Genomic DNA, 64,914 nt, shown 5'->3' with positions numbered 1-64,914 from the left:
AGTCATTCCATAAACATGGCGACTAACATAAATATCACATTGATTTATAGATATATTCATAATTTTTGTATATTACCCCTCTATCCTGTACTAAATTAAAAAATGATCCAGTTTCCTGTTGTGTCCACACATACCGCACCACATTTCTTTTAAAACTCTTCTTCACTTGTTTTAATATCTGTCAACATCCTTTTTTTTTTGTTGTTCACGTGACTCTAGTTGCAGAAAAAGGTCTTTCCATTGCAGTTTTGCATGATATACCAATTTCTCTACATCTGAAAAACCACCTGTTACCAGCACAAAAACTTTTCATCAAAACCAAGAGTTTTGGCGAATTGTCATTTTTCCATTAGGTGAATTCATATGTGCCTCCCAATATGAGGGACAATGGAAAAGCGACTAATGTCTGTTTTAATATTTAAACCAAACCATGATCTTTTCCAAACGTGCTTTTATTCCCTAAACCTAAATATTTACAGATGTCAGGATGTAAAAATCAGTCTTTGGTGGAAAAGACTTTAATGTCATGCATTGTCCATCCTCTCAAACTGCCTCCTGCCCTTTGAGGATGAGCAAAAAAGCAGATCCTGCAATGACAAATTACATTGGCATTATACATATCTATAGTTTACGGATGCATACTTTTTTCTGGTGATCTAGTTGGGCCATTAAGGCCATTATCCATTTCCAGAGGTCTAGACCAAACTCAATTTACCAAGAAACATCGACAGAAACTGTATTTGTGTTCTATCCTGTCAATCTTCTTTTTTCCGACCAGAGTAGCAGAGCAGGATGCCGACTTATTGAACCAAATAAGATGCAGTTCTTCATAAAACCCTCTCGTATTCATAATGTCCTTTTCTAATATCCCAAAATCATAACCTCATCCTTATTTATAGTGACGCAGCTCCTGTGATAATGACAATCATCTCCTCACACTCAGTTCACAGTTCAGTTCTGCTTGATGCACTCCACTGATTACCTTAGAAGAAGTTGTTTCACCAAAAAAAAAAAAACAAGAAAAAAAAAAGAGGAAAAACATGTCCTGTATTCAATCATGTTCTGAATTTGTCCATGTGTCAGTTATTCTTTGTAAAATTCTTCAATTCACTATGTGGGAAATTACACGTTTGACTCTGAAGTTGCATAACAGTAGATTTTTTTTAACAAATTCACAAAATGGGAGTGAAAGATGAACCATTAGCGTAACAGAAACGACAGTCAAAGCTGAAATACATGCTAGTCCATATGCCTGCGTTGTGTTAAGTATATATGAGGAATTGTTTTTGACTATTTTAACTCTTGCTGCGACATCAGGATTCATATACCAACAGGGATACACATGTCTGCACACACAGCCACTGTAGATGCTTCCAGTTATTAGGATACAAAGTTTACATAATAATACCACCTGTATTCTGCTTGAAACCTGCTTAAATAAGTTTATGTCCTGCAAGTTTGTTGTTATTTTTATGAGTGAAGTGGTTTCAGAGGGACTGCTTTGTTTTGTTCTGCAGCTTATTGTTCTGTATGTAGAGGGACTGAAACACAGATGATTATTGTATTTAATTTTATTACAAATGTACTTTAACTGAGTGATGTTTGCTCTTTACTGCGCATTTAAGGGTTCTTTTTTTTTTTTTTTTTTTACATTATTTTATTACAGTTAGGTAACAGATAAATATTGTATGAATTGTAAACAAAAGTATGAAGTTAAGGTCTGTTTTTATTTAAGTAATCCAGCATTTTGAATGTTCTCTGTGTGCTGTTAGTCTTTCCAGCTGATTAATATTGGCTTAATACACTTCAGATGCTTTCATTCTGATTAAGTTTGTCTGCTGTCACACTTTTGGCTGTGCTACTGGAGGTCTTTTACTGTTTTTTCTCACCTTTTGACTCTGACATCCTAAAAAACTGACCAAATTTTTTTGTTTCTTCAGCAGTTTTCCCAAGAAATTTCGATTATTTGCTTTTAATATCTGTCTGATGTCACTGTACAAATTATTTATTTAGCTAATACCACTATATTATTTACTTTAACCAGATTCAAATTCAGATTTATGTTGTGTTATGTATGAAGAAACACAAAGCCAACAGACTGCAGACTTAAAATCACTCATAATAAAATAATCATAGCTTCAGTAGTTTGCAAAAACCTGTTTAGAGTTGTAATATCCAAAAAGGTCAGCACTTGGAGTTGAGATGTGGCCAAGTAATGCAATAAGTTGAGAAGAAAAGCCTTGTGCCTTCGTCAAATGTGTTTTCCTTTTAAAATAATTAGCATCAAGAAGACATATGTGGAGATAAACTGCCTTTTAGAGTGCAACTTTATGGAGAAAAAATACAGAGTTGTTGCTAAAGTGGAATGAACTGCAAACACAACTCAACAGAATGTACCAAAATGCACATACAAAAGAAGACGAAACATTGTTTAGCAAGTAAAAGAATCCCAACTCAAGCTCCACTTAGTTCAGGGGTGTCAAACTCATTTCTTCCAGGGGCCGCATTGAGCCAAATTGGATCTCAAGTGGGCTGGACTAGTAAAGTAATAGCATCATAACCTATGATTACGTTTTCTCTTTGTTTTAGTGTCATAAAAACATTAAATTGTGAAAATATTTACATTTAGAAACTATCCTATGTGAATAACCTGAAAAAACACTATTAACAATAATATGCCTCAACTTATCATTTGTACAAGTGCATTACGCACAATGTTACACAAACATGTGGTAACAGGTATAATATTGCGAAAAATTTGGAGTTTGGAATTAAAATAAGAACAATTCCTCATTCAGTTTCTCCTTTGCACAGGTCATTGTTCTTCTTAGTAGTTCTTCAAGGTTCAACTGGACTAGCTTTGGTTCAAAAGAGCAAAACTATACAGTTGAACCTAGAACCTAGAAAAATTTAAATTGAGTTGGGACTATTTATAGGTTATTATGTTATTATTTTACTTTCGATCATATTGATCTGAATGTGGAACCTGAACTAAAATGAGTTTGCCACCCTTGATTGTTAATATCTTCAGTGTAATTCATCCCATGGGCCAGACTGGACCTTTTGGCGAGCCGGTTTTGGTCCCCGGGCCACATGTCTGAGACCCCTGACGTAGTTGCTTACAAAAATATTAAGACTGTGTTCATTAACATGGACGAGAAACCACAAATTACAATGGATGAATTTATTAACACTGAACCTACCTGTGTGCACCAACTACCATCCGATGGGTTCGAAAGCAGAGGAAAAAAGCTGTTTGTGGGTCAGGAGTTGCGACTACTTCATGTTTATTCATTTTGTCTTGTTTTTTTCATGACGTACACTCTAAAGTATTAGCGCTGTCGTCATTTTAACGTGAAAAACAGCCTCTGCCTGGTGTTTATTTATAAGGAAGTAAAATATTCATCTTAAAATGTCTTTGTATTTCAGGTATGTGTTCAAGTCTGCACTTCTTTTTCAGTTGCACATTTAAGAAGGCGTCTGAAAAGCAAAACAGCAAATGTTCAGATGTTCTCCACATTTTAACTTCTATCTTGATAAATTTAGATGTAATCTTTGCAGAAATGATCCCCAGCAGACCTCCAGTACGTTGCCAAATGTGGTTGGCAGACATATCAAACTGAAAGGCTTCACAGTTGGGGCATTTTTCCAACTAAAGGACAGATTTTGTGGAATATTTTGTGCAAACTGAAAGCAGAAATTGTCATCATTTACAGAAAACAAGATGCACATGTTGTATGAATTCATCTGCTTCATATGTTTAACACTATAAGGTTATAAAAATCTCTGTTTCTGGTTTCAACGATGCAAACGTCTTTGGCTTTTCTGTTGTCCAGACGAGGCAGTGATGACACAAGATGCAGTTTAATTTACAGCTTAAGAGGAAGAAAGTATTCGTATCAAGAGCTTTGTTTCAAAATGACATGAAATAATCACAAACCTTTTTCTGACATGAAGAATCGAACCATAAATTATCTTTATCTGATTGGTTTTCCATAAAATGATGGATCTCCATTACACCTCTTCACAGTTTTGATTGATTTTTCTCCACCTTTGACTAATGATTGATTTATTGATTCTTCTCAGCCAAAGCCACCTATTCTGTTTTATATGTAATGTATTGTTTCTGATCAATAGGTATTTGTGCTCGGATCATTTGGACACTGAATGACATGTTTTGATGATTGATATTCTCTGAAAATGAATGCATTACTTTCCTTTCTGTTTCATATCGCTGTACTTTGATTGTATAGTTACTGTAGGAGCTGTAGGGAGACCCAACTCAAAACCGAACTGTGTTAAAGTTATTATGGAGAGCCAGTAAATTATAGGAGCAAAACAGTGCAGTTAGCAGGTGTTAAATGTATAAATGTCCTCAAAGGCAATTTGCTGAAATGCATTATGTAAAACAAGCAAAATAAATATGGACACACATACGTTTTCTCATTGTGTCTCTTGTTTTTGTGTCTCATCACTTCCATCGTTATTCAGATTATTTCGTATTTAAGAGGATTGAACTCTGCCTTTAATTATGTTTTCTTAAACTAAAGCAGGTGTTACAGACAAAAACAAGCCTCACTGAGACAAAAACAGACTTTTCCTTCCAATCACAACTATTTTCCAACATGTCGCTTCCAATTTCTCTCCGATTTTATCTTCACCAGAAGGAAGGAATGATAACACATTTTAGAGAGATGAAATGTCTTCCAAGTTGACATCCTAGCCTCCATTAGTTTAGGTTTAGGTGAAGTAGTGAGTCACTCTATTAACCTCCCATGGTGAAACTCACACCACAGGGACTTTGACCAAAACGTCAGAAAGTGAAGAGATTGGAGAAGAAAAACAACTTACAGAGTCAAAGAAAATGAAAAAGTGATAAAAACTTGAAGCACTGCAGTTGTTTTCACCACTGGACACAGCTCTAAATGAAAAGAATGGAGTTTGATGCTCAAATGTTAGCGTTTCTTCCACATGGGTGAGTTTGATTATGTGTCTTATGGAGGTATTAAATTATTAACCCATAAACACCCAGCACCAATTTTGGAGTTAGTTCCAAATGACTTTTCTTCTATTTTTAACCTTTATCAGTATTTACTGTAAGATTATTCTCTGTATTTTGCATTTTTAAGGGAAAGTCATATATTTTCCTATATTTAATTCACTGATCATGTAGTCAGGGGTGTCCAAACCTGGTCCTCGAGGGCCGGTATCCTGCATGTCTTATGCTGCGTTTCCATTACATGGAACCAGCTCGACCCAGCTCGGCTCGATTCGGTATTCCTGGAGACCGTTTCCATTACAAGATACTACCGACTTTACAGTACCTGGTCGTCATAGCGATGCGGCGCGTTACTTCCGTGTCGTCTGTTCAGAGAGTTACTGATAAACTCGCTCGTTGCATGCTGTCTCGTCTGAATTTTTACGTCGGCCACCAAAGACTGAATCTCCTGGACAGACCATGGTGTAGTTTTGGGCTGTTATCATGTGGGTTAATGTACCGCTATATTTACTGTCCACTTACGCATGTTTTTTGTAAAACGGTGGGTCACAGAGAAAACTCTCTGACCAATCAGTGGTCTGCAGTGTTTACACGTCACATTTTAGTATCTGGTCCTCAGTCCTGGAACCTCGGCGGTGGTGATACCAAAAAAATAGTCCCGGGTACCAGATTCCAGGTCCTTTTTCGTAATGGAAACGCAAAAAGGCGAGTCGAGCCGATACCACGCAGTGGAAACAGGGCATTAGATATTTCCCTCTTCCAGCACACCTGTCAATTAAAGATCAACTCATCCTCATGCTCTGCAGAAGCCTGATAATGTAATGGCTTCCAGGTGTGCAAGAAGAGGGACACTTCTAAAACATGCAGGATACTGGTCCTTGAGGACTGGATTTGGACACCCCTAATGTAGATGTTCATCAAAGATCAGATTAAAGTTGGGGGTTATTATATCAAAAACAGAGAAAACTGAAGAAAAAGTGATTTTTTTTTGTGCAAAACATATCATTAACTGAACATAAATCAAGTGTCTCCATCCACTGTCATTGATCCAACTCCATGGTGAATCAATGTTGTAGAAGATGACGGTGTTTCCACATTCACTACGGATCCTCTGAACGTCCAAATGGGTCATATCTGATGACCATGAAAAAATGACAAACTACATTTTACACCAATTATTTACATGTATTTGTAGGATTAGTGGATCAACAGGTATTTAACATTTTATATCAGTAAATGATTCTGGTCATGAGTGGATGTTTGGGTCTTTATGGGTTAAGTGATGTTATTATCTTTGTTAAGTTCACCTTTGTTGAGCAACAGTTCAGGCTCTGACCTTGTTTGGACAATTCTAAACAGATGTTTTGTGCAGCTACTGACAACACAAACTGGACAGAAAACAGAGACGTGATTTGTGGTTTTACTGTCTGTTTTCTGTCTAAAAACTGAGCTAAGCTAACAGAGCTATAACGTGAACTATTAGCTAACCCAGCATGTAAACATTATTTTGATTTACTGTCAAAATAACCAGCTTTGCGTTTTAGTTTGAAGAAGAAAACTTGATGATATCATATACAGATGTGTGTAAACTGAGTTTTATGCTTAATTCAATGAGTGATACAGTGTGTAGATAACAAAACAAATCAATGTTATGTATACATAACATTGATTTGTTTTGTGGGTTTGTAGTCCTAAGTGTGTTCTAATTTGTAATTTCACCTTCCGTTTAGAATTCAGAATATCAATACTACATAGAAACCTTTAATATAGAAAAAGTAGCAGAATGCTCAGTTTTTGCCTTAACTAATGCACTTGATTTCCTGCATACTGTGCTGTCATGGAAGAATCAAACAGGGATAAACAAAAAAATCACAAAACCAACAAACCATGGAGACTTTACAATGTGTCCAAAGTAATTAATCCTCAAAATATAACACAAACACTCACAAAAATATATGCTTGTAGCTCAATATGGTTGCACTATTGCTGTCATGGTTTATGTTTTGTGTCCGTTTTTATTTTGTAAGTCGCCTCCTTGTGGGTCTTTGTCAGGTTCTTTGCATTCATTAGTTTCACCTGTGTGTTGTGTGTCCATCAGTCCTGTTGTGTGTCACCTGTGTCCACTCTGCAGTTTCCCTCCTCTGGTCCTGTCTCCACCCATACTCACCTGTTCTGCATTCAGTCATCACACAGTCTATATATAACACACACCTTCAGTTTGGTTCTTGTCAGTTAATGTCTCACTGGCCAGCCTTATTTCTTGTCCATGTCTACTGTGGTTTCAGAACTCCTCATGTCCCCTTTGTGTTCTTTCTGATGGACTAGCTGGATATCCCTTTAGGTGTAGTTTTGTCTAATAAATTCCTCTGTTGATTCAAAGTGTGCATCTACCTGCACCATAACCACGACTGTTACAACTTCATGCACGTTTCTTTGATAGTTTTTCCTGCAAAGTCACTCTTTCTGTTTTTGATTAAGGGAAAAACAATAGCTGCAAGGCAGACATGTACAGTGGTGGGGAAAAAAAGTTTTGGACATTGCATTCATTTGTGATAGATTGCATTAAGAATCACTCTGTTACTGAACTCTGCCCAGTATTGTTCCATTCTCCAAAACAGCATGCTCCCTTCTGCACATGCTCTGTTTCATCTAGGACAAAACTGGATGTTTCAGCAAAATAATGAAACACATCCAGGACATGGCATGTTAAAACTGAAGAATTATTGTTTTGTTGTTTTTTTGTTGATAAATTTAAAAAAAAAAATGGGAATGGCTATTGCCACAGTACTGTGGCATGAAATACTGGTTTGTCTATTGCCACAGAGCCAATCAAATGTTAGCATTTGTATTAGAGCCAATCAGTGATACTGTTACATGATCTCACTAGCGTCTTGTTACCACAGCACTGTGGTGATATATGGCATCTACTTCAGTCCATTCTTCTGTGCATTTTGCTACCACAGTACTGCGGCAATTGATGGAATGACAAATTAGTGATAGTATATAGTATAGAATAGGAATCATTGCTCTAAATACTCTATATGTTGTTTTATGGTGTTCTTTGTTCTGTGCAGTCAATGAGATTAAGGCTGGAGAAGGTGGGCGGAGCTACATGTCAGATGCAGCAGTGTGCTGTGTGGCTTCTCAGTTCAGTGTATTGAGTGCTGTGCTCCAAATTCTGCCCTCTGAACATTGTTCCAGTGGCAGATTTTATATCAGTGTCAGATTTACCTACCAGCACCCTTGGCACCGTGTATGCCCCACCTGTTTTAAAATCTTCAGAAAAAGAGAAAGCTACTTTTTACCAGGAATTGAACCTGAGTCTTCCATGTTGTAGTCATTGTTTATTTTATCGTCATAGTATTCATTACCAAGTGAGCTAAATCTCCACTGTCCCCAACACTAACCTATTTGCTATCTGATTGCCTTGGTACTTTTTTAGGACATAAGTTATCAGTCTAGACATGATATAACGATGGCACTGATTGGCTCTGTGGTAACAGACAAACCGATATTTCGTGCCACAGTACTGTGTCAATAGCCACTTCACAAAAGGATATGCATTTGTTTGTCTGTCTGATGCAGCCACATCTTTTTAAACACAAAAAAAATTTAGTTTTTTTTTTCCTTCAAATTGTGGGTATTCAACAACTCTTTTTCATGACTGTGGGCCTGACCTACTAAAGGTTTGCGTGTATTAAAACGTGTGCAAACTCATTGCACACGCAAAAAAAATGTACAAACTGATTTACTAATAGTGCGCACTAAGGGTTGTGTCTTTCAAAGGTGCAAAATAGCACGTCTGCATCCAGTTAGTACATTTGCCACAGTGAATTTGCAATATGGGGTGTTTACACACAGTTGTGCATGTAGTGGGAGGGGAAAATGTAAATATATTAATTTAGCACACGCAAAGTGATTTATCAAACCTGAAAGCAATTTTACTCATAGAAACTGCGTCTATATTTACCACGTCTCAAAAGCAGGTGCAAATGGTTTGGATGTGTAATTGCGCACACATGGAAGTGGTTAGACATCGAAATGATGAAACGAGATGCAGAGAACGCATTTTTCACCCTTGTGTGAACATTTTTAGATTGACAGAAGAAAAAACAATTGAGACGTATACGCAAAATTCTAGATTGCGCAAGCAAATGGGTACACACAGATTGGGATCTTAGTAGATCCAGCCCTGTATCTTCATCGCTTAAAGGGTTATACAAACAAAACACAATGATCATCTTGCATGTTTCTGCATAAATTTATTGAAATTATTACTCAAAAACTTCATTTTGGTGACTGTATTCTACATATTACACAGCAAATGTTGTCAGTAGTCATTCAAGTGTGTTTTAGTAGCTCCAAAAATGTTCAATACAATAACCAGGTCAGGCTGCCTTCGTCAAAATGTGATCACAGCCGCTCTATAATACATGCAAAAGGCAGGTAATATCAGCTTTTTGTAAAATATTGTTCAGATTATGGCTAAAGTTACAATGTGATGTTATCAAACTGCCAGAAAAATGTCTTATTATAGGTGATTTTTGTGTGACTCTGTCTTTCCTTTCCAGCATGTTACAGAAAATAATCCATCCTATAGTATCTAAAATCTTTGAACAGCATCTGATTGAGATGCTCAAAATGTGTTGCTGAACTGAACTCCGTCATCATGCAAAACATATAATAAACAACTGACAAAAGACTGATTCTCCTCAAAGAACCAAACAACCTCAAACCATATTTGTTCAGTGGATAATATTGCTTCAAAAACAACTTTAATACACCTCACACACATTTGGCAAATAATCCACTAATGGCTGCAATTACAACGCAATCATCACATTTCCCACTGGCTCTACTTCATAAAACATTCCCATACTTAAAGGATTTAATCATGAAAACAAGCTCAGGGTGACTGTGGCCCCCCCTGAGCAAAAATGAAGGTTGTTAAATGTCACAGTAAATATTTTAAACTGTTATTTTCACATCCTGTCGCCAGTATTAACATAAAATGCTGATGGTGATGATGTCAGAATTCATGCACTTTAACTGAAAAACTCAAGTATCATATCCATCTATTTATTACCCTAAAAGTGGCTAAAAAAAAGTCAGTCATTGCTGGTTTAAATCTGGATTTTTAAGTCCTACCAACACACACACACATGTACAATCATTTTTCCTTTTGTATGACGTAAATTCAGTAAAACCAAAAGTCTCAGAAATTCTGTTAATTTGATCACTTTATGACCACTAATCAGTCACATATCTCATTTTCATTACTTTCTTAACACAGTCAGTATTTGTGTTGTGTGATGTTGTCGTGGTGAACACAACCTCAAGTAAAATCCTCTTAATATGTAGACGTTTGAGGTATTTTTTACTGAATGCAGTAACTGTTTAGTGCAATGCAGAAGTTTAAGGATCTTTCCACATTTCCTTTCCATTTAAAAACCATTTGACAATGTACGCATGTTATTTAACACCAGTGTAGGTGTTATTAGTTACTATTAGTCTTTACTTCTGTCCTAGAAGTCTATTTTTTTTATTTTTTTATTTTTAAATTTAGTTTAGTCTTCTTTTCCTGCATGTTTTGTGTTTGTTGCATGTTTGAAACTTTACATATGCAGTACGCAATATAGCAGAGAGGAATTTTAATTTATCCATTCTTTCCTCCTTTAATTTCTTTCATTATTACGAATGCATGCTTATAAATGATCATACACTTTCATTTTTACAGGGACAGCAACTAAAAAACAGCCTTTTGGCCAATTCTGCCACATTCACAGCTAATGTTGACTAATGTTTGCTCTCCCTGTTACATAAACCAACAAATATATGGTTTATTATTTAATATAATAATCCTACTATAATGGACGTTCTGTGTCTGGCGTGTCGTTGTCCAACACATCTTTGTCCGACGCGCGTCCCGTTGTCTGATGCATGTCCCGATGTTGCAGCATGGGAGGGCATACAGATGCAATGCTGCTGTTGCACCATGGGAGGGCACTATCGTACAATGGCACCACGGGTAAAATGCCGCTAGTTAATATAATAATCAATTATCTCTGCAAAGTTGGTTTTAACACAGTGTAGATCGATTTGTAAGCAGTAACAAAATGTTATCTGTCTCAATAAATAAGTTACAGATGTTGCCTGTTTTGGTTATACAGCAGTGACATTTCTGGAGTTATTACTTTAATATATAAAGTCAGATTTTTTTTATTTCCTGATCTGTCTTGTAACAACACAAAAGATGTCTTCTCTCACCTCAGGAAGATATTGATATTTTGCTACAGTCAGTTAATTTTCTGACATCTTTTCATCTTCATTCTCAGCTTCATATTTGTCATTTGCAGGTTTAAGCTGATGCATTTGTACTGCTCCTTAACCTATAAAGACCCAGTGCTACTTTTGTGTCAATTCCCAAATGAATTTTTCTCTCTATTTAACCTTTTTAAGTGATTTGGCACCATTTATTGCAATATTATCATCTGTATTTTGCATTTTTCAGTGTAAATCATGCATTTTTCTATAGTTGATTCATTGATCATGTAGATATTCATTAAAGCTCAGAGTAAATTCAAAGGTTATTATAACAAAAACAGTAAACTGAAGAAAATGTGACTTTTTCAGCAAAATGTATCATTAACTGAGCATAAAAACAAATGTTTCCAACCACTGTCATTGATCCAACTCCATGGGTTTTACTGGTGAATCAATGTTGTAGAAGATGACGGTGTTTCTACGGTAACTATGGAGCCTCTGAATGTCCAAATGGGTCATATCTGATGACCATGAAACGACGACAAACTGCATTTTACATGAATTATTTACATGGATTTATCGGATAAGTAACAGGTATTAAACAGTTTAAATTAGTTGATGATTTGGTTGCCAATGGCTGTTTGGGTCTTTATGGGTTCAACTTATCGAGAATCACTTTGTTTGTTAACCTAAAATGAAAATTAATTTATGTTGATGATTTATGTTTTGAGTCTTTCTGCAAGCTTTAGGCTAACATGACCTCTGATGGCATCACCTTCAGATACATTTACTCTTCTTTAACTGATTTGTTATGTTTTATAGTGAGAATCATCAGTCCTGCAGCCTTAAGATGAACACACTATGACTTATAAAAGCTGTATAAACTCTGAAGGTGTTGTGTTAGATTCACCTTACTGCTGTATTGTAGTAAATACTCTTTTCCTATCAGCACCGTTTGTTCCTCAAACACTCACCTTCAACACACGTTAAACATTAACAGTTTCATTACTGTTATATTATTGCACAAGAAATAAAACCATACGCAACCATGGCAGCAAAGCAAATGACTTATGTGCCATGTTACCAGGTAACGTTAAATAAAAGGTGAAAAAAAAAAAAAACCTGTTAATGAAAGTAAAAGTGTTAAATATTAAGGATGAACTGAAATATCTTCTGATCTTAATGTTTCCTGCTTTAAGATCCCTTCTCATTTTATAAATTCTGGGGTAAACTGGTTCTTTAGGGGAGTTACTTTAGCACCAGCTTCTATATAAATGTGTCAGAACTTTAATATGGTTCTGAAGTAAGAAATGAAGTAAATACAGTCGCGGAAAAAATATTAGACCACCCTTGTTTTCTTCAAATTCTTGTTCATTTTAATGCCTGGTACAACTCCAGGTGCATTTGTTTGGACAAATATAATGATAACAAAAATAGCTCATAAGAGGTTAATTTCACAGCTGATATCTATTCATTTTCCATGGTTTTCTTGATAATAAACAAAATCACTTCAGTTCTTCCATCAATATCAATGGTATTGTACTGCCAAAAACAGTGCTTTTAGGCATTCCATGTTTTCTTTTCTATCTGTTTTAGTCACATGATACACACAGAAGTTAGTACTTGATTGTAGAACCATTGTTTCTGATGACTTTTGATGGTCTAATGATTTTTTCCGTGACTGTAAATGTCTTTATAAAGGGAAAGTAGATTGACTAAAAGGGTCTCGGTGGTTCAGCAGGAGATCAGAAGTGTCACACATCACTATTAAAAACATCGTAGTGTGTGTCTTTTCTGCTGTTCCATCCTTTTTACAGTATCTCTCTTAACAGCAGGTTTTCATTTGTAAGACAATAGCAAATTGCTGGTAATCATCAGCAACGGTTTTGTAACAACAACAAAACCATCCAATTCAGTCACAAGAATGAAAAGCTACCATTGTATGTCTCTGCAAACCACAGATATGTAAAATCTCAACATGTGTCAGGTTTTCTAAAGATGTTTATGTCAGCATTGTAGACTTGTAATTGCTCAAGGTTGTCAGCTCAGTCAAAAAAAAACCTTCATGCATCATTATTTAACACTGTATGTGTTTAGTTTAGGTAATGACACTTATAGACGCAATGTTTATGCACTATTGTTTGTTTCTCGTGTCTGGGTCTTTTAGTCTTTATGAATCTATTGTAAAATAAAAGATAAAGTAGAACAGACTGTTAATTATAATTATTAATGCTGTTATGCATTACATTAGTTGCATTTCTACATGTGTATATGTGTTATCAAATACATAAAAAATATATCATGTGGTATTGAAATTGGTAAGTATTGATTGAACTTCTTCTACTCCAGTAAACGTGACTCTGAAATATACTCAAAGTAGAAAAGTAGCCCTTTTTGACATTGCATTGCACTTATTTTTCCTTTTTTATTGTTCTGTCTGTTTTCAGTTTAAAATCCTTCACAGTGTTATTCCACGATACAAAAGAAAAATAACTGATAATTACTCTCAAATGCATTAAAACTAAAATAACGTGTTTGTTTTAAGACGTTTTTAAAGTAGGAAGTTCAGATATTATGGAAAATTACTCTTACTTAATCAAATGATAAATAATTTTGATATTATAGTGTGGTTTTTAGAAACATACAACAGCCACATTTTACTCTAATGACTGGGATGGACTGTGACTGTCATGAACAAAACCAGGGCTATGAACGAGTGAGGTAACTGAAAATATTTGGCTAAATAAATATGATCCACAGTTGGATAAAAATGACACAAATGACATTCACACACTGTAGCAGACATCACAGCGTCTCATTGGTCACATCAGAATCATCATGTGCAGACGCCCCGTCTCCAAACTTCGTCTGATCATAAACACGTCAGTCTTATAATAAATGATCTAAATATATTGATTGTCTTTTTAATCCATGTTCCTGGATTAAGTTACTGAGATTGCACTTTAGGTCACAAAAAGGTGGAAAACTGGACCAAATTTACACCTAATATTAAAATACAAATCTTTATCATGACACTATGTTTATGTTTTACAATATTTACTTCCAGCAAAATTGAAAACAAACACATTTCCTCTTTAAAGTGTTTGCTTCTTCACTGGATCCAGGTTTATTTTCATTTGCATATGTATTACACTTTTAATAGTCAGTATATGAGACTAGAGGGATCTTTTATCCTATGTGTCGTATAGTTTTTTTTGCCCAAAAAATTGTATTCATTTGTATCTCCAATTCTGCCTTATTTAGTAATAACGTGTCTTTATTTATATTTTAATTAGTTTTATTGTTTAACCAAATTGTATTATATTTTGTTATCCACATTAATTTGCCTTCATGACCTCTATTTACCCATATTCTGTGTGTAGTTCCTATTTAATTTTTCACTGTTAGGTTTTTACTGTTTTTATCAAGACTAATTCCTGTGTTTTTATTATTTTATTGCAAATGAAGCCTTAATGTGCCACATATGGTCGACTTGTCTTTTAACTAGAGGATAATGGTTCATATTGACTGTTAGTATTGAAGTTGGGGAACAAATCTGCTTCTACATAACCACAAACTAATGATAAAAGCAGCTTTTAATTATCAGGTTATCAGTATTTGGAGTGGTTCATAAACTGTAAACTTCATATTCACAAATGACCAACTTTAAAGAACAAAACTGTGGCTGAAACGAGGCACAGAAATCTATCTTTTACTGCGAATGACCCAAACAAAGACACTCCCTGATGTTCTTGCCACATGCAGCCATGAGCTCACCCTCCTTTTTCCTCCTCCCTGATGATAAAGCTGCGGTACCGCCACATGGTAATGAGCCTGTTGGATTAATGATCAGAGACAGGGCGTCTGCTGGGATCAGGTGTGGGAGCTCCTGGGATTTGACCTTCCAACATTTGCATGCTAAAATGTGACATCTAAGCAGCAAAAACACAAGCTGTTAGTGTTAAACCAGTAAAATGTACTGTACGAACAGTTTGTTTAAATGTCACATGAAATGGTGTTTTTATTAAAGCTGTGTGCAGATTAGAATATAAACCAAAGATAAGCAGATATTTGTCATTTTAGTGGTTTAAAGATTTGAAGGCTTGCCATTAACGAAAATAGATATAATAGAGATATATTAGTCCATATCAGTCTTCATTTCTAAATTAACAGTTTGCATTAAATATAAGAATGAAAACTGAGATTTTATTTTGATGACTTAAGAAATAACTTGAAGCTTAAAGATTGTTCCATTGTTTGTATTTATGACCAAACTGTGTGAAGTTCTGAGCATGATGTGCAGTTTTATCTATTAAAATACCTGTTTTTAAATTGTAAAAATATAATGTAATTGTTAAGTGTCTATTCTTTATGTAAATATAAAAGCTATCAGTTCTCTGAACCAGCAGTCTGCTGAATGTCTAATGCATAATGCAGCATTTCAGGGCAAGAATCATAAATAAGAACTGTATTTGAGAGAAGAAATGGTTATTATTAAAACATAACACTCAAAGTAGTCATCCATTTCCACTACATATTACAAATTCTGTTGATTTGTAAGCATGTGCTACAAACCTTAAAGCTCTTCTCAGTAAATTCGTAGCACTTCACACAGCTGCAGTTATTCTTTTACAAACAGTTTCTTCAAGCAGAACACTGGCCTTTTTTTGCAGACTGTCAGAAACTTTAAACTGGTGAGCATTGGGCCAGTCCAAGCACCGAGCTACACTGACAAAAATAATGTATCAAAGGTATTTGTGAGTGCAAAAGTGAAGAGGAAATCAATGTGCTAATGAATGTACTTATTGTTTTACCTTAAATAACAAATATATGCATTATGTACAGTACACAGAATATTCATAATGTGTTCTTTTTTGTATCTTCTGAAACCCCAGGAGCTCAACCACAGAGAAAATAAATACATAAATAAATTAAAGACAAAGTACTTCAGTCCTTTTGCTCTCGCTTTTATCTGACTGTCTGTGGTTTCCTCAGAGGTTAAGGGTAAAAACACTCCCCCTGCTGGCCCAGTGGTGCGGTGCAGCGCTGTCAGAAATGAGGTCAGAGGTCAGGTTGTCCTATTGGCCCGCCGCCCTGGCCGCTCTCTGCTGCTCCAGCATCGATCTGATCGCCGGGGACATCATGGCGGGGGACATCATGGCAGGAGACATGGCCGGGGTGAAAGGTCGTAAGGGGTACTGGGCGCCTTTGCCTGGGATGTAAACGCACTGGAAGTATCTCTGTCCTGTGAGGAGAGTGAGGGAGCCTGATGAGTTGGTGTTTTGAACATATTTACTGTCACCTGTTGGTTTCTGAACCATCATTCTGAAGCCAGGATGTAGTGATTTTGCCATGTTGGCTTTTTGGAGCCAGAAATGACCATATTTGGACAAAAGGGGCACTGCAATGGAAATCTGAGGGATCAGAGGTCAATTAATGCTACACATTAGCTCACTGTGTCCGTAAAACTTCATCAAGCACCACAACAAAGTAACTTTACAGTTTGGTTATTGGAAACAGCATCTAGTGTCCATGAGCTGTATTAGGACTATAAACCACATAATTTAAATTAATTTCATTATCTCAAGGGAAAAAATCTCAAACACTCATGATAACAAGTTCCGGGCTTTGCTGCAGAAAATCAACCTGTTATGGCAACAAAAACAGGTGCAAAAAAATGTTGTATGTCAGCATGCAGCGATAGCATCTTGACAAACAAAATAAGTTAAAAACATTATACGTCATAGGTGGAAATTACACACTCATTTTCAAATTTTCCATAATTATCTTGTGGCCACAGGAAAACACAAATCATTTCATTCTTTCAAATTATCATGTTATTGAGAATAATGTGTTTCATTGAGATCGAAGAATAAATTAAGCTTTTATCTATGACAAAAACAAGCTTGTTATCTTGAGATAATGAAATTAACATTAAAACATCATTCAAGCCCAGCTTTTTCATCATGTACTGATATTGTCAGTCACCACTTACAGATTAAAGATGAAAATGAGTTTATAAAAAGGACAAATAAAAAAAGCAGTACGTGCTAAATGTAACAGGATAATATGTATCTATGTGCTAATTTATTCAGAAAATAAACACATTTATATAAACATTAGGTACAAACTCAGTAACTCTTACCTGGTTTCTTCTTTTCTGCACTGTCAGGCTGGGGCTCTTCTGCACGAAATAAGAATAATAAACAAAAAAAACACTGAGAAACCTGCAGAACATCTGAGTGTACATGTCAAAGACAAATAAACAGTGTTCACATGCATTTGTGCTGCAGTGGGGAGGAAAAGGAAAAAACAGAAACTAACACTGAAATGGCAAACATTTTTAACAAACCAAATAACAAAAATACAGCGAGCCTTTAACAGCCTTATGTGTATGTGAACCCTGTGAAGAAGGAGGTAATGGGTCAGTGGGAGACAGGAGGGGAGTGTGGAGTCACTCAGCACTGGGGGAGTGTTGATCCTCCACTGGATGTCTCAGTAATGAACAGAACACTAATACCCCAGTTAAATGGGTTTCGGTTCATGGAATTAATCAATCCAGCAAAGTATGATTGTTGCTTTATTCGTCATAATCTCCTCTAATAACTGAAGGCGGCTCAAAAGGCCAATAATCTTGCCTCAATCAGCTCATCTCATTATAGCTTAATCACTTATTTTCAATGCCATTACAGTGAGTGTTCATACTGAGTGAACCAGTGAAAAGATGGGGGAGGAAATTCACTGAATACCTTTAAGCTTTATGGGAAACTCTCTTTCCATTCTCTATGAACAACAAGCATATGATGTAAAGCATTACTGTCAACAAAAAAAGACACCTGCATGTTTCATGTCTGAATTTGCAAAAATTAGCAGCACAGTCTGCGATGTCTTTGGTATTCACATCCATCCTGAGAGATCTGATCACACGCAAAGTTTGAGCAGATTCAGGAGGTCAGATTCAGACGTTGTCTGGGATGCATACGAATGTCCACATTATCTGTTTAATTTAACTCCACCTCATAACCATATAATTATAATTACATACAGAAATGTTTTGCACAATTATTGGATTTCTTTATTATATTGATAATATATTGTCCAATACATATTGTACAAATTGCTGTTCTAATTTTGTGTCTTAATAGAGGGTTTTAATATGTATATTTGGTGTGTGTGTGTGTGTGTATATATGTGTGTATATATATATATATATATATATATATATATATATATATATATATATATATATATATATATATATATATATATATATATATATATATATATTCAGTGCTATATATATGTTTGAATATTCAGAGCTTTACATATTTATTTATTTATTTGTATTGATAATTTCTTTCCTACTACTTTAATTATACTTGAATGGGGCAACTGTGACACTCAATAATTTCCCCCTGGGATTAATATAGTATTTTGATTCTGACACTTAACTGAAGTCATCTGTGCAAGTAAAACTCAACATGCAAATGGCAACATATTAAAGTATGTGAGATGTAAAGTAAGGTGTATACATTTTTTCAAGCTCTAATTCTAAATCTGAAATCCAATTTTCGCCAGCACATCAGGATTTGGAGATATTCGGGTAAATAACCAAATATGTCATATTTACTTCTAGATATGAACATGAATCCCAGTGAGGAATAAACTTCAGTAACATCAGTCAGTCAGCTCAGCACACAAATGTTCTAAAATGTGTCAGACGCTGTCTTTTGTTCTTGTGGGTTGTGACAGTTTCCCACTGTAGAACTAACAATAATTATAATTCTGTTTGGGTTGGAGCCCCTTGGACCTGGTTTCCATTTCAGAAATATCTGGATGAAATCATTCACCATGTGCATTTCTTACATCACGCAAACTGAGGAAAAAATAAAGATGTAAGTAGAGGAAGCTGAGGAGAAGTTGAGAAAAACTTGCACCACTTTCACCAATGAACACCAAGCTGTTAATTCTATAGAGCTGAACTTTGAAAAGAACACAGGACCACCAATGAGTCTCCAATCTGGATCTAAGAAATAAAAATGTGGTGCAGTACAAAATCAAGCAATCTAAATTTTGATTAGTCTGAGTTAAAACTCCAAATACATGCCTGGGAAATTCTGACTTCAGATGTGGAATCAGTATCAGGTATTTTTCTCTCAGTCACCAGTGCGATCTGAGATAATTCCTACACATGCCTTAAGTGTTCAAATATTCAGTCGCCTCAGTCATTAAAGCTAATAACATGCAAGAGAGCCAATAAAAACAAATGAAATGGTCAATATTGTCACATTAATATTAAAGGTGTTGTGATGCAGTGAGAGAACACAACAGACAATCACAGTGAATTAAATTAGCAAAGAAGCATTACAACACCAGCCTGGTCACTATGAAATGAAAGCTCCTGCTGTAGTTTAGGACACAGATGAGCTGGTTTATGTGCATATTTAGGTGAGAGGTCATAACTGAACACAAGCTTTAACCGTCAGGTGTGAACAGATGCACTTAGAACAGACCTCTTTACATCGAATATCTCAGGATGGATGTTCATACAAGGTCTAAACAGGGCTGTAAAAATTTTTTATACTTATGTCTTGGCTGATTGGGTTAGATATGGATGACAATAAAAACAAACGATAACTTAAATGTCTGCTGAGGTGGTCTAGGATACATTTAACCACATATCCATGGACTCTGTTGAGACTTTTAAAAAATATCTTAAGGCACTCTTGTTCAAGCAGGCGTTTTAATTCCAAACTGATTTAGGGTTGCTACAATCAAGGTTATTATCGTTAACGAAAACTAACGAAATGACGAAAACTAGAATTGTAAAAACATTTTCGTTAACTGAAATAAATAAAAACTTTAATTAAATAAAAAATGATAACTAACTGAAACTGTATTGTGTGCTTATAAAACTAACAAACATATAAAAATTATGGATAAAATTCCCTTCGTTTTTGTCTTTGTCAACGTCAGACTGATATGAGCTAGCGGCACCGTATGATATTTAATGGTCCGTCACTTGTGGTCACTTGTGGTTTCCAGTCATCTTCTGGTCCCCACTCTACCTGTAAACATGGAGACTGAAGTTGGGAGAAAGCAGCAGAGTCCTGTCTGGGATTTATTTGAATACGACAGAGAAGAAGATAAAAGATACGACAAAACTAAAACTAAGCATTTAGAAAATAATGAAAACTAACAAAAACTAGTAAACTTGCTCTAAAAACAAATTAAAACCAACTGAATTAGAGAAAAAAAAAAAAAGTCAAAACTAAATAAAACTAAACTATAATGAAAAATCCAAAACTATTATAACCTTGGCTACAACCGATTGCATTTTATGGATTTATCAAATTTCAATTGTATTTTAATTGTATTTTATTGTAATTTTTTTTTCCAACTTATTTTATTGAGTTTTTTCAGTCACGGGTTACATGTATACAACGCACCTTTGTATGTAAAAGGATATAAAGTCAATAACCTAAGTGACAGCAGTGTATGCAAACAAAATAAAACAACCACAACAAAGAACAAAACAGTCGACAAGCAAACAGTACCTCGACATTAAAGGATATAATTATACGATCCTATGTAAGTCAATCAGTGTAACCATGGTCCATCTCAGCGTTTAAGGTGCCTCATTGTGCACATAATTTCAGGCTCCTATATATTCAGGAGTAAATTAGGTTCAGTTCACTACAGTCCAGCAGGGGAACGGCCCCAAATGTGAAAACAAAAGACACAACTGATCAATCAGGAATGGCGGGGAAATTTAAATCTGTAGCATATGAAAGAAAAGGAGTCCACATTGTATAAAATTTGGTCTTGGAGCCCTGAAGTGTATATCGTATCTTCTCTAGATGTATGCAGTTCAAATGTATTTTACTGTGTTTTTAAATGTTATTTTTAATTGTATTTTAATTGTATTTTGCACTGTAAAGCACTTTGTGACTCTGTGTGTGAAGTGTTCCATAAATAAATTGGACTTACTTTACTTATATGTTCTGTTTTGTAGTTGAGTGAAATCAGTTCCAACCACAAACCGCTACAGACCAGGACTTTCCTTCCTCTGTATCTAATTCCTATTACTAAATTCAGGTGTACAGAGATGTCTGACTCACAGTGCCAAAAGTTAACAGTCAAGATGGCCGAGTGCAGGGTATTTGTCATCTTTTGGAAGTCAGCGTATGGAGAGCCTAATTGTGGATGCAATGTTGCTCATGTTTTTTGGCAAACAGTGAGCTGAGCGTGTCTGTATGTCACTAATGAACATATATCTGGGCTCATGGGAATGAAGTGTGTCGCCTGGAGAGAGGACAGAGCAGACAGCAGCAGCAGAAATAAGGAAGTTAAAAGTCAGCTCACGTTCAGACAAACTATGACTGGAGATAACATGCTTGTTATCTGTGACCAGAGAGCATTTATTAGCTACAGAGGGATTTTATTCTTAACGCTGAAGCTCCATGTTTATAAAGTGAATGTATGAAAACCCAGTGTCATTCTGAGGGAAATTAAAATCAATCCACAGTCGGATAGATCTTGAAAATTACAGTTCTGAATGAAGCAATTTCCATCACTCTTGTCAGACATGTTTCTTAAAAGAACCTATTCTAATAATTCTGAGAACTCTAAGCTGCTCTGTAACCTCTGTATAAACTCTCAGGATTTGCATTTTTCCTCCACATTTGCATGAGTTTTATTTGGAAATCTTTAAATACAGGAAAAAAGAAGAGAAAGGAAGGTGACTGGTTCATTTTAACATAGCACTGAACATTTTACAGAACCATACAAGTAATATGTTGTTTGTTTGTTTGTTTGTTTGTTTGTTTGTTTGTTTGTTACCTTCGCCATGGAGGTTATGTTTTTGCCGGCGTTGGTTTGTTTTTCTGTCTGTCCATGTGCAAGATAACTCAAAAAATTATGGACAGATTTGGATGAATATTTCGAGAAATGTTGATACTGGCACAAGGAACAAATGATAAAATTTTGGTGGTGATGGGGGGGTGGGGGGGCACTGATCTGTCTTGGTAGAGGTTTGCACTCTCCGAATTCTTTTCTAGTTTTCACTGTTCCTGACAAAATGCAGACCCTAGTTTGGAAACACAATCTTTTACTATGTCATGCACAAACAATGATAATTTGTTAACACAAGTTATGAATATAATCTTTTGGTATTTTAGTTCCTTGGTTGAAAGCATTAATAAAACCTGGAAGGATAGTGGGGAACCATCATGTTTGAAGCAGAAATGCAGTTGGAATGAAAAATCTCAAATTAAATCATAATGTTTTACACATGAGATGAACAGTTGTGTTTAATAGTGACAGGGAGAGTATTTCCACACTCAAAATGTGAAGAAACGAAGTTAAGGGAAAACTGAGTAGTCTTAAGAAAACCACTTGTCAAGTGTGGATAATGTGGAAAAACAAACATACAAAAAAGTTTTGATTTGCTAGACAGTATAAAGGCTCATGTCGTTGGATGAGTCCAGTTTGACCTCGTTCCAAAGTGATGAGTGCATCAGTGTGAGATGAGAGGCAGATGAGGTGATTACCCATCATGCCTTGTGCCTACAGTACAAGCCTGTGGGGGTGTTGTGCCAAAGTACATATCCCCACTGAGAATTGTTTCCCCTGGCCGCGGGAGCATAATTTTGACTTTTTATCTCATAATTATGACTTACCATGGGGATTTATTTTTTTAGTGAAAAAAAAACCCCATGGTAAATCATAATTATGAGATAAGAAGTCGAAATTATGCTAACAGAGTTCCTATGTATGGAAGCCTGTTTCTGCCACTGAAAAAAAAAACATCCATATGATAAGTCAAAATTATGAGATAAAAAAATCAAAATTATGGGATAAAAAGTCATAATTATCACATAAAAAGTCATAATTATGAGATAAAAAGTCAAAATTATCAGATAAAATGTCATAATTGTGTGATAAAAAGTCAAAATTATGCTCCCACAGACAGGGAAAACAGCTCTGAGCGAGGATACGTACCTTGACACAACAAGGGCAGTGTTATGACCTGGGGCTGGTTCCATTGTTCAGGTCTAGGCTCAGTTGTGTTATGTGCCCATAAAATAAGGTCAGCTGAACCTGAATATACTGAATAACCAGGTCTGAACATCTGTGGATGTTTTCTTTGCTGATGATACAGACATATTCAAAAATGAAAAAACAGGATTCCTCAGGCTCTTGCTGTGTAAGAGTGGTTCCATCTACTTTTTGGATGGGGCCATATTGAGTGATGCTCAGTGACATGAGGAGTGAATGATACAATTTAGTGCAGGTTTAGGCTCTATACTTTTGATGGTTTGTATACACTACAGGAGTCTGATTCACCTCAACTTGTACAAGAAAAGGGAGAAGCCAGATGGGAATAAACATACAGTAAACCTATAGCACAGAGACCTTCATGGTCCATTAATGACTTTCATACTCACTGGGTGGTGGTGTTTGTTTCTCTCCTTTATCTAGAACAGAGACAAAGAAATTGAAAGTCACATTAACCTAAAAGTATGAAACATATTGTAAACTCAGCTTTTACTGTTGAATTCATACCTTGAGCCTCCTTGACAGGTTTCTTTTCAGCTTTACCTGTGAGAAGATGGACAGCTCTATTACAACCTGTCTCATGAGTCTTCACAATTAGGTTGTACATTTAATACTCTCATTCTTGCATCAGTTTAATATATTTACCTAATTAGAACCTTGCATGGATAAAATGACTCATTTCATCTGATAATCTGAATATGTCCTAAACGACAATGAAGTCAAACCAGACTATGTGGAATCCAAACATTACCCATTAACATGCTGTAATCCAAAACACTGTGTGCATTTCAACATGAGTGATTTAAATCATACTTACTTTTCTTCTCCAACACAGTTTTTGGTCTTGTTTTGGCTGAAATTAAAAAGCCATAAAAGTGAGCAATTAGAGATTTAAATATAAAAACTCCTGATGGTGAGTATGAATTTTTTTTAAAAAAGCCAAAAATGAACCTGGTTCAGACGTTTCATTCGCCCTCTTAGCAGATTCAAATCTGGACCTGAATCTGATCGGCTGTGGATGAACTTCTAGTTCTGAAGAACATAAGAAAATGTGGTTTAGTTAGAGATAAAAATGAATGAAACCCACAGCAAATAATACGACTCCAATTCCTGAAAGCAAAATTCTAGTAGTTTCATAGTTCTTTGCAGACTGATGAACCCCTGCCCTGTTTACTGACAGTTAATTTTATAAACAGATATTGTCTTTCTTCCATTTCTTTAAAAAACTCCTCTGCGAACAACCTTTATTTCAAAATATATCTTTGTTGACATAGGAACGCAAAATGACCTTATACTGAAGGAGAGGCAAGGGGCATTGTTTTTGGTTCAGTTTGTTTGTTTCTTAACACTCTCGCAGCAAAACTATTAGTTGAATTCATACCATATTGGGTTTATAGATTGCCAGTGGCCCAGAATAGATGTGACTACATTTTGGGAAAAGTAGGTCAAAGTTCAAATTTTTTATGAATTTTTAAAATCTTTTTTCTTCTCCCATTTACTTATAATGGGCAAAATTTCACATGTCTATAAAAACATCAATTTTAATTCAATGTACTTCAAACTTGGCACATATATAGAGGCAATTGATATGCTGACATCAGCACACGCACAGACATGATGACATCAGCTGGACTGATGCCAAAATAAGCTACAATACACGTGAGGGGTGGGGTTTGTTGTGCCTGGCACCTCTTCTTTGATTTCACTTTTAAAGAATCATATATATTACTGCTTTTTATGCTTTTATATTACTTCTACTTACTTCTGGAATTTGTGCTACTTATTTCTGAAGGCTACATAATTTCTTCTGAAAGTAATATGTATCATGATCAGTTTAATGGTAAAAAAAATAAGCTAAATTATGAAATATGTTACCAAAAATCTTCAGTAAAAGCATATAAAGAGAGCATCAGAGTGACAGACATTGAGGGAATGAGTGAGAGTTTTGCCTGCCCATTATTACTGTAAAATTCCTTGTATTTTGCAACATTTTAAAAGACATGCCCTGGTGATACCTTTCTTGGCGGCAGATGTCTTGGCTTTGCTCTTGACAGAAGATGCTTTAAGAGGAGAACAATAATTATTTTCCAGTCATCCCTTGTGTCACTGATGTGGATTCTGATTCTCTTTGTGGAGTGTGTGGGTACCTGTCTTTTCAGACACTGACTTCCTTTTCTGTCGTGGAGCTGCAGGTTCTAACATAATGAACAAAGACTCCTGATTAGTCTTCTGAATAATTGGTTTCCTTTATAAAATATTATCTGTTCCCTCTTAGTGTCACTTCTGTAATTGTGCATTTTTATGGCGTCCTGTGACTTAATGATTCTTCACCTTTTTTAGCAGCCTTTCTCTCTTTCACAGCTGGTTCTGGAAAAACACATTCTGAATTAATGACATGAAACAAAGAAATATAATCCTACCCCGAGCTTCCTTTATAAAACTCATACTTCACCTTTCTTAACCACTGCAGGACTTTTCTTTTTCTCTTTAACTGCTGCTGCTGCTTCTGTAAAGCCAAAAATGTATAATTACTGAAAACTGAAATGTTTTGAAATAAGTAAATCTGTATTAGAATGTCTAATTGACCTTTCTTTGCAGGGCGTTCTTTGGCTTTCTCTTTTGAAACAGCAGCTTCTAAAAAAGGCAGATTCATTCCTTTACATGCATCTCATTTCACACTGAAGGATGTAAATGTCTCTATATTTTGTAACATGACATTACATTGCATTACATTAAGTATTGAGTCAACCACGTAGCTGTAAACATGAAGTACCTTTCTTTGTTTTCTCTTTGGCCACCTTTGGTGCCTCTGAAGGGGATAATTGCAGTGAAGTTAATTTTCAGTAATGAATGCTTTTCTGCGCTGCATTATGTCAGCGTGTATCACAGTGCTATAGCTGCATTTTTGTTACAGATGACATTCTGCTTAAAAGACAAATTATCCACTTATTGTCTCTGGAGAACAATACTACACCTTTGTCTGAATCAGCAGCCTTCGCTTTCTTCTTTGCAGCTATAACGAAAAACAGATTTGAAGTTAATGTCTTCTACTGCAATTAAGGATGAAATAATAATGCACTAATGTTAAATAATCGATGAGAGTTTACCTTTTTTGGTTGGTGCATCCTTTGTCTCTACCTTTACAGCCTCTGGTTCTGGAAAGAAAAAGAGTTTTAGGAGTTATGTCAAAAAAATAAAATACAGTGCATCAACATCACATTGTTTTCCATTGTAATTATCCTTTTATGTGTGTGGTGGTTTGTAAGAATATGAGTTAAAGTGTGAGTGAAATGATGAACTCTTGCAATAACAACACGTACAGTACAAGTACTGTATATGCTAATATGTGTTTACACTGCAGAGTATTTCCTGCAGGAATAAATGTGTTTATATCAGGTATCAGTAGCAGGATTATCATTGTCTGTCCTTCATCTATCTCTGCATGTTCTTTGGCAATGGAAGAGAAGAACTGTGCAAATATTTTTCAATTTAAGAGGTTATATAAGGAGAGAATAGAGAAGCTTTATAAAAGCATGTAATGAAATAATTTTAATGACAGATTTCGGATTTGTTTTATTTTCATCGTCTATCATGTAATTTCTTTACTGTAATAGCTGTAATGACAACTTATCTGATGTAAACAGATGTTTCAAGAAAGAGACAGGTATTATAAGTTTTCTTCATCCTGCTCCTTTCCGATCATTTAGATGAATGAATAAATAAATGTAATGAAATGAAATGTTACCTTTCACTTTATGAAAGAACAACAACTTCAGAGCTGCAACTAGACATTAAAAATGGCAAGTTTTGACAAAGACGTGACAAAGGATTTAGATATTTTAACGCATAAAGACAAAGTGCTACTTTTATGTCAGTTCCTAAATGAAATATTCTCTATATTTAACCTTTCTTAGGGGATTTATCACCATTTATTTATGAAATCATTCTCCTTATTTTGTGTTGTTTCAGTGTAAATCATGTATTTTCCTATATTTCATTCACTGATCATGTAGATTTTCATAAAAGATCAGATTAAAGTTGTGTTTTATTATGTCAGAAACCGAGAAAAATGAAGAAAACATGACTTTTTCAACAAAATATATCATTAACTGAGCGTAAATCAAGTGTGTCCATCCACTGTCATTGATCCAACTCCATGGGTTTTACTGGTGAATCAGTGTTCTAGAACATGATGGTGTTTCTACGTTCACTACGGAGCCTCTGAACGTCCAAATGGGTCATATCTAATGACCATGAAAAGATGACAAACTGTATTTTACACCAATTATTTACATGTATTGATAGGTAAAGTGGATCAACAGGGATTAAACGGTTTAGATCAGTAGATGGTTTTGGTCAGTGATGGTCATTAGGGGTTAATACCACAATGTACTTCCTCATATACACATTCTTTCCAGGCACTGTTTTGCAAATACACTATTGCTGCATCCTGCGTTCAGTGCCCCTCAAGATGAGTGTGATTCATTTGAAGAACTACTCAAACACCCCAGAGGGCTTTCATCCTTAATTCAGAAATGTAAGTGTTATCATGAAGAAGTCTGCATTTGTGAGACTAGCATCCATGTAAATTATTAAGTTGGAATCTATTATTAAAATGATGGTGACATGGATTTGGACATATGACATAAAGTCATCTACAGACTGACCTTGAGCTACAGCTGCAGTAGGCTGAGGTTCTGCAGCTGGAGTCGGAACCTCAGGCTGAACGGGAGCCTCTGGTTTTGGTTCAGCTGCTGTGACTGGTTCAGCTGGTTCAGTGGGCTGGACCGGTTCAGCTGGTTGGACCGGCTCTGGTGGAGGCTGCATCATTGGCTGTGGGTAGAAGAACTGTGGAAACAGCGACTGTAGCAGTGACTGTGGATACAGAGGTGGCATCGGTGCAGGACCGGGTTGGGGTGTTGGGTGCTGAGTCACAACAGGAGCAGAAGGAGCTGGACAATAGAAAAAAGAAGGGTTTTTATATGACAAGAAAATATATGAACACTGGTAAAATATGTGATCGTCTTAGTCCAAGGGTGTTTTAGTTCAAGGGCCACATACAGCCCAATATAATGTCAAAGGGGTTGGACCCGTAAAATAATAACAGTGAAAAAAGTTGAATTACATTTGCAAAAGTTTCCTTACAAAATAACATGAACAAAGTAAAATGTCTTCAGAAAAATAGGTGCAATTTGAACAATACTAGCGGCATTGTACCCGTGGTGCAACAGCAGCATTGCACCTGTACGCCCTCCTGTGCTGCAACATCGGGACATGCGTCGGACAAACGCACCAGACACAGAAACGTCCATTATAGTATGACTAGTGGCATTGTACCCGTGGTGCCATTGTCCAATAACGCCCTCCTGTGGTGCAACAGCCGCATTGCACCCGTACGCCCTCCCGTGTTGCAACATCAGGACAGGCGTCGGACACAGAACATCCATTATAGTAGGATTACGCCTCAACTTACAGATCTCAGGTGGATCTACAAATGCACAAAACATTCAGTAACAGGCAGAATATTGTTAAAATTGCACTTATTTCTCTTAAGACACTTTAGGTATTTCATATTTATTGAGGTTACTCACATTTTTTTGTGGGAAAAAATTTTGTAAATGTAAAGAATTTCATGTAATTAAAATTTTTTACACTAAAACAAAGAGAAAAATGCAGAGTTGCCCTTATTTATAGGTTATTATGATAGTATTTTACTGATCTGATCCACTTGAGATTGAATTGGCATGTTTGTGAAAACTGAACTAAACTCATTCTGACACCTTTAATTGTTCTTATGTTCAGTGTAAATTTTGCATTTCACAAATTCATCCCACAGGCTGGATTGGACCCTTTGGTGGGCCGGTTTTGGCCCACAGGCCGCATGTTTGACACCTGTGCTCTAGTCAGTGGTGGGAGATGTAATCAGATCATTTACTGATGAAGAAGTACCAATACAATATTTTACTAGTCTTTAACTTGGATTGAGGTGAAGACATGATATCTAATATCTGACATGGTGGCACAGTGGTTAGCGCTAACACCTCACAGCTGTGGATGTGAGTGAATAGTCATTTGTCTGTACATGGTGGTGGAGTTTTTGGGTAGCCCATTCATTTGTGTTATATTACATTAAAAATCCCTCTTAAGTCATTGAACACTGCCAAGTATTGTTCCATTCTCTAAACCCACATGTTCCTTCTGCACATGCTCTGTTTTATCAATGTCAAAACTGGATGTTTCAGCCAGATAATGAAACACCTCCAGGACATGACATGTTGAACTGTCAAGAATTTAGTTATGACAGTTTAATTTGCATTTGTTTGTCTGTCTGATGCAGCCATGTCTTTTGAAACACAAAAAAGATTTTTCCACAAATATTTCATGACAATATTTGACTAAGGATCTTTTTTCCACTACTGTATGTAAACCCTGCAATGAACTAGCTGCATACCTAGGGTAGATCCCACCTCACAAGGACTAAGCAGCTCAGAAAATGAATGGATGGTTACCTTTGCTTTACTTAAATCAAGTTTGAAGGGTACTGTAAGACTGGTATGGGCATTGCTAACTGAGCTTTAATGTGGACTCTCAGTTCCTTTTTTATTTCCAGGAGGTGTTATTCACAGGCTTAGACTGACCCACAGCCAGTCAGAGTAACAGTCACTGACATTACCATCTCTGGACCGGTCAGGATCACAGGTGGAAGCAGGTTATTGTATCAAATCACATCTGGTTGGGATTCACTGGACCCAGTCTGGGCTCAGGTGGAACTGGATCAGAGCCAGACTGATCTGATAGAGCATATGAACAGATGTGTCTGGTTCCCTGCCTAGTTTAGTATTAGTTTTATGAGTAGTAGTTGTAATTTTACTGATAATAAGGGGAAAACCTTGAATAATTAAATGTCAGTATGTCAGCCTGTGATTATAATTATGATTATGACATCCAGGAAAGGCCAATGTATGAGAAAATCATCCAAAGGTTTAAAGAATGATCCTCAGTGGAAGATAGGAAGGTATTTGGATACTTCATCCTCTATGGTACAGAATATTTAAGGAGTCTGGAGGAATATTTACAGAACAAGCTTAAAATCAGATACTGGAATCAAGAACCATCATTTATCCATACAACTACGTCCAGATTAAAGACAAAAGTGGTCTAAAGCGAACATTTTGGCTTAGATGTGACTCAGTTCTGTTTTCTGATTGAATCTTTATTATTTCATTGTGTTCAGAATGAAACCTCAAACTGAACTTTAAGAAGTTATTAATAACAGCTTGACATAGAAAATATTGTTTTGCTTTTGTGAATCCTTTCCCAAATGTAAATAAGTCATTTGTTTGTAGTTGGAGCGGAGCAGGTGTTGCTATGCATATGAAATGTTTTTACTCTCCACCACTGACCCAAACGTACATATTAATCAGATGATGATCACATAAATCATATATAAAGACTGTAAATACCTGACACAGTCGGTGGAGGGTAGGGATTGTCCGTGACTACGTGATGAACTGGAAAACAAATATTTACATTTGAGCAGGTTGAATTCATTGATCTGAAAGTATCTTTTATGGATTCTGAAACTTTTGCCACTTACCGTACCAGCCAGGTGGAGACGGACAGTAAACAGGTGCAGGTTTGCAAGGACCCACTGCAAAAGACGCAACACTTTACTGAGTGTTTGTGTCGTCTAAATGGGCTTAAATGTGGTAAAAATACTGTGTGTCCCAGTGGTTTAGTATTATTAATTGATTTTTCTCCATGAAAAGTCATAATTAATCAAATAAACTCATATGCCTGTACCTTCTTGTGTTGGTTCTGGCTCCTCTGTTGGTTTTTGTGCCTCTGGCTCTGTAAAAACAAACAAAAAACAAAAACAGTTTAATAAATCTTAAATGAAAATAAAAAGTCTTCACATTCTTTACTTTTACTGTTTTAACTTGAGTGGATGAATAGTCACATTACCTGCTTTAGAAGCCTTGTTCTTTGCCTGTTTCTTTCCTTTAAAATATGATTAAAAATTACTTTAAGTATAATAAAAAACAAAAAAAACAACTTTCTGTTTTGGGTCATTTGTTTATGTTTGACTTTTATGTCATTTGAATGACCTAATGAGAAAAATGTTCATGAAAAGCTGATAAAATCCTCATCTGAGTTGATAAAAGTCTGAGTACCTCTGAGGAATGCAGGGATTCTCCTGATCCGGACTCTATGGTCCATACTTGCGATCCTAGGAAGACCTGGAGGCAACGCAAACAAACAGCACAGCTTAATTTATCATTTATTAATGACATTTATGGTCAATAATCTCCTATTGTATTTTAACTAAACCATGCATTGAACATTACCTGCCCTTTTTGGCTTTTCATCTGACTTTGAGACGTCTCTGTCTTGAAATCAAATTAAAAAACACATTTATTTGACCATACATTAAATAACCACTTTTACATCAAGTCACACAAATAGAACCAACATATTTAAGTTGAAGTCAACATTCAGTCACATAGTTTGAGTTTAAGATGCAGGAAAGGAAGTAAACTTTATTTGTATTACACGCAATAAAAATGTAGATTATGTGTCAAATAGTTTAATTTTCTCAGTACCTTTCTTCCTTCTCACAGCGGAAACCCTTCTGGGACCCTCTGGAAACATGAATACAATTCACTTTAATAATAATATCTGTAAATGGAGGATACAACATTATGTAAATCATGAAGAGACAAACTGAAGTTACATAATCATTGTTGGTGTTTGGTTGGTTTGCATTTGATCTTATTCTAAACAAAATCTCATATCATTGATTAGAGATTTTTTACAGAAACAACATTGTTAAGGTGTTTAAACATAATGATAATAGCAATTTTACAATCATTTATTGAAAAACATAAGATGACAAAAGGAAATTAAATAGTGACAAAACAGAGTCTTTAACCCGTAAAGCCATGGAACTACTGTTTTTGGTGACTTCCAAAATTATTTTTCTGTACATTTAACCTCCTGTAAATGAATTATCACAATTTAAGATAATATTATCCTCTGTATTTTTGTATTTTTCAGTGAATATCTGGTATTTTCCTATATTTGATTTACTGATCATGTAGCTGTTCATAGAATCTCAGAGTAAACTCTAAATGTATTATATTAAAACAGTATATTTTGCTTTTTCTTCAGTTTTACCTATTACCTGAATATAAAAACATGTATCTACAATTATCATGTGTCCAACTACATGGGTTTTAGTAGTAAACTGATGTTGCAGATGTTCACTACGAAGCCTCTGAAATTCCAAACAAGAAACATCTGATGGTGCTGAAAAGCTGAGAAACTGTATTTTATCTGAATTATTTATTTATTTATTTATTTATTTATTTATTTATCTATTGTTTATTTATCAGGGACGATACATACAGCATTGCCACCAAAGGGAAAATGTGATGCATATAAGACGTGTAGCTTCAGCTAATTTGCAGTCTTTGTCCCTGGTCAGGCTTTTGAATACTTAAAAATAATATACTGAATACTATCAAATAATATACTGAACACCATAAAATAATATATTGAATACAATAAAATACAATAAAAATACAATGTATACAATGAATAAATGCCATAAATTAATAAATACAGTGACTCATATCAGGTAACTGAACACAATGTAAAGATTAAAACATTAATAAATTAGACTTTCACATGGTAAAAGGGTGTGTAATTTGTATTTTGATTTATATCTATATTAACTGGATTAGTGGTTCAAAGGTTCATAAACATTTGGATACTTTTGGTTGATGACATGTTTTTAAGAGCATAGAGAAATACCAGCAGCTTTGCATAAGATGAAATAAATAAGTAGAATAAAGTGGAAAATGGAATGATTACTGAGAAACACACTAACCTTTTTTGTCCACAGTCTTGGTCTCAGTCTCTTTGACAGTAGGAACAGGTTCCACACACGAACACACTGAAAAACAACACATCCAATTTACACCAAGTTTCACAGATGACAAACTCAAACAGACAGGATTGTCCTCCATCTCTGACCTGACGGCTCAGTCTCCGTTATTTCCTCTTCAGGCTCAGGCACAGGTTTGATGACATCCACCGTCGCCTTCTCCTCTTCATCATCATCTTCATCGTCTTCATCATCCTCTTTTTTATCTTCAGGTTCATCTACAGTTTTCTGAGTTTCACTCTCTGGCTCTTCGTCCTCCTCCTCGTCCTCCTCCTCGGGGGCAGCAGGTTCACTGCTCACTGATGGCAAAAGTAAAAAGGAGTATTGTTTTGGTTTGGTTTGTTTCTGTGTTTATTTCTGTGTTTGTTAACACTCTAGCAGCAAAACTATTGGTAGAATTCACACCAAATTTGGTTTATAGATTACCAGTGACCCAAAATAGATGTGGTTAGATTTTGGGAAAAGTAGCTCAAAGTTCAACATTTTTTATGAATTTTTTAAAATATTTTTTCTTCTCCCATTTACTTATAATGGGAGAAATTTCAAATGTCTATAAAACATCAATTTTGTTTTAATTTACTTCAAACTTGGCAAATATAGAGAGGCAGTTGATATACTGACATGAGCACACACATAGACATGATGACATCAGCTGGATCGATGCCAAAATAAGCAACAATACGTGTGAGGGGCGGGGTTTGTTGTGTTGAACATGTTATTTACTATTTTGCACAGAGGTGATGAAAGTACAATTCTGTGCATAACCTCCTTTAGCTTTGGTGGATTTGCAGGGTTGAAATGAGTTTTCCTTTAGATACATCAAGGAAACACAGGAAATGTGTGCACAACCTTAAAATACACACAAAAAACTGAACTAAATGGGTCAGTATTTAGTGTGACCACTGACCTCATGACAATGTGTTCAATGAAACCTGGTATAAAACATCAGAAAATTAATATAAATGTCATATTGTCTGAACAAAAGAAAGAAAGATCACACTAAATACTACCACTTCGGTTTATATTTATATTATTTTATAATTTGTTTTTTTTTGCTGTACATCCATCACATATATCCAGATTACCTTAATACAGTGACGTGTGGTCATTAGAACTTTACTAAACCAACAAACCTAATGTTGGACTGAGACTTTTATACAGGTCTGGATCCTCTAACACTCACCGGTTTTATCTGCTTCAGCCTCCTCAGTCGTGTCTTCATCTTCATCCTCACCCTCATCACTGTCTGCCTCAGTCTTTACTGCCTCCTCCTGGACACTGGTTGCTGCTGCAGCGAGGGCGGCTACAAACACCAGATCTTGTAAATAATGTGCTACAAAGACTAAAAAAATACTCAAAAGTGCAACAAATGTTTTTGTCCCCCCAAATAACACCACTTCGTCCAATAATACTAAACATATTCATCCCAGTACGTCACTATAACTGAAATAGACACAAGAAAGAACCGTCATTTACCCATAAGGCTGCATTCAGACAGCGAACATAAAGTTATTAAATCTAATATTCTCCTCATATGTGGCTCAAATCTGTTTTCTTTTACAAAACTTCACAAATCAAATGGTCTTTTCTATTTTGGAGTTTAGCGGCACCTTTTTAAATGATCAAAATCAAAACAGATGCATTGGTATTTGGCATGTTGTTAATTAGTTAAATGAACACTAATGATCACTATTACTATTTCTATTTTATGCACCTTTTGTATTTTAACCACCCCCCCCCACCCCCTTTTTTTCTCTAATAGTTTGTAATTTTGCACAACATCCAGCCTTAAAGTTTGACATCCACCAATAAAATGTTATTATACAGTCGCCCATAAAGTTAGAATCATTTTGTTTTCAGACATATTCCTCTTTTTATTCCTATTTCTACACAATAGTAATCACCTTTAACCCTGTAAAGCCTGAACCATTAAATCATTGACAGAAAATTCCAGTTCTTTGAAACTGGAGCCTTTACAGGTCCTTCAGAACAACCCCAATTTTTTTTTTTTTTTTCAAATATCAATTTCCATGTATGAGTTTCAATTTTGTCTCATATTTGATACATCAGGTCTCAATGCTCACATATTATAATTTTTGAACAAACAAAAACATAATTGGTAATTCATTTTCAAAACTGTCAAAGTTCTGCCTCCTTCCTTGCGAGGTTATTATCATTAACGAAAACTAACAAAATGCCGAAAACTAGAATTGTAAAAACATTTTCGTTAACTGAAATAAATAAAAACTATAATTAAAAGAAAAAAACGATAACGAACAAACTGTATAACTAGAATGGATAAAAATTATGGATAAAATTCCCTTCGTTTTCATCTTTGTCAATGTTGGATTGATATGAAATTGATTTATTTCCCTCAAGCAATTTTAGCTAGCGGCACCATATGATAAATAACGGTCCGTCACTTGTCACTTGTGGTTTAGAGTCGTCTTCTGGTGCCCACTCTACCTGGAAACATGGAGACTAAAGATGGGAGGAAGCAGCAGAGTCCTGTCTGGGATTTATTAATATATGACGGAGAAGAAGATAAAAGATATTAAAAAAAAAATAAAACTAAACTAAAACTAAGCATTTAGAAAATAACAAAAACTAATAAAAACTAGCAAACCTGCTCTAAAACTAATTAAAACTAACTGAATTAGAGAAAAAAAAGTCAAAACTAAATAAAACTAAACTACAATGAAAAATCCAAAACCATTATAACCTTGCTTCCTCAATGACAATCTTGTAGTGTCACTGGAAGGCCTCTGGAGAACGAATCCCTGCCCCCTGGTGGATTATCTGTGTATTGCATGTATCTAATTGTCATACTGATCACAAATATGATACATTTGCTGTTATAGGGTTAAATAGGTGCCATGATTATATACCTGTTACATTTATTATTATTGTATTATATTATTATTTTACCCATTAACACATATCACATATTTTACTCTAGCTTTATGAGCAACAGTGTACTGTGTTAAGATATGTGTAATATCAATATTTCTGGATATGTGTACATGAATGTTATAGTATTTTGTGACCTCTATGGTTGTTCTTAGCTCCAGTGACAGCTCTTAGTCATTACATTTAACGAAAGACTTGGTTTAAAACCGAAAATAAATGAATGTGAATAAAAACTAACTCACAATGTATTTGTTAATATTTTTTAACCCAAATTACACCATTGTTTTCACTGTTAGATGAAGGTGTTTGATACTGAAAGTGAAGGTGTTTGTGAATGTTTTTTCATTCTGTACCTGCCAGCAAGACGTCATCATCGTCTTCGTCTTCATCTTCATCATCATCGTCATCGTCATCTTCATCATCATCCTCATCATCAGGAGTAGCACTGACTACAGACTCAGATGTGATTTCATCCTCATCTTCATCAGTGTCAATTAATGCCTCCTCAGTCTCTTTTTCTTCGTCTTCATCCAAACTGATCTCAAATGAGCTGGTATCAATGTCTTCATCATCCTCATCATCATCCTCATCATCAAGATCATCTTCATCAGTTGAGACCTCAGTGCCTATGGCTTCCTCGCTGGCAGACTCTTCATCTGTTTTCAGAGCATCATCATCATCATCTTCGTCATCATCATCATCGTCGTCACCCAAGACTCCACTGTCAGTGCTTTCAAGGGGAGGGATCTCATCATCTTCCTCCTCTTCCTCCTCCTTTTCATCATCATCCTCTTTAACATCTTCATCCACGTGGATATCTTCTTCTGTGACTTCATCAAGTTTGTCGACCTCAGCGTCATCAATATCATCACTGTCAAGGTCATCCTCATCATCTTCATCATCTGCAAAGTGCTCAGAGGAGGCGATGGAGATGTCTTCGTCTGATTGGTCCAGATCATCGTCATCATCCTCTTCCTCAGTGTCCTCAGTAGCTTTGACCTCTTCAGCAATGTCTTCATCATCATCATCAGCTTTGACCTCTTCATCCAGGTCTTCATCATCAGCTTTGACTTCTTCAGCAATGTCTTCATCATCATCATCTTCATCAGCTTTGACCTCTTCAGCAGTATCTTCATCATCATCATCATCATCATCATCATCATCATCATCATCATCATCATCATCAGCTTTGACCTCTTCAGCCAGGATTTCATCATCATCGTCATCAGCTGGCAAAGGAGGAAGATCGTCCTCCTCAGTGACTTTGAGATCTTCATCCTCCTCTTCATCACTGTCAGCAGGCAGAGGGGAAAGTTCATCTTCTTCAGAAAGTTTAAGATCATCATAATCATCATCATCCTCCTCTTCATCACTGACAGCAGGCAGAGGAGGAAGGTCCAGCTCCAGATCTTCAATGGTCTCGGCAATATCATCGCTATCTAATGCCTCATCTTCATCCTCTTCACCCTCCTCCTCCTCACTGGACAGAAGTGCAGATTCACTGATGTCTGAGGAGTCAGTCAAGGCAGCAGCATCACTATCCTCCTCATCCTCCTCTTCATCTTTCTCCTCATCTTCATCAAGTAGGTCTTCGTCGCTGTCTTTGGTGTCAATAGGTGCGTCTGACTCAGAGTCTGACTCTTCGTCCTCAGAGGTGGAGATGGGTTCAGGAGAGACGTCATCATCTTCATCAGCTGCTGCAGGCACCTCTTCCTCCTCTTCCTCCTCTTCCTCCTCTTCCTTCTTTTCTTCCTTCTCTTCTTCTGCTTCCTCTTTCACTTCATCTTCATCATCATCTTCATCAACCTCAGGTGCAGCTGCTTCAGGTTCTTTCTCATCTTCCTCCTCATCATCCTTCACCTCTGCAGCGACCTCCTCCTCCTTCTCCTCATCCTCCTCCTTCTCCTCCTCTTCCTCATCAGCAGCTGTTTCAGCTCCCTCTTCTTCCTCCTCTGCCTCATCTTTAACTCCCTCTGCATCTTCTTCCTTTTCCTCCTCCTCTTCCTTTGGCTCCTCTTCAACAGCTTCTGCCTCCTCTTCTTCTCCTGTTTCCTCCTCTTCTTCCTCTTTCTCCTCTTCAACAGCTTCTGCCTCCTCCTCTTCATCTTCTTCCTCGTCCTCCTCTTTGACTCCCTCTGCCTCTTCCTCCTTGTCCTCCTCCTCAGCACCTTCACCCTCCTCTTCCTCCTCTTCCTCGGCTCCTCCTGCCTCCTCTTCCTCCTCCTCAGCTCCTCCTGCCTCCTCTTCCTCCTCTTTGGTGCCCTCTGTCTCCTCTTCCTCTTCTTCCTCCTCCTCTTTGGTGTCTTCTGCCACATCTTCAACTCCTTCCTCCTCCTCTTCTTCAGCTGCTATGTCCTCCTCCTCCTCCTCCTCCTCCTCCTCCTCCTCCTCTGCAATTCCTTCCTTCTCCTCTTCCTCCTCCTCCTCTGCAACTCCTTCCTCCTCCTCCTCCTCTTCAGCTCCCTCCTCTTCAACTCCCTCCTCCTCCTCCTCTTCTTCCTCCTCCTCTGCAACTCCTTCCTCCTCCTCCTCCTTCTCCTCCTCTTCAACTCCCTCCTCCTCCTCCTCTTCCTTCTCCTCCTCTTCAACTCCCTCCTCCTCCTCCTCCTCCTCCTCCTCTTCTTCCTCCTCCTCTGCAACTCCTTCCTCCTCCTCTTCAGCTTCCTCCTCTTCAATTCCCTCCTCCTCCTCTTCTTCCTCCACCTCTGCAACTCCTTCCTCCTCCTCTTCCTCCTCCTCCTCCTCTTCCTCCTCTGCGACTCCTTCCTCTTCTTCCTCCTCCTCCTCCTCTTCAACTTCTTCCTCCTCTTCAATTCCTTCCTCCTCCTCCTCCTCCTCTTCCTCCTCTTCATACTCCTCCTCATACTCCTCCTCCTCCTCCTCATACTCTTCATCCTCATAATAATCTTCATACTCCTTGTCAAATACCTCGTCTTCCTCCTCCTGTAGTTCTTCCTCCTCTTCTGCATACTCCTCCTCCTCCTCCACCTCTTCCTCCACCTCTTCCCCCTCCTCTTCCTCCTGAGCTGCCTCCACTTCTTCCTCTTCTACCTCCTGAATCTCTTCTGCCTCCTCCTCCTCTTCCTCTTCCTCCTCCACAACTTCAATCGCCGGTGGTTTCTCCTTTGCTTGCATCCCTATAACTGTAAACCCACAAAAACTTTTTTTTTTCCCAATTTCATTATCAAACACATCTATGGCAACAGGGCTGTATATTTTCCAAAACACTACTATTACTCATAAGTGGATTAGTAGTTAAGTATTATTATTTATTTATGTTCAGGCCAGTTTATCACCTTTGCTTCGAGATGGTAGAAATTCCCCTGGAACACAAAAAGACAAGAGGAAATCAGCCACACAAGCAACTAAAAATGTGGATGTATCTGCCTAAAACACGCAAACACAAACAATACTTGCAGAAATGTTAATAGCCATGTGGCGGCTGTTAGCTGGACAGATTAGCGGGAAACAGTGGTGGTGGAAGTATTCAAAACTTTTACATAAGTAAAAGTACCAGTACAGCAATCTGAAAATACTCCATTACACATTAAAGACTGTTGATTTGTTTTCTACTTGAATAGTTTAAATGCTCCACAGTGTTGACTATCAAATGAGGCTTTAGGGGAGAGATTTTCTTTTTATATTTTGTTTCCTACCGGCCTTAGGAAAAAAATAGTCTTTGTTGTAGAATCACTTTATCTCAATGTTTATGCCTCGATGGAAGACTGATTCCAAATAGCTTTATTTGTCTGTTTTGCAGTTTAATCAGCAAGTATTTAAAGCAATTGACTGATTAATTTGTGAATCTGTTACTGGAAACCCCTATTTATTTCTATGACATTTTTGTTCCTAATTTATGAAATTTCATCCCCATACACAGATGAAGAAACAGAAAGTACTGATTACCATCACAGGACTACTTGCAGCAAGATCTAGTTAAAGTAAATTCAGTATAAGCACGGGTTTGATTGGGTTTTGTCTGGTTTTCACTCAGCAAATACCTCAGATCCTTCCACTGGATATTTACTGCAGTGATTAATATGTTTCAGCTGCTCCAACTGATGTACTGAGTAGCTTCTCATTTCATAAACAACCACTAGTTTGATAGAGAGCATAAACATTGGACTGTTTTTCAATGTTAAAAGGTCATGTGGTCTGACTGACCCTGATTGACCCTGATTGACCCTGTTTCAGAGTGACAGGTGAAATAGGGTGACAAGAGAGGTGGATGATGTGATTACCCATAATGCCTACTTACAGTACAGATCTTTAAAGGCAGTGTTATGATCTGGGGTTGATTCAGTTAGTTGGGTCTAGGATCAACAACATTTTGTGATCTATGTAGTAGTGGGTGTATTGGACTGCATGTCCCAAGGTGCTTTGCGCCTACCGGTTGTTGTTGTGAGAGACTTCCTGTTACCCATTAAATACGTTTTCACCACGAGTCCACCCTGCCCCGTGTCCTCATTGCACAATCTAAAGATAAGGTCAGCTGACTAATGAATATACTGATGATCTGACTCTCCATCAACACTAGATATTGCCTAATAATTAATGCAATTCTCGGTTAAATAAATGTTGTGACATGTTCCTCTGAGGTGGAGCTTTGAAATACCTAATGTCAAGTTTTCTTTGTTTTAATACACAAAACTGTTTTTAGTTTTGTGACTTTTTATCTAATATTTGATTTAAATATGTATTAAAATTAAACCACGTGTGAAAAGTTCAGAAGGAAATTGGTGGAGCTTTTAACATCTGAAATATGAGCCAATAAGACAAAGCTTTTTTTTTTTTTTTTTGACAATATGTTGTATCTAGACCTACAACCGATTAATCAACTCAAAATGATCCAAAAAAATCATTCAACCACAATTCTCCTGAATCAAAGCTTTGTTTCCTTCATTTCTCTGCTGTTAAACATTGGTTCCACTGTTGTGTTTCACACGGACGTTTATTGTGACACACAAAGAAGCTTCAATTCAGGAAAACTGCAATAGAATATCTCCCTTCAATCAATTTGAGTCGATTAATCGAATTGGGAAGTTTTGCATTGGCTTCAAGCACCTAGTCGATTAATCGGTTGCAGCTCTAGTTGTATCCATTATGTCAAATAATCATCTGAAAGTAACAATAACTAAAGCTGTCAAATAATTGTGGTGGCGTAAAAAGTACATTTGCCTCTGAGATGAAATGGAGTATAAATATGATGCTGCACATATGAAATGACTTTCCACCACTGTCAAGAAACACACACATATTCTAAAAATCAGAGCATCTGATTAATAAAAACATGTAGGTCTGACTGAAGTTGACTGTCGTTAATGTTGATCCCTCTATTAGTCCACTGTTACAGGGGTGGGAACAGGTCATCTGTAATTTTCTGCGCAGTTAATCTAAACATTCACAGAAATACATTAGCTGTACCTTTAGATTTCTTCTTCTTCACCACAACTTCCTCCTCATCCTCCTCCTCATCCAACCATCCTGAAGCTTTGAGATCAGTTACAGATCAAGTCAGCTTCACGCTACCGTAATAACAATAAAGTCTTTGGTCATGTTGTCACCTATAGATCCATGTTTCTCCAAAGACCTTCAACCACATATGTAATGAAAAAAGTCACTTGAGTTTAAAGGCAGCGATATCCTCATCTATGTCATCATCTGTATCTGTGTGTTCTTTGCTTTCAGTTCATTAAATAATTTGAACTAATAATGCAAAAAAGCAACATTTTGTAGCCTTTTCAAGTCATAAAACGACAGTACATGTGCTGTGTACTAATAAACATTAATGACTACAATAGTTTTCCATTATTATATTCATCAGATTCTGGTTAAATGCTTTTTTTGGTTTACATTCTCATTGTCACCTTTGTTGCGATACAATCAGGAACAGCACATGTACAGCAATGTAAAGCAGCTTGAACAAGATGTCAAAAAGCAGCAAGCACAGGCTTCTATTTGATTTTCTCTAAAAATAGGCCTAATATTTAAGATTTTAGTATTTAAAGGTTTAGTGTATAATACTTGGGGGCATCTACTGGTGAATTTGTAGATTGCAAACAGCTAAATGCACCTCACCCTGACATATGATAGCTGAAAAAAATCTGAAATTCTATTACATCCAGTGTAAATTTTATCCACTGTGGCTTTTCAAAATAAATGTGATCCACAGGTGATGGTTAATGCACCTTAAATCCACTCTGAGCTACAGTACAGATTTTATTTATTCTGTGTATGTGGCTCTGTGGATATGGACATAAACGAGTCATTCTAAGGAAACAAAAACATGTAATTTTACTTTAAGCTGATTGTATACCAATGAAAACATAATTATTAATGTTATATCCTATTTCTTTAATTAAATCCTCCTATATTAGCCCCATATCTCACACACTGAACCTCAAATTGCTCATATGATTCCATCACCAGCATTTTACGACATAATTAAATTAATGTGATTCATATTGGTCAGTCAAACATACATGAAGTAAGAGGTTGGTTCTTGCTAATCATATTGCATTAAGTGGGAAGTAAGTAATAAACACTTAATTTCTTACATTCTTGTGACTTTGTATACATCTACTTTTATCTGTTCTGTATCAGGTGAAAGTGAAAAAGCTTTGATTTAAATTAATACAATTAAATTTTGTGGCTTAAACAAAACTACATCTATAGACTGCTAAAATAAATAAATAAAAACACATCATAAAATTACACACATTTGCTGAGTGTAATGCTATATTTCTCACTACCTCATAATAATCCTGTACTGAAAAATGTGCATTATTGTTTTTCACTAGGCAAGACACCAATAGAAAAAAACACCCACACAGCATATTTTTCACTGGACCAAAAGTATGAATATTGAGTATAAGAAAACTGTCTTTATATAAAAGTCTTTGAGTTCTCCATGTATTTATTGGATATAAATGTATGCGTTCCACATTAACAGGGACAAATCTCTCCAATCTTCTTGAAATCTGTGGCTGATGATACAAAATTAATTACCTAAAGGTCATTTTTTTCTGTATCTCACTCTTGTTTCTTTTATGTTTGACTGACTCATAAGTCTCACATTAAGTTCATTAGTTTGTTTATTTTAAAGCAGAAATTTTATATGCAACTAAAACACACAAATCTTAAATCTTAGGAGTATTTCTGCAGCTGAATAACTACTGCGACAGAAAATAATATCCAGAGCTACATTAATACAAACCTTTTTTCCTCACTGCATATAGATTTCCTGAAAAGGGGAAGAGGGACATAAGTAAAAGCAGCAGATACTGAAAGAAAAACTCAAAATAACTAATACTTTCTACATATTAAAGCTAATCTGAGTTACCTTCCTCTTCATCAGGAGCCACCAGGCTGGCAGCAAATTTTAACATTGCATTGATCATGTTCGCTGATCCCTCCACGGCACCGGTCACCGTATTCATGGGGTCTGAGCCGATCTTGGTGAGGCCTCCTGATGGACGAAGACGTGCACGAAGGCACACGTTACAAATACTCACATTTACTTTATTATGACTCGAGCCCAAGCTGAATGTCTGCTTTTAAAGTCTCAAATAAACAAGTGTAGACATAACCTCTAGGGGTTAAACTGGACGGGGTTTCGTGTCAAAAAGGTGAAATTATATTTGTGATGTAATAATCGTGCCCACATTCCAGTTTAACTCCTAGGGAAGCACGCTGCTGAAAAAAAAGGATTTGCAAAATCATACTGGCTCTTGTTTACCAAATCCTCATGATGTAAATCTGCATATAAACACACTAGTATGCAAATAATTTTTAAAAATCACATATTCAGCTTTGTTCATTTGATCATATTGTGATAATATTACTAAATGGTAATGATGGTTTGATAAAGGAGGGCCAGTGTTACCAATGCAAACACTATCAAAACAGTTCATCTAGAACCTGGGTAGTCATATAGCCTCTCAAAGGTAGGTAGAAAAACTTACTTTGGAGAAACAAGTTAGCAAGAAAAATAAAAGATGCACATTTTTTCCAGCGGAATCAAATAATTTAGACATAATTCCACTTTTAAATGTTCAGTACATAAGACAGATTGTTTGAGTGCTTACATGAAGTCTGCGTTGGATTCTGTTCTGTGACTTGGAGCTGGTTGTCTATTGATGTTGGTGAATTTTAAGCTAAACTTAAAGACAGTATTGTGCTGTATATGGTTTGCCACAATAGATAAGTACAAAAACTAACTATACTATACAAAACTATACGCTGTTCATAGGTACTGAACCATTAATAGTCTAATTGTTCCCCCTCTAGGTTTTTTTAAAATAATGAATTCAGCAACAAAAAAGTAATAGGGAGATGGAAAACAGAACTAGGAGAGCATTATTTCACTGTTTCATGTTTGAGACGTTAGATCCATGTATCATTAACCCATGAAGACCCAGCACTACTTTTATGTCACTTCTCAAATGAATTTAACCTTTCTTGAGTGTTTTTTTGTATCGTATTATATTATTATATTATTCTCCATATTTCGTGTTTTGTCAATGAAAATCTGGTATTTTCTTATGTTTAATTTACAGATCAAGTAGATTTTCATAAAAGCTCCGATTAAAGTTGATTGTCAAAATATCAGAAAAATATTAAGGAAACGTGACTTTTTTTTAACAAAATCTATCATTATCAATATAAGATGAGATGAGGTGAGGTGAGATAAGATAAGCCTTTATTAGTCCCACAAGGGGAAATTCCAGCTACAGTTTAGATCAGTAGATGGTTTTGGTCACCAGTGGCTGTTTGGGTCTTTATGGGTTAAATAAATTCTTCTGAATTTTAAATATTCAAAACCATTCCGACCTAATCTCTATTTTCTTTACATGCCTAACTAAAGGGAAAATAACAATTTGTGTCTGATTTACTACACAAACTAAAAATTACCTCGTATTTTGTCTGAATACATAAATGCATGAAGCCACAATCAGACAGAAATGCAGAAATAAGAGCAGCCTCTCTGACACTGAATGTCAGTGATGGTTAATAAAAGAGCGTAAACAACTGTGGAACAGCCTCTGACGTGTTAGTGGAGCAGATGAGGTGCCTTGCCTCTACGGCCTGTATCCTTAAAAACTTTCCTGACGCCAGCCTGTGGGTGACCTGGTTGGATAAGAAACACAGTGGCAGTAAAGCACAAACAGTGAGCACAGCGACAAAGCAAAACAACAGAGAGAAGAGAAACACGATATTAGAGAAACTGTGTTGGTTTTTACACTTTTGTGGAAAGATGACGTGAGAAAACGTGAATGAAAGGACTGAGATGTAGACTGAAAATCACATGCAGTTTCGTCTGAAACTACCTAAATTTTAGAGATGCATTTGTTTTTGCAAATATGCAATGAAACAAAAATGAAAAGATGTTATGACTTTTATCTAAATATTTATCAAATAATGAAATACAGAAAAATCTAAGTTAAAGGCAGCAACAACAGCCTAGTAAAACCACTGTTACAGGGATTAGAATTAGTGGAGTTTTTACCTGGCAGGTCAATGGGTTGGACAGAGACATAAGAATTAAAACGTTAAGAGTTAAAGACATTACAAATGAGTGAAGAGACAGAAAATATGTGAGCCTGAAGGAGATGTGAGGAGACTTCCTTTCGTTTCATCAATTCTTGAGACCATCACTGCCATATAGTTGATGATGAAGATGAATGAAAGGTGTTCTGTGTAGTTTGTACATATACTGACAAACAAGTCAATGCTCAACACTTTAGAATATCCATATTACATGATATTATACATTACATATTCACAGAATAACATTACTTCAATTGTGTGGCACTTCTTACAGTCATTATAACCAATATACAGTTTAAACAATATCACATGTAATGCAGTATATGAGTAAAAACAGACAATAATTACAAAGAATATAGTTATGAGAGTGAAACAAACACTACACTATAACAGACTCATGAAACATTTGTCTTAAAAAAGTACAAATATTTTTGCTGTAGTCACTGCAGTCTCATTCATTTTCTCTGGAATTTCCAATAAGTGATCAATGATCAGAGGTCAAATACAAGCTTGATTGACAGGTGTGATTTACAGCTCACTTGCCTACTTACTATCATTTCTATTTTTTGATAAAAACATATTTTTCATGACAGGCAGCTCCAGTGTGGTTGTTAAAAGACCATAAATTGACTATACACTAGGTGTGTTTCCATAAACATACAGTATTTAGTGCAAATTTAGTTTCACAAAAAATATTCATGTGAAGTTTGTTTTTGGTGTTTTTCCCAAAACCTTTAATTCACACAAAGAAAAAGAAACCCCTAAAATAAATTCTGACGCATAAAATATTTACCTTACATGATGGATCAGCTGTTTGGTATGTTTTCAAAAGAATATTCTGATAAAGTGGAAAAAATATGAAGGTGCAACAGTTTGTGTAAATTGATGAAGAGCATGAAATCTGTCCTCTGTCTGATCTTTAAATAAAAACATTATAGCTATTTTAGGTAGAAAACATCTGCCATCTGGTGGTGGTAGAAGTTTGCTCCAAGCAAGTTTATAAGAACACATATTTGTTTTTTGTCAAATTTGCTTGACATTTTATAAAAACATGCCATAGGTTACATGATATTTAATGTAGTTTATAGTTTTACTGTGATAAGATATGATTGTATTTCACATTAGCTTACTCATGACTCCACTGATCACTTTTGGCTCCAAAAGGACAGATACATAAGAACCTCTTTTAGAACTGACATATAAACATTTGGACCTGATTAATTTATGAATAAGACAAGTCTGAAGGGAGTTATAGTAGTGTAATTCCCTTCATGTCTGTTTATGTGCAATAATTAATTTGTAGACTTTCAATCTTTATATTAGATAAACTCAAAAACACCTCTTCTTTCCTCAGCTCTTCTTCAGTGGTGGGTCCACTGAACCCAATCCTGTATCTGTTACTGAAAACCTGACATGTGACAGTTTGAAGCTGAACACATCACGTCCTCCTCCCTACCTGAGATGGTCTTGTGGTCCATCAGATCAAACATAATGAGGAAAACACAAGACCATGTGATAACGAGAGCCAGAACCAAGATCCAGGCCAGTGGGGAGCTGAAGGTAGCGTAGAGGTCATCTGTGAAGGTTTTCTTGGGCGTCCGTACCGCCGCTGACCCGGCGTCTCCGTTCTTGTCGATGACCATCGTGGTGGTGGTAGACGACCGGGCTGAGAGTAAAACACAAACACCAACAGACGCGTCATGGAGGGATCCCGAAGGACACTTATGAGCACAGAATGAGCTTATTTATTTCATTGGTTTCTTTTATTTTTGGAAATAATTAATGTTGTCATTAACCCATAAAGATGCAGTGCTTTTGTGGTGGTTAGCATATTAATTTTTCTCTATATTTACCCTTTCTTAGGTGATTTACCACCATTTATTGTAATATTATCCTCTTTATCTTGTGTTTCTTCAGGAAAAATCTGGTATTTTTCTATATTTAATTCACTGATCATGTACATTTTCATAAAAGTTTAGAGCAAATTCAAAGGTTATTATACCAGAAACATAGAAAACTAAAGAAAAAGTGACTCTTTCAGCAAACTATATAAATAACTGAACATAAACCCAGCGTGTCCATCCACTGTCATTGATCCAACTCCATGGGTTTTACTGGTGAATCAGTGTTGTAGAAGATGACAGTGTTTCCATGTTCACTATGGAGCCTCTGAACATCCAAATGGGTCATATCTGATGACCATGAAAAGATGACAAACTGTATTTTACACCAATTCTTTACATTTATTGATAGGATTAATGGATCAACAAGTATTAAACATTTACATCAGTCGATGGTTTTGGTTGACTGTGGATGTTTGGGTCTTTATTTGCTAATGAGGAAAAGTTTGGAGTCGCTTTAAATATTGTTTTTCAATATTATTTTAAGCCTCTATTTTAATAAAAACAAGACAAAAGAGACCGGAGAAAGAGACTATTTGTGCCTCCTTGTGTTCTCTCTCTGAATGTGTCCCAGAAACCAATCTCAGAGAGCCATCTTGAAAGACGTCTAAACTCCTAAAGTGCATCATGGGAAAAGAGGAGTGAAGACAGATCAGGCTTCCAACAGAAATATCGAGGGAGTCTTTTTGGCACTAATGATGTGCAAAAGAGGTATCACACATTTTTATCACCTATAGTGAAAATAAGAATGATGCTTTGAAACTGTTGTGTGCATTTACGAAACTAAACTGTATGAAAATATAGAGAAAAAGAAATATCAGTTTAATGTGTCTTTAAAAAAGCACTTTTTTGACTTGAAATAAAAGTTAATATATATGTTTTCATGAACACTGTTCAGCTCATCTGACCTGATTAAAAAAATTAACCATTATAATAATAATAACAATAACAATAATAATAATAATAATAATAATAATAATAATAATAATAATAATAATAATTCTTAATTGTACAACTAATACTACTACTACTACTACTACTACAACGACTACTACTACTACAACAATTACTACCACTACTACTACTACTAATAATAATAATGATAATAATTGTACCAGTAATAACACATTGTGAGGAAAAAGTAATATCCAGATGATTAAACTGTGCCATGTATCAACTGATTCTGTAGCAGAATGTCTCATTTTGGTGAATAACCATTGTCTGGACTCCTCTCTCCCAATGTTTCTTTATCTTCTTTTTCAGAAGGAGTGGAGGAAGAAGCTCTATCTTTCCTCCTACCTGTAGTTTTCCCTCCCATCACATCTTCCAGACACACCTGCCTCCAGTCAGTGATCACATACAGTGTATCTAGAGTTAATTCTATATTTGACATGGTCTACTGACACACTGACCAAAAGTAGTATTTGATAAAACTAAACATCTGCAGGATGCCAAAAATACCTGCATGTACTGTATGCTTGAGTTACCTGCATGATATACCCCATCCCTTTTTTCTTCTTTTGTCTTTGTCAGTTCATGCACTACTACCACCTGCTGTGCTATGGTACAATTCTAATATAAATGTAATGTCACAGCTGAGGAAACCTAGGTAAAAAGTATTCTTACCGGGTGACATATTTTCATTCAAATTATTGTTTTCAGTGAAAAATAGCATGGTCTCACAGGTAAAAACTTTCAAACAAATATATCAAATGACTAGATAATGTTAGGTGGAGACATAAACCTGCTATTTTTATGAATAATCTCATTTGTATCAAACATTTTCACTGAGATATCTAAGTAAAAGTGTTATCAGGACTTCTGTAAACATTCACTATTATTAGTTGACACATTTAGTGGTCATGTGACAGTCGTGCACTCCTTTAACATTCACATACTGTAAACTGATCCAGCATATGAAGTATCCAGTATGTGACTCTGAACACAGACCTGAGTCCTGGTGGGATTAAAACCAGGAGTCAACCATTAACATGGCTCACTTTCTTTAAACCATTTTCATCATTTCTTTTGTAAATTCAAGACTAAATCATACTGATCAAAAATGGCAACTTAAGAATTTACAAGCTTAAGAGAATTATTTAATCAGAGTGTACCTTTTTTGGCAGCACAATATAATTTTACCTTTTGTTTCTGAAATATAACAGAAGAAGAAGTTGTTTTCCATGTTTTTATTATTAAGACAGCCAAGTTGGGCCTACAATATGTTCCTTTTTATTGTTTTTGCAAACCTTTTAACCGTGGAGACTTTCAGTGATATATTTCTGTTCCTCACCAACACTGGTCATGTTGTCAAGAGTAACTTTTGCTGAATATGATTATGAAAATTATAAAGTCAGAGACAGGTTGAGAGTGTAATGATCAGTGTCTGAACGTCCAGGTGGATGTGACACAGGAGTAGTTCAGGGACAACTGGAAAAAAGAGAATCACAAGATACTTATAGAAAACCATGAGGCTGTGAAAGGTCCAGTATGGGATTTTGTTAATAAAATAGAAGCCTGGGCCTGTCTGAAAATGAACATTCATGTTGGTGTTTGATACAGTTCTAAAATTTTCACCACCAGTTTTTAATATGTTATTTTTTTATTTGGCAGCAGCAACTTTACAAAGAAATATCACCTTCCTATGTGGCTCTGGTGGCTCAGAACAGAAAGAAATGCAAGAATGAATGCCTCTGATAAGGCAATAACACTAATTGACACATTTCTCGTCGTTATTGCTAAATCATGTTTCATCATCAAGGTAAGAAGGCTCAAGATTATGAAACAGGAAGTGATAAGATGAGCTGTTTTCACCAATAAAATTCACTTGTTCATGTATCTTCTTGGGGCCCAGCAAGTATTGTTGTATCTTTTGCATGGAACTAGAGTTTTATAAGGAAAAAAACATGTGGTGAGGTGTGAGAACATCCTGGGTTTTCCAGTGGTCTCTGATTGGTCAGGGTTCATCCAATGAAATAGGAGATATGTTTTTCCAAGATGGCTGCCAAATCAACCACTGTTTAATGTTTCTTCATGTTTCTTACATCTGTGAACAATTTCAAAAATCAAACCAATAGTCCCTCACTCAGATCTGGAAACAGTTATATATTCATTCATATTCACAAGACTCGATTACTGTAACTCACTTCTGTCCGGCATCAATCAAAAATCCCTGTCCCGCCTCCAATTGGTCCAGAACACAGCAGCTAGGCTTCTCACTGGTTTTAACAGACGACATCACATAACCCCTATCCTGGCATCCCTCCATTGGCTCCCTGTGTGTTTTAGAATTGATTTTAAGATTTTACTGATTACTTTTAAAGCCCGAATGGGTCTGGCCCCAAGCTATATAGATGACATGTTAGCTACCTACGAGCCAGCACGTAGCCTTAGATCCTCGGGCAGAGGGCTCCTGGCTGTTCCAAAGTCGAGGCTTAAATCTAAGGGTGACCGGGCCTTTTCCATCAGGGCCCCTCGACTTTGGAACGGCCTGCCCAAGGAAATAAGGCTTGCGGAATCAGTGGCATCTTTTAAGTCACTTCTTAAAACACACTTTCATAGACTTGCTTTTATGTGATGTTTGTCCCTTTTAATTTTTAATTTTTTAATTTTTTATTTTGAATCTTATCCTGTTTGATTGTTGGTTTATATTCTCATACATGATGTTGTTTTATCTCACGCATCTACTTCTGCATTGATTTAACAGCATCATGTTACATTACCCCTGCCCTCCTTATTCCGATTCATTTAATCTATTTGAAGTGTCTTGTTTCTGCATTGTTGTACACACTCTCTCCTATTATGTTGCTTCTATTTTAGTGTTTTTAGTGTTTTTATTTACATCTTGTATCCTGCTGTTGTGCCCTTTATTTGTTTGTCAAAGCACTTTGTAAACTTTGTTTTAAAAGGTGCTATATAAATAAAGTTATTATTATTATTATTATTATTATTATTATTATTATTATTATTATTATTAATAATAATAATAATAATAATAATAATAATAATAATAATAATAATAATAATAAACCCAAGAAATGTAAGTTATATTTATCCAGATATTTTGTTTTTAAAGGTAAAAAGTTAGTCTTTTCTGAAAAATTAGAATTTAAACTTTAGTTTTGTGTGTTTCTGGTAACATGCAGTAGATTTTAAATTGTCCTCCACAGTGGACATGAGGATTTCCTAAATCACTGTTTTCATATGAAACACAAGGTACTTACTTGTGAAATGTGTGATGTGTGATACGTATCTGTGTGTATTGATGAAAATTTGTTTCATGACATGACTAAAACAGTGCGGAGGAAAAATTGCAAAGAAAAGCTCAGGCCTAGGTAAGTGTTTTCATTTGTAAATAGGCAGGGCACAAAATCCTAGACTATCTTTTAAATTGTAAATGATTTTCTAATTTTCCTCGTTCTTGTCAACAAAATGGTGGTGAAGATGATGGATGTAAGATTTATTCAGTTAGCACAAGTCACAAGCCCACAGCAAATGACAGCCCTTCAAAAAAAATGAAAATTAAAAAAATGTTTCTGGAAAAAATCTATTTATACTGTGGCGTGCTGTTTTGACCCAAGACAATTATTAAGTGTAAAAAAGCAGAAATTGGTGCAGAATTTTCAGCGGCATTGATTACAACTGAGTCCTATAATTCTGCACACAGCTCAAAAACATATCTTAGTGTTTACTCTAATTTTATTTTCATCCTCATGTGGGTGAAGCATAAGCAGAAAGACAGAGACAGTAAGATCAAATGTTTACATGGCTGATGTTTTTCTATTGAATGGATCATTAGAGGTAAACCCAACCACTCTCATTCTCAAAAATCCTTCTGATCAGGCCATTCTGATTCAGGTGGATACATGAGGCATTGTTAAAATCATAATAACTGATTGAGTTTATATATCAGTTAAACACAGTCACCATGTTGGTTCATACTTATCACTGCAGCCTGGGTTCAACTCCTAAGCACTTCATCTCACCTACATTCTCCCTCCCCACCTGAACTATCGAATAAAGCCACTAAACTCCCAAAACAAATCTTAGTAAAATGCCTTTAAATCTGCTGCTCCTTCTTCTTGGATTCAGTTAGAATGACATGAAACACTTGAACACTTTTACAGGAATTTTAATGACATGGAGGCAGAGAATATTAAACTATCATCTTTGCACACATCATTTTATTTTTGCCTTGTATTTCATATAATGTTATTGTATTTATATGTTAATTTGCTGCCCTGCCTGTAACTTGGTTAATTGTGCTTTTGCTTATCTTGGCCAGGATTAAAGTCAAAAGTCAAATCAAAGTCAGCATATGTGCATCGTATACAGAAAACTGAAATTACAACACTGTAAGGCCCCACAGTGCAAAATGAACATTGTAGAAAAAATACAAAAAAATAGGAAAAAGAACTTAAAATACAGTAACTATAAACAATAAACAAGGATGCTCTTGTAAAAAAAAAAAAAAAAAAAAAAGAGTCAATGAGTCTTTTGAGCTTAAATAGAGGTTAAATTAAAAAAAAAAAAAAAAAAAAGTAAAAAGTGATAGTTGAGACTCAGACTTGTGAGCTGGTTAATATTAGTCTTAAACCTGTAAACCATGGGTTCAATCAGTTCATTCATTTATTTTTACCTGGTTCACCTGAAACACTTGGAGAACATGGGATATGATTTAGCTTTTTTCCCCTTTAAAACATTTATCTCTTTAACATTCAAATTCTAGGCAGATTAATACCCTTTACTAAATCACACTCCTGCATGCCAAAAAATAAACACTGGCTCTTTCCGACTGAAGATAAACTTTCACACTGATTAAATGATGCCTTTTTGCAGTTCTGCACTTCACATTGGCTGCATCTTTATTATTTTAATGCAAAAGACAGCAAGTACAGCTGTTGGAGTTCTCCTCTAAATAAACCAGATCTTTTTCAGGTGAATGGATGGGTTTCGTTGTGTAAACTCAGAGTGTACTTGCTAATGTCAGTGTGTGCCAGAGGAGCTCAGGCCACCTGTTGAATCTCTTCAGTTCAGTGTTGGCAGTGACTGTAGGTCCGTCTATTACTGCTGACTCAAACAGCTTAACAGTACTGTAAACACACTCATACGCACAGTCTGAACCCTAAAACACATACTTAAAACTGATTTTTTTTTTTTAAGATGCTGACTAAGCTATGTGTGCTTAGATGCACATAAAATGTCCAATATATTTGGAATACTCAGCTTCAACATGGACAAATTAGTAAATTTCATATTTATATGCATTTGTAAAACATAAATAAGTAGCTAACACTTAGATGATATTTGAATGTATGCTTCTCTTTATTACTCTACTGTAAGTATATAATGTGTAGAAATAATTTTTTAATAATGAACCTTAAATAGTGGTTGTGGGTGGAAATCTTACTTCTGCACATGTATATGCTTAAACCCAAACACAATCATGTCACATAACGTTGCATCAACATCAAAATATGTGGTTTTACTTCAGGGTTTAGAGAAAAGAAGTAGACAACAGACCTCTTTAACTAGTTCAACTACATTTTGAAGTAGTTTGCTGGTTGTTTAACTATATTCATTTGCATTCAACATATACATGTCTATTCTTTAACTAGATTAAAGTATAAAAAACCATTAAAGAAATGGTTTAAACAGAATAAAATTTGGTCAAACCAGTATAAAATATGGTAAAACTAAACTACAAGGTGGTTAAAATAAACTAAAAGATAATAAAACCAAGCTAAAAGATACTAAACTGATCTAAACTAACCAATGTCATGCTATAAAATGGGAATAAAAGAGTCTGTCTAGAGCTACTGTAGAAATGTGAGTCTATGGATGGTAACCCACTCCCACTGTAAATACAACGAAACCACAATGCTTCATATTTTGATTGTACACAAATGAAAACCTAAGTATTACATTCTATTCTGCAATTAGATTTTTTAAGTTAAGATGAATGTTCCCTGCATATTTTCATTGTTTTCACATGGGTTGTATCTGAAGTTTACCTATTTATTGAATGATACAGGCATGAAACTGAATGCTTATGCTACAATATAATAAGCTGTGCGTTTAGTTATTTTATTAAAGTTAAACTATGCGTCATGCTTCAGGCACACAAATATTTTACATACACTGCCCGGCCAATAAAAAAATGTCACACATGCAATATTTGACTGCACCACCTTTGGTTTTGATTACAGGAGACATTCACTGTCACAGATTTTTTGCCACATAACGTTTACATAGTGTCACAATAAGGTTCATAATATTTTTCCCATCCATAGTTGCATTGATTTTTGATTATTGATGATGGGGAATTGGACTACTGCATCAAGTCTTCTATTTCTACTTACTCCATCAGTTAGAGTTAAATAACCTGTTCCAGCTGAAACATTATTAACCACTGCAGTACTTACCCATGGAAGGATCGGAACTATTTGCTTAGTTAAATCCAGGTAGTTAATTTTGTTTTTCCAGGCTGTTTATTTAACTCTACCTGATGCTGTAAATAGCCTCTCATTTCTTTTACATCAAAAAGATTGGATGATGCCAGGATTGATCAGGGTCACCATTAGCCTCCATAATGTCCAGACTCTAATTTGGGATGTGATGAAGACTTGATGCAGCGGTCTGATTCTCCATCATCACTAATCAAAAATGAATGCAACTACGGATGGAAAACATATTATGAATCTTATTGTTACACTACATTAGCATTATGTTGTAAAAAAGATGTGACAGTGAATGTCTCCTGTGATCAAAACCAAAGGTGGTGCAGTCAAATATTGCATATTTTTATTTCTAACACTGACTTGGGCTTCAACTATTAAAAAGACTTCCACTTTCCTTCCTACTTAATGAGCTGTCTGTGCACAAGTATCATATACAACACAAAATGACTACATTTGATGGTGACAGTGTACGATCTCAATAATCCAGTGCCACGGTTTTCTCTGCTGTGTCTTTTCCGATGTTGTGCTGTTGCTTTAACCCATAAAGACCCACACAGTAACCGGCGACCAGATCCATCTACTGATCTAAACCGTTTAATACCTGTTGATCCACTAATCCTATCAATACATGTAAATAATTGGTGTAAAATGCAGTTTGTCATCTTTTCATGATCATCAGATATGGACGTTCAGAGGCTCCGTAGTGAACGTGGAAACACCGTCATCCTCTACAACACTGATTCACCAGTAAAACCCATGGAGTTGGATCAATGACAGTGGATGAACACATTTGTTTTTACAGTCAGTTAATGATATATTTTGTTGAAAAAGTCACTTTTTTCTCTATTTTGATGTAATAATCTTTGAATTTACTCTGAGTTTTTTTGAACATCTACGTGATTAGTGAATTAAATGTAGGAAAATATATGATTTACACTGAAAAATGCAAAACACAGAGGAAAATATTATCATAAATGGTGATCAGTCACTTAAAATTTTGTTAAAAATAGAGAAAAATCCATTTGGGAACAGCCACAAATATAGCACTGGGTCTTTAAGGGTTAATGTTTCTCAAATGTAACATACAATCTTACTTCCTCTCTCTATTTATTCTTTTTTTTTTTTTTTTTTTTACCAAGTACCCATAAACTACTACTAGACGATGCTTTTGTTTGACACCGACCCATTAACCTGCAACAAAAATTTATGAATCTATGAAGAGATCTTAAATCTAAATCCAGCCACAAATAGTTTGATCATCCATCCATGTACAATTCCTCCATTTATGGCTGAGCTTTGTGTATGCTGTCATGACATTTGTGCTGCTTCTCTTGATATCTATGACAGCTCCTCTCAGAGCAGCTCTTGGTACTGTTCAGAATACAGCATACTGCACTCATAACATTTCCTTAATGAGTAACATTAGCTTAATGTAGTATGTAATATAGGTTAATATAATAGGTTGATATAATGGGTTAAATACAGTGGTGAAAAAAGCACTCAGGTCCTTCGCCTAAGTTAAAATACCAATACAATAACATAAAAAACAATTAAAATTAGAAGTAGAATGTTCAGTAAAAGTACTAGTTTGCAACCTTTGATTGATATATATGACATAGATGAACAGTAAAGCATCAGTGATGTTACAGTTGTTTGTGATGGAAGTGGAGCTAGTCTGAACAACTTTATGTACAGTTTTATTTACAGAGATAACACATAAATCTGAGGTCTCAACATGTGATTAATGGGAAAGGAAAGAGGAAAAAACATTCATATTTGGAGACATATTAGATGAGTTGAACAGTGAAGTGTACCTGAAATGTGAGCTGACTACTCACTGCTGTTACTGTACACAAAAAGGCTGGAAAGAATGACTTTAATCTTAAACAATGTGTTGTATTTTTAAAGCCCCACACTCTAATATCACTATATTTTCCTAACTGGATTGAACTTCGGCGACAACAATTTCTTTCTTCTTTTTTTTTGCATTGTTTTGAAAGTCATATTTAATGTCACAACACTTATCCACTACTGGTGAAATACCCTGCAATGCAATACACTACTATCAGTCTATGTGTCCAATACTTCTTCAGTCTGATCAAAATTTGTCAAATTAGAGATTCTAATTAACTAAAGTGATCCATTAACATGTATATTTGCATGCCCCAATGCATGTACCCAGAGCAGAACTTTTCTGACATGCACAAGGTGAAAAATAGAGCAGAATGTTTGAACTGCCCATGTATAAAAGTGATGTGTTTACTTCCATGTAAAATGCATAATGTACAAACATGGAAAAAATTATTAGACCACCCTTGTTTTCTTCAATACCTTGTTAATTTTAATGCCCGGTACAACTAAAGGTACATTTGTTTTAGACAAATATAATGATCACAACAAAAGTATCTCATAAGAGTTTCATTTCAGAGCTGATATCTAGCCATTTTCTATGGTTTTCTTGATAATAACCAAAATCAGTTAAGTTCTTACGTCAATAATTTTTTTCCACAACTGTATATGTACATTGACCGACTTGTGTAGACCCAAGGAGATGACTGCTGGACTAAGTGTCGTCTTGCAGATGATCAGTTCCTAGTTAATGACAGTTGACTATATAAAGAGTCTAGATGGGGGGGGTCACTCAGCATCCTCCTCTGTAAAACAGCCACCACTCCTCTCAGCGTGTCTGTATATTTTTTTCTTGAAAATTGTTTAATATTTAGCAGTTTATATGGGAGTGATGGTATTTTCCTTTACCTCCTGTAAATACATTGTTTAAATAAGAATAATCACAGTTGTTAACTTGGGTTACTTTCATGTTGGGTGTCTGCTACAACAGCACATAAAGAGGAAGAGGAGAAGGAGATTTTTTTGTCTTTAAAAACATTTCATTTTACTTTTTCCACTGAAGTGTTCATCAGTTTTTAAATCTTTTATAGTTTTCAACCAAAACGCCAACCGTGTTTCCTCCCTTAAACTTTTCACATCATATAATGGCCATTCTTTCTCAAACATCTCAACAGAAAAAAAATCAATTAATTCCAACCAAAGAAATGATCAGATTAAGTGTTTACATGGTTATAGTGTTCAGACTGAAAATTCTGTTCTACTAATTGAGGTTATTACACAGTATGTTTTTATTCTAATTGTCAGTGGAACATTAGGGCTCAATATGATTTTGCAAATTAAAGCTTTTATAATACAAATGGATTCATATAAAATGTAATAAGAACATTTGTTTGCTCTGAACTGATCAGTGTAGAGTGATTATATTTAATGTGCTTTATGGATAATTCCTCTCAGTATATGTTATTTCTACAAATATTCTGATCTGAATTATATGTTCTTCATTCTGCAACTGTCTCAGCTCCATTGATCAAATAAAACCCACTCATCTGTGTTCAGTGGGTTTGACATTAATAGCAAATAATACAAACAACAGAAAAAATTTACAGTAAAAATAAGGAATTATCTATCGATTACAATCATTACAGTGATTAAACGGCCAGGAAAAAAATCAGGAAATGTGTTATATTAAAACTATGCTATCATCATGAGATGAAAAAATAATACATATATATATATATATACATACATACATACAATGATATTTGGTGAAAATATTGTAACTGATTGAATGAGGCCAAATGTTCCCTAAATATAATGTTTTGTATGTTATAGTGTTAAGAATGAGTTGCTACCCAGTAATGAATCAATGTTTTATACAACAGCATAATGGGTTTCCACTGAGTCCAGTCCACTGTTAAACCCTGGACCATTTGTTTCCAGTTGGAATCCCTTCAATGTAACACAAAACAATGGATTAGCCGGTAGCAGAAGCTTCACTCATCTAAAACCAAGTTATAATCAGAAAACAGCAAAGGTAAGAAAAAAAGTCATAATCATGTCTTCATAATGCAACAGTTTATTTTTGCTCTTCTTAGGCTATTTTAATAAATTCTATTGGTAGAGAAATAATACTGTTGCTTCTGCTTAGCATTAGCTTAGCACAGCAAAGTTTGTCACATTGATCTGTTGTGTTCTAAATTATTCTTGTTTTAGACGGCTAAATGAGCTTTTAGCTGATGTTCTTCTGGTTACGTCAATGTGTGTATTGCTACAAGCATCGCATAGCATTACCAAGGCAACACAGACAGAACTGTGGACACTGGGGCTTAAGAGGTTATGTGAAAATAAAAATCCCAGAGGGAAACATGACAAAACTGTAAAATAATAAACCAAGTGTCTTAGTAACCATTACTACCATCCATCTACTGTGCATCCAGGTCCAGGTAGTAAATTTATAAGACACTGACTAACTTGATTTGTGTCATTTAGTTCCATAGTCCAGTGTTAACACCATAAAAACATTTTGGAATACCAATGTTCATTCAGCTGATGTTCTTGTTTATCGTCAGTACCATCCACTGAGGAAGATGCAGTTGAAAGTTCATAGTAAAAACTTATTTTTATGAAGATTATTATTTGGTCCTAATAGGCCCTTTTCCACTGCAGGAACTTTTACAAGAACTTTGAGGGTTACCCTGAACTTTGAAAAACCCCGGTGCGTTTCTATCTAAATTACACCGGTAAAAATCTTTCCCTCGCCCCCAAACTTTCCCTGAAGAAGTTCCTGGTAGGGACGTAGTTTTCAGATTACCTGAAATTCTTGAGGGGCGGGGCTGTGTGCTGGAGAACGCTGATTGGTGGACTATACTCACAGCGTTCTGCATTCCGTTCACCCGCCACTAAGCTGCAGCAAACTTTTTTTGTTCTGTTTATTTAATTTCCGCAAGCTTTGTATTTTGATAATTCGGAAAATGGACCAAAAGAGAAGCTATGATGTTCATGTTAAGATCTTTTCAGACACGTTTAACTGATTACAAAAAGGCAATTTAGTTTGACACAAAAGGGTGTAGTTTCCTCCTCTTATCTTAAAGCTGCATTGCTTATTTTTCAGCATCACTGCGCAAAAATTACATAATTAATTGTACTTCAAGTGATCTTAGATGACATGAGATTTATGCATCTAGTTCTTGCCTGTGTTTTCAGGCTATAGAAAATTTAGTCAGCGAAGGTCGGGCTTTAGCGAATCACAGGTGTTGCCAAACAGGTGGGCTGGCTAAATACATGATTGACAGCTGTAATTACCAATCACTGATCAGGTTCTTTCAGTACCTGAACATGACTCTGTTGGTCTGATTTGTGTCTCAACACAGAAGCATGGAAAGTATAGCTTTGTTTTTCTTCTATATATTTTTATAGTCTTTTAATTTGGACTGAGAGGAGAGAGCTACAGAGGGGAGTTGTGTAATTTATTTCTGATTCTGTCAATCTGTGACTTTGGCATGTGTAGCTTTAATTAGAGTCCATTACACACTTTCATATGTGTATGTGTTATTCTGGATGAGTAGATGCTGAAGTATGACATGTTTCAGGTTTAATTTATGTTATAAATCACGATGGCGAATTTTACTTGAACTATACTTAGAACCACAGTAACCAGGAGTCTGATGTACACGATCCTGAGTCACAAACGTTTTATCACAAAAATAATCTACCAACACCTGTGTAGATGTTCTACAAATAAATGATCAACAGTTGAATGTGATTTTTTTTTACTTGAGCATGATTTTAAGGTACTTCCACCACAAATACTGTACTTTTTACTCGACTACATCTGTCTGCCAGCCTGACTTACTTTTCAGTTTAAAGTTTCTCTCTCCTTCCTGTCCAGTAAAAACCACATTACCCCAAAAGATAAAATTCTTATGAAATTATTAAACACTTAACCACTCTGTTCAATGATCATGCAAATACTCAAGAGAAAAAAAAAGCCTACTGTACAAGTATATCTATACATACTGTATGTAAGATAAGATGCCATCTGATGTCTATTTATGTCTGTTCATAGACGTCATATTTATTTGTATTTATCTATGTATACTATGTTTGCTTTCCATTATTAGGCCTACTTTTGCACTTCAGTTTGGATGCTAAACTGCATTTCCTTGTTTAGTTGTTTAGTACTTAAACAGTGACAGTAAAGCTTAATCTAATTTAATCTTTTTAAAACCTTCTGTAATATGTTTTATTGCCGACAAATTAAAGGTACTTTCATTTTCCACAGCTTTATACTTGTATTTCCAGGTAAATATTGCACTTTTTACTCCACTACATTTGCCTGACAGCTTTGTTTTCTTTCCATATTACAGTTTTTCTTTTAAATATTTGCGATCAACTGAAGGATCACATGTTCCACTATGAGTTGATTTTCCCTCTTCTTATCGGAGAAATTATCACCTTAACCCATAAAGACCCAAACAGCCACCGGCAACCAAAATCAGCTACTGATCTAAAGTGTATTATAACTTCTTAACCTTTTGTTAGATTGAGCTGAGTCGGATCAATGACAGTGGATGGAGACGCTTCTTTTTACAGTCAGTTATTGATATCTTCACTGAAAAAGTCCCTTTTTCTTCAGTTATTCTCTGTTTCTGATGTAATAACCCTCAATGTTAATCTGAGTTTTTGAACATCTACATGATCAGTAAATTAAATATAGGAAATTACCTGATTTTCAGTGGAAAAAATTGGATAATATAATAAATGGTGATAAATTACTAAAGATAGGTTAAATATCAAGGAAAATTAATTCAGGAACTGCTACAAAAGTAACACTGGGTCTTTATGAGTTAAAAACTCTCTTGGATTTTCTAGAAAATGTTTAACCATGAAGCTAAATACAGGCCTGTTTGTCTGATCTTGTTAAAAGTTTAATTTTTAGAGATTTGTGGGTATCACAGGACAACCGCACTACAAACATTTGATGATCTTATGGAATATGATGCATTGATGGAGGTTAAACTGCCATCAGCTTATAAAGTAGGCAAAATGAGCTCAAAACTTAAACATGAACAGCAGTAAAATATGACATATTAATGCAGCAATTAAAAAAAAAAAAAAAAAAAAACATCACTAGGAACGATGTAGTTTACCATGACTTAATTTTACTTATCATGCTTTATGTATATTTACCTTTAATACCTCCTTTTACTTAAGCAAAGGATCTTAATTCTTCTTCCACCACTCAGGATTAAGTTGCAAATGATCGTTAGATAAAAACTTTTTTTTTCTGACTATTTAAGGACATAAACGATTATAAACCTGTGCGATACCAGTAGTGTTTGATAAGGCTGCATATAACAAGAGGTGCTGTGTTGATGCTGACTGATCCTATACAGCGCTGCCCCACAGACGCATTACAAATGGCTGATACATGATAGCTGAATATTTTTAGATACTTCCAATCATGAAATTCTCCAACACACTAGGCAGCACAACATCAGTGCAAGTGCAAAACAAAACATGGTAGTTGTTCAGTGCTTTGTATTCACTCAGACTTTAAATATAACTTATGATAATATAATGCATAAATAATGTGTAAAGTTAAGATACTGTACCTTCAACCGTCTCTGTCATGGTTTCAAAGTCTTTTCCAAGTTAATCCCTTGCGTAGCTTATGCTGCCATGAAAATTAAATGTTTATGGTAGATCCGTGTCTGTGCAAATTAATCCCAGTGTTTAATCCAGTAATGTCATGTAGGTGGTGAAGGCTGGGAATATATGGAAAACCAAAACCCTTAGGCCACCGAAAGTAACATTACACCTCTTTTTCCATTTTCAAAACTCTTCTAGAAATAAGCACTTTTCTTGATTTTTGTTCCAGAACTTATTAAAAAAAAAAAAAAAAACTCTTGATGGTCCAAATGATTGCAAGGTGGTCCAAGCTGACGTGTCCTTCCAGTGGATGAAGCTGGGGAGACAGACAGAGACCAAGTTGAATTGATCAGTGTCGTTGCCCTTTGCTTGGCTGGGAGTGTAGATAGAGCAGCCTGAAATGGTCCCCCCCACCCCCACCCCTTCTCTAAAACTCTCCACTGACTCTGACAGAATTAGATCAACACAGGGACTGACGGATGGTGGTAGGAAAAAAGGGTGAGGGTCTCTGTTGGTAACTTCATCCCACTACTAAATGTTAAGCTGCTGGGGTGATTCACACTTACAGACTTTTCTTCGTTATGTGTTTTTCTTTTTTATTTACAACGAAAACTCTGAATCTAATTACGGACAGTTATGCTCACATCATATTGCCAAGCCAAAGGCCGTTGAGTTATTCTTAGAGCGGCTCGCTGCTGCTGCTGCTCTCCTTCGCCTTTTTAGGCCAGAGGCGTGACCTTAGCACCCCCTCCCACCCACCCACCCACCTTCACTGTTAACCAACCCCCCCCCCCAGACCCCGGCTGCTCAGTGCAGAGCTGTCATCAAGTGGAAGCAGAGTGCCAAGATCACAGATCGCGTTGGTCCAGCAGTGTAACTCTGAGTTTAGCTGAATTTATGATGTTAACAGACTTCTATGACTTCATGGCACTTCATGAAAGCAACAGGAGTCAAGGACTGTTTGCTTTGAGGAGTAAATGAGGAGCAGGGATGAAACATGATACTGTGTCCAAACAGTTCTGAAGGCACAGTCAAACAGGCTGCCACCGTGGCCTCATCATGTTACCAATCCTAATACTTTCCTAGTCTTTCCAGATGTAATTTTCTCAGTTTTCAACATGATAAACAATATGGAAGTAAATGTGGAAATTTATTGGAACTTTTTATGTTTATTCCTGGGTGTTTTACTTTGTTATTGGGACTTTTCCACTAGTACTTATTCTCTTCTACTAGGGATGGGAATTGAGAACTGGTTCTTTTTGAGAACCAGATCCCAGTAGCTCAATTCCTTGGAATCGTTTGCCTGCCTGCTTAACGATTCTGCTTATCGATTCCACCTTCATTGCGCATACATGATGATGTCACACACATGCTGCAATGTTTTGGTTTAGAACATAGCCAATATGGCGTCGAGGCACAGATGCTCCAACGTATGGCTATAGGGTCAAAACATGGTATTCGAAATCTCTCTGACGGGACATTTTAGAGACAATTTGACAGATTAGTGTTGCTAAATGACACACATTTTTACTTTTAAATTCATTTTTGCTTTAGTTGGACCATCAAGGATTATCCAAAACAAGGAGATACTTTATATTGAAGTAAATGTTGGAAATATCAATCAATTAAAGTATGCTCTTTGACGGGACATTACTGTGTTTTGACCCTATATTGTACGCGAAAAGGTGACACCAGGGCCACTTGTAGCACTTGCAAAGCTTCCATTTCTTCAAAGATGGGAAATCCCTCCAATATGCTCAAATATTAGTCCACACAGCATGCAATTCATCTGCAGAAATGTCACGTGTTTGATACGCTACTTAGCGACAGTTGTGAATCTAACGGCAGATCTCTTTCACTTTGTACGGTCGTATGGTGTGATGACAGCCCCCCCCCCGGAACCAGGCCTGTCATCATCTGTTATTATTGTTTGTGCACACTGTATATGTTATATTTTCTGTACAGAGATGGAAATATAAAAGACAGTTAATGCAAGCAAACCTGTTAAAACCTGTTATGCTTATAAATGGGCAAAAAGACAAATGAGAGAGGTGATTCTTAGATTTCTATGAGCTTTATTTGGAGTAACAGACAGAGAAGATAAAAATATTTCCCCTTCATTTTCCTTTCATGCAGAAAAAACACACAGTCTTTACATTTCACCAAAAAAGAACTGAAGTATTGAGAGGAAAAACAAAAATGTCAAAAATGTAAATTGTTCAAAACCCCACATGGACATAAGTGAGCCTTTATCCTTCAAAAATACTCTACGTGAGCCTAAAAGGTTCACTTATCAGCAGGACAAATCTTAAGTAGGTACTC

General features: G+C 35.8%; 1 protein-coding gene across 1 annotated transcript; it reads right to left on the bottom strand.

The window, feature by feature from the left end:
* Positions 1-12,851: 12,851 nt before the first annotated feature.
* LOC115414856 (trichohyalin-like) lies at positions 12,852-62,896 on the bottom strand. Its single transcript, XM_030128219.1, has 34 exons — positions 62,556-62,896; positions 47,188-47,397; positions 45,261-45,311; positions 43,525-43,650; positions 43,399-43,425; positions 39,479-39,505; positions 39,111-39,325; positions 38,457-38,969; positions 36,536-38,192; positions 34,456-34,575; positions 33,362-33,571; positions 33,216-33,281; positions 31,927-31,965; positions 31,672-31,713; positions 31,498-31,563; positions 31,289-31,324; positions 31,127-31,174; positions 30,921-30,974; positions 30,787-30,834; positions 27,991-28,275; positions 26,431-26,478; positions 26,298-26,336; positions 26,097-26,132; positions 25,910-25,957; positions 25,776-25,829; positions 25,655-25,690; positions 25,471-25,518; positions 25,339-25,383; positions 24,275-24,355; positions 24,141-24,176; positions 23,831-23,866; positions 23,713-23,742; positions 17,409-17,447; positions 12,852-16,508 (listed from the first exon to the last, which is right to left on the bottom strand). The coding sequence occupies exons 1-34, from the start codon at positions 62,572-62,574 to the stop codon at positions 16,342-16,344; spliced, it is 4,602 nt and encodes a 1,533-aa protein (XP_029984079.1). The 5' UTR covers positions 62,575-62,896; the 3' UTR covers positions 12,852-16,341.
* Positions 62,897-64,914: the final 2,018 nt, after the last annotated feature.

Source organism: Sphaeramia orbicularis, chromosome 24, assembly GCF_902148855.1.
Source record: "Sphaeramia orbicularis chromosome 24, fSphaOr1.1, whole genome shotgun sequence".
Taxonomy (NCBI): domain Eukaryota; kingdom Metazoa; phylum Chordata; class Actinopteri; order Kurtiformes; family Apogonidae; genus Sphaeramia; species Sphaeramia orbicularis.
This window is presented reverse-complemented; position numbering and strand designations above follow the sequence as displayed.

What these genes read in the sequence shown, in the direction of transcription:
- LOC115414856 (XM_030128219.1), bottom strand. An exon ending in CAAGACTGTGGACAAAAAAG is followed by an intron (nt 31,966 to 33,215) that starts GTTAGTGTGTTT and finishes TCATGTTTCCAG; the next exon opens with AGGGTCCCAGAAGGGTTTCC. An exon ending in GAACAAGGCTTCTAAAGCAG is followed by an intron (nt 31,175 to 31,288) that starts GTAATGTGACTA and finishes TTGTTTTTACAG; the next exon opens with AGCCAGAGGCACAAAAACCA.